The sequence below is a fragment of the Acanthaster planci genome, linkage group LG01 (assembly GCF_054643075.1).
Source record: "Acanthaster planci isolate LZ-2023a linkage group LG01, COTS_SCS, whole genome shotgun sequence".
Classification (NCBI taxonomy): Eukaryota; Metazoa; Echinodermata; class Asteroidea; order Valvatida; family Acanthasteridae; genus Acanthaster; species Acanthaster planci.
The window spans coordinates 32,303,292-32,375,380 of NC_141777.1; the positions used below are offsets into that span (position 1 = coordinate 32,303,292).

A 72,089-nucleotide genomic window follows, 5' to 3' on the forward strand; every position below is an offset into this window, starting at 1 on the left:
CATCGAATTCGACAAAGAACATCCAAGCCCTTCATTCGATACCGCTTTGAGGAAAAGTAGTACCTACGGTTTTAACAAGCCCCTTACCAAACGCATTTAAAGTCATGGATGATGGCGTCTAGGAAAAATGTAACCCCACTCTCCGAAATAGCCAAGTTAATAAAATATGTAATTGATGGATTCCGAAGTGTAAGTAATATACACTGCTACACATAGTAAAGAAACGGATCTTATCTATCAAACGGAGCATTTATTCCAGATTGTTCTATATTCAACTGGAGATAAAAACGTTTTAATCATGGTCCATCTAACACTTACAGATTCGTGGATAAACTTTAATGTTAAAATTTTTGACGCAAATTAAATACTCAACAACCCACCTTTGGGCAATAAAATTATATCTCAAAGACTCCGATTGTTACGACGCGTAGAAACCATTTCAGCATCGAAATTATTCAGAGCTGAAATTGCTTGTGCGCAAGACTCAAGACAAATAAAAAGGCCCAAAATATCAACGCCAGCGAACTCAGAATTAAAGAATTTTTAGGCCCATGAAGATTATTTATTTTCAACAAGGATAAGACCTGTGGATGTACAGTGGTGCACAATAAATAATCATGTGGGCAAAGTTTGGATTTGGCCCTAAAATTGCTGTTTAACGGGCTTTAAGATCATCAATGGATAGAATTGTTTCTCCACAAGTCACATAATCTACCCCCCCATTGAACACTTAACTCAAATACCTTAGAAATCAACTTTTTTTGGTCTGGTTTCTGGATGCTGAGTATAAGTCACTAGAGTCCGTCTGCAGCCACTGGGGCAGTGCCGTTATACAGCCTGAAAGTTGACCCTTGGTGGCGCGCTTCCGGAACCCTTGGATAGGAAAGATAAAAGATAGCGTGCAATGATTTTAGAATTTATAATAGTTTTTCGTTCAGTTACTTCTTAAAAAATCCAACTCGGAAAAAGGACTTTGGAAAATAATTGCAAGTATATCAATCTATAGAAATAAACAATGACAATATTTACCTGACTTAAAAGAGAAATATCCTGCCAAAAATTGACCTTCCCCTCCAAAAATCTAAAATACGTGAACGGAAGAACAGTGCAATGCGGCAGTCTCGTACGCAGATGAACATTTAAGGTTAGAAATTTTATGGTATTGCGTCGGTAAAAGCCGAAATAAAAACAGATCAAAATATTTTGCAGCTTTTCTTAATTTATGAGGTAATAAATTTAAAGTAGTAATCTACTTTCACGAAAGATAACTGTAACCTTTGCTGACAAGATCTGCATCATGTCAACTCAACGGAATCTGGAACCCATCGACAGCAGGTAGGTAAATCTTTGCAACTTTGTACAATCTCGTTTTCACGTTCGCACGGGGAGTGAAAACAAACGTGCATGAACAAGGAGACCTAGGTACGATACCACCGGAAGTGAAAGGTCGTTAATGAAATTCGTTTTTACCCATTTTTTCAGGTGACTTTTCCCTATATAGTACTTTTGGAAAACAAAGGTAAAACTCCAACATGGGTGTTTTACGGTGTGGCTTTATTTCCAAAAATTATCAAATGTGATAGGACGGTCCGATGTAAAATCCCTATAGGCGGACCACGCGAGGGTTCCGGAAGCTTGCTGCGTGACCTTTACTTTCAGGCTCTCTACCGCTCTCATGCTCATTTGTCCAATATATTGACGTCAACATTGTCCCCATGCACGGCGAGGCGTTAATGGCCTGGAAAGATTATTGCACTGTCAAATGAAAATACACTTTTCAAGAAACTAGGCGTCATACACGCAGAGTTCCTTAAGTTCTCAAACAAATTACGAGTAAAGTTTTCAGTATATTTCTGCATGAAACACGTGCAGACAAACGTGCTTTGGTGCTACCCTATTGGTCTAGCCTATAGGCAAAAATTCTCTTGTTTTTCACTTGTTTCCGTGGCGGGCTGCCTTGCTGGGTGGCTTGCCAGCCGTTTTCCTGACGGTACTACCCTTATCCCTTTTTAAATCATGTTCTTGTTCTTTTTGGCATTAGGCCTACAGGCAATGTTTCTTCACGGAAACATTAAATCTCATCGGACGAAAAACGGTTTAAATCTTATAGGCTGAACTTCCATGAACACTAGAATTCCAGAACCAAAGTTGTTTGTATTTTCTTATATTCTGACATATCACAGAGACTTGAATTTTAACATCAGAAATTCAGCATACACCCCCGGTAGCTGTCCTCTGCCTTAGAGGGCGCTGTTCTCTATATACGGCTCTGAGTCTGTTTCCCTCGCCTGACGATTCCTGACGACTCTTGATAAAATCTTAGGTCAGCTGTCGACCACAGCTGAATATAGCTCATGACGCAACTTGTCACTGACGTCATATTATTAAAAAATGATGCCTGTTGTCTCGATTGGAAGTCATCTTTCTTTTATTTCATTTTCGGTATGTGCTTTACATAGGCAGGAAATACAAAAGAACTGGTTTGGACATTCATTCAGACAGACAAAACAACTGACCCTTTCAGCACCATTTTGCCAAAAGGGCACAAATAAAACACCTGTTTGCATACCACAGTGCCAGATGAACACAAAAAAATTGCAACCCCTTGGCTACTGACGTGCCATTCAGGAACAATCTAACCGGTAGGTTGTCTAAAGCGTAAGGACGCCCTCACTCGAACACCCTCCTCCGATTGGTTGGTCGACGGCGGGCGGGCATCGCTTGCTGCGGTATAAGTTAAGGGTGCACCACTACAAATAAATTCCCATAGACAGCAGTGATAAATCCCCATATTTCACAAATATTTTAAAAATACTCACAACTCTCACAGGTGTTCAGGCTGCACAGAAAAATGATGTTCCACATGTCCTCTTTCATTTTCCTTTCAATTTTCGGGGGGTTGACCAATGAATTTTTGAGAAATTTTCACCAGAAGCAGACCACCCCTAAAATGCAGAAGATGTCCCTGTCCAGAAAAGTAGCCATTTTGAAAAGCCCTCCCTCAGCAAAATGGCTCAAATAGTGCCACTTTCATACCCGATTGCATCCAAATTGCTCAGAATTGGAAGCCCCGAGTCCGGCGCAGAGGTCCAGTCTCATATTTCTTGAATTCCTCAGTTCCATGGCTCTCAGGACCCTCTAATATAAAATATTTTGAGTGTATAACTTTTATTAATGAGCTCGGCGGACATATTTCTGGCCTAATTACCAGGGTGCACCCTTAAGCATGTTAGTGTGAGTACTCGATGCACTTCAATCGTCTGAGTAACACACAGCTGCTATAAGCAATCACGGTCAAAACATGAAAAACGAAGGCATGTCCGACATGTCCTCCGATGCTAGCGATGCCAGCAGTATGGATGACGGTGAAGATGATTTCCCAGTAGCAGCAAAGCACGATTATCGGCGTGGGTAGGGCAAAGCCGGACCTTCATGGCGGAAACATGGGAAGACAGCACCCGAATTTACAGGTGAGCAGTCTGATGGAGATGTCGTTCATTTCTAGAATTTGCCACCTCAATGTTCGAAGCAAATGGTTAGCTTCTGGTGCAGTTTATGGAGGTCATGGGAATATCCCCCCCCCAAAAAAAGGAAAAAAAAATATTAATCAGAAGGCCTACCTGGCACGGAATAGGCCACTGGTGCAATAAACATTGACGTTGCAAAGCATTATGGGTTTGGATGACAAGAAGGAGCCCAGCCCTATGGGAGAAGTGAACCTGCAAAACGTTAATCTATTTCCGTTTTTGTTTCATACTCCAAATAATGCCATCCTCTTCTGAGAGTGCATGATTGATTTGGGATGAAAATATTCATAAACTTCAAAGTTGGCAGAAGAGGAGAGTTTGGGAAATCCCTTCCAAACACACAAGTTTTTGTCATGGACTATACTTCGACTAAGAATCTGAATATTAATTGCCCCAGGGGTATTGTGTAATCGAAATCATGACTTGTAGCTCATTCATCCCGCGTTGACCAGTCACGTCTAATTTCAGCCTATATGACTGGTGCCCTAAAAATACAATTAAGGGTGATTTCTTCTTCTTACAAACTTTTTAAAAAGTAGTCGTTTTTTGAAAATTGTTTCATATGTAATACCCATCTAATGATCAGCCAGAATAATCCGGGTGATTGTCAAGCAGCAGTAGGTACAACCCTATTGCCATATATGTTCTTAATAGCAACCTCATGAATTTTCCTTGTTTCTCTCACAGGCCACACCGGAGCGACACATTCTGAAGAATGGACTGACTTCACGCCAATGCAGATCTTCCAGTTATTTTTCTCGCAAGTGGTGTGGGAGCTACTGGTCACTGCCAACGTTATGCTGAGTGTAACAGAGAAGTCACCGGACCGGGCCACCCAAGTCATTGGTCTCCAACAACCATTACAGAAATGATGGCCTTTGTAGCACTACTGGTGTGTATGGGTATCAAAAAGCAGCCTCACAACATTCAACTGGGACAACGTATACAGTACCATCTATCCAACAACCATGTATTGCAACAGATTTATGGCAATTTTCAATTTCTTCCATCTGACCAACAACAAAGCAGCTCCAAGAATGGACACTTCTTCGTAATTACAGACCCAGCCAAAACCTTACTCCTGACGAGACCATGATCAAATTCAAGGGAAGACTATCATTCAAACAGTAGATGCCAAGAAAGCTAACCAAATGGGGCATCATATCAAGTGTTTCTCCTTGAATGAATCTGAAACGGGGTACACATGCGCCTGGGCAGGGTACACAAGGTCACAAACAGGAACATCAAGTGACGACTCGGAGACAGTGTAGCTGATCATCCCACTGCAGTACCCGGTCGACCTGGTCGAGTTGTTTTGAAACTTGTTGATGGATTTGAAAATCAGGCATCTTTGCTGATAATTGGTACACCAGCCCTGCTCTTGTTCGTAGTTAGGCTTTGGCTTGGTTTTGGCTTTTGTGGAACTGTGCGATACAAGACTCAAGGAATTCCACATTTTGCAAACCCCGAAAGTTTCCTATGGCTAAAGGAGATAAACCCTGCTTTAATTAAAATTCAGGACAACTGTGTGTTGTATGGCAAACTATGATAACTGTAGTGTAACTAAGAAGTAGGTTCGGTGTAAAAACTCTCCTACAGGTTATCTTGACATCAGCAAATCAAATACACGTACTGTCATTGAGTACAACAAGCATATGGGAGGAACTGATCTTGCATCACAACAGTGTGTGTACTATGCACATGCTCACAGATAAGTGAAGTAGTGGAAATGAGTATTTTTTGCTCTTCTAGACATATGTGTTCTAAATGCAACAATAGTCTTAACACCAATGATAAACTGTCAAATTTTGACTTTCGACTTTATTGGATCCAGGGCCTGCTGTCAATAGAAGAGAGTGGAGTTGCCGGACATGTGCACAAGAGCATCCCTTGTATGTCAGAAGATGTACAACATTATCCGGGCAAAAATAGGCAAAAGTGCTGTTTTATATTCCAGTTAACTAGAAATCCCAATCCCCCCATTTCATGTTGTGGTAGAAACGAGCCAGTAAGGTGCAGAAAATAGAGTATTATTGACAAGTTTGGTTTGAAGAATGTACCAATTTTTGTTGATTTTTTTAATTCCAATCGACTAGAAATCCCAATTCTACCCCCCTTTCAGTGTTGTGGTAGAAACGAGCCAGCATAGTGCGCAGTTTCTCCCAACAATGCCGGGGGGTTGGCATTCTGTCCAGTGATGGTAATTTTGGCTGTTGTTTTCAACGTAGCCCTCTTATATCATTTTGGAGTTGAACACTTTCTTTCAGGCCAGTGCTAACTAATAAGAATATTCGTTTCATGAAATTCAGTTTTGAAAATATTAAAGGCAGACTAAGTGATTAGGTTTGTCTCTACAACTTTGTTGTAACTGCTCCACTATGTCAACGTTGGTTTATTACTCACTGCATAGTGAAGTCAGGTTATGCCCTTACAATCTGAATGTAGAGGGCAGTATGCAAGCGTGCTCCATATCAGGTTGTGGTATTGCACTGATAGTTTATGTCTTTGTGCGTTGGTATTCAAGGGGGGTAGTTCAGAGAGGGGCTGGCGCTGAAAGAGCTAAATGAGAATAGCCAGCTGGCCGGGCTGGACCCCCCCTCAAAAAAAATACGGGCATTGTCCCTCGCGTCAGCCAATTTGCTTTGCCAAAGTTTCCACGGGCATCTATCTTTGAATACAAAATGAGCCAACTAAAGCTTCATTTCGAACTTAAACTCAAGAATTCCCCGTTTTAATATATCCAGTATGACGGTATACGTCTTTTAAACGTGTTTTACTTGTATTCATCCGCCGATCACTACCGGTGCGTAAACACGGCCGAAAATATCCGATCATCAACGATAGGATGTGAATGTTAACGACAAGTATATCGGATGCTTTCAAAAATTGAGGAATTCCTCCTTTTTTGACATTGGATGGATACCGGACCATGAATCGAGAGGGAGTACTCGGATTCATCGGGTGGGGAGGAGACTAATATCGACTTGCGCTGAAATAGAGCCCCATCCAAACTACTTGGCTGCAGCTTAAAATTGCGCTCAATGGGAACTGGCTGCGTCCACAACCATAGATTCTTTCGCACTTTCAGGCTGCAGCCTAGTCTTGGTTAAATTTCACGACGTTAGTGCTTGATAGCGGACACCGTGCATAGTGCGCCCCCAACGACTCATAATTAGACTGTGCGCCAGCTCGCACTAACGTCTTGGGAATCTTGCAGCAGCGTTTTAACTTGTTCTTTATTTTTCCCTCGGCTTTCCAAAGAAACCAATCAGCACTCGCTGAATTGTATGCATACTAAATTTCGATGAACTCAATAACACACCATGGTAAGGTCACATGCATCATGGCTGTCTGCAGTCCCGTCAACACAGACACGACAACACAGACGTATACGCAGATCGCACGGAGTAGAACGGGGGATACTCAGACTAGGTTAGGCCTAGGTTATGACAGAGGATGCTGTTCTTGATGACCATAATCATGTACTGTCAGTATGCCCTCCCCAGGTAACTAAAGCGTCCTTAGAGACCATGTAGACCTTAACCTTCGAGGATGGAGTCCCCAGACTGCAAGTTGGTTGTCGTTTTTGTTGCACGTGTAGGTTTATTTGCCCTTGTGTGAGTAGTTTGGCACCAGGCAGCATGCTCATTGTGAGTTGCCAAAAAACGCCAACGATTTTGTTTTCCCAATTTTTCTGCCGCAGATATCGCAAACATGATGCGATGCAGCACGACTGTAGACCCCAACGATATCTTTTAGAAGAGTGGCAATTTCATGTCTAGTATGGAGTGAAACATATGTCTTACATGTCACTAATCCCTTCCCACAGTCCAGACACTATCGATAGGGTAGGCCTACTTACTCATTTGCATACAACTGCCGCACCCCCATTCCTGCAAGATTCCCAAGACGTTAGTGAGAGTAAGTAAAAACTAGTTGTGCGAGGGCGATCTTCAACAGAAATAAAGCAACTATCGATCACTGACGTTTTGGGCCAAGACTAGCTGCAGCCAAGCAAATGATCGATTCCCAATACGTTGCGCTCCCCAGTGCTTATTCCTCATGAGATCCATTTCTGGCTTTTAATCGACATACGTGACCACAGTTTAGCGCAAGGAAGAAAACCAATGATGGCCGCATCCGAATACTGGCAGGACGGGGGAGTAGCAAGATTTCAATAATAGAGTGTGAGCTTCCGTTGATTTGAGCCTTCTTACGACTTTGCCTTTGAGAAAGATTTTGCTATAGGATCGAAACTTCAGGCCCTCCTTCTTTTGTGATTTCGTGTTCTGATTTACGTTCTGATGATTTAGAGGCATTATGAATCATGGGTGCTTAATTGTACGATACTGTCTTGCAAAGTTGCAAGGGCGTTGTAAGACGAGCTGGTTATAAACAGCTCCTGCCTGAACGCGCTTATCGCGCCCTCAAGAACTTTAGGTCGTCGTCCCTCCGTGGAGCGCAAGAGTAAATCTTTGCACTTTCAACGCCGGCAAACTTATGCACAAATAACCAAAACTGCCTTCTGCTAGGGCACACCGTACACAAGAGATCTTTTGGCAGTGCGATTATCATGAGGTTGGTCTTGACTACTGATCACCATGGGTTTCACGCTAGCCTTGGGTCTTTTTTGGGGGGTGGCAACTTAGGCAAACTTAGAAACTAATTTAATAACCATACTGCCTAATCTATAGATTACTAATCAAGCGCGCGTTGATGATGGCTGCATATGTTTAATCAACCGTTCTGCTGCCGGTTATCGATGGCGCCTGCGAATCAAAACTTCAGCAATAAAGATCCCAGCACTCATCTATACCCAGATGCAATTAAGGTAGAGCCAAAGTTACACATCCAGCAGAACAGTCGTAGATTCATTCATTGTCCTTGCCTCTACAACTTGCAGAAATTAAGCAGAGGAGGTCGAGCGGTTCGGGCCACCTCACAGGTACTTGGGATTTCGTAAAAATTTTTACAGCGTTGAATCATTTTGCTGTACATTCATTGATTTCCTAAATTACCCTTACAATGACTGTATCGCATATTGATTATTTGAATTATTCCAATAACATAACATAGTACTGTTAAAGACGTCTGGAGACTATGTACGGGACGGGAACCAGTCTAGGTCTCCATATCCAAAGCATATATAAGCACAGATAACATCACGGAAGATCCCTACTTGAGTCAAGTCTAGGGGTGACAGGCTGCCCCGCTGGTGACATTTACCATATTTCTGTATCTTTGTAAGATATACAAGCGCCATACATCACAAGCTGAATTAGTGCTCTGTTTTTCCCATCCCTTACTTTTAAAAATAAAAGCTACCGTACCCGTCGCTATGACCATTAGATTGCTCTGCTATCCGAAGTTGCATAGCTGAAAGCTTATTTCTGCACACACAAACAACCGAGATAAATACTGCCCTCTACTCACGATGGAGAGTGAAATCTCAACAGTGTCTTTTCATCGGTTTTACTGCATGTATTGTTGAGTTTTGGTGCAGTTTAAGACATCCTCCGAAGGTAGGGACCGGTAGCGGGTAATAAATCCGGCAGAATAGAGCCTGAAAGTAAAAGGTCACGCAGCCAGCTTCCGGAACCTTCGCGCGGCCCGCCTATGGGGGCTTTACATTGGGCCGTCCTGTCACGTTCGATAATTCTTGGAAGAATAATTCCTAAATGAAATCACCCCATGAAATGTCGGAGTTTTACCTTTGTCTTCCTCAACTAATACCTAGGAAAAGTCACCCGAAAAATGGGTAAAAAACAATTTTCATTAACGATCCTTTCACTCCCGGTGGTATCGTACCTAGGTCTCTTTGTTCATGCACGTTTGTTTTCACTGCCCGTGCTTACGTGAAATCGAGATTTTTCAACCTTGCAAAGATTTACCTACTTGCAGTCGATGGGTTCCATGTTCCGTTGATTTGACATAGCGCAGTTGTTGTATGCAAAGGTTAAATTAAAGATTAGAATCTTTCGTAAAAACAGTTTATTCCTTTCAGTTTATAACCTCATAAATCAAAACAGTTTATGAAATATTTTGATCTGTTTTTATTTCGGCTTTTACCTACAGAGTACCGTAAAATTTCAAACCGTAAATGTTCATCTGCGTACGAGACCGCTGCATTGGACTGTTCTTCATGTATTTCAGATTTTTTTGGAAGTGATTGCTCGGTTTTTGGCAGGATATTTCTCTTTAAGGTCAGGTAATTTTTCAGTTTCTATAAATTGATTTACCAGCATATTTCCAAAGTCCTTTTTTCCGAGTTGGATTTTTTAAGAAGTATCTGAACGAAAAAAATATTACAAATTCTAAAATCTTTGCACGTTATTTTTCCTATCCAAGTGTTCGAGAAGCACGCCATCAGGGGTCAACTTTCAGGTTCTATACTACAAAGTGTATGTATCCTAAAGGAGGAAACGATGCCCGCTCAGTGCACAAAACAAGCAGAAGCTGATAACATATTTTGCTTTTTCTTCTTCCTTACCAAAAACAACTTCACCATAAATTTCTCTCTTATCTACAATTTAACACAATAACCACTGATTTGTAATAAATTGCTGTAAAACGAGTCTACAAGGCTGACTACTCTGATTGGTGAAAATTCCAAGTCTGACAACTTAAATTGGTGGAAATTCCGTATACATTAAGCAAAATCATGTCGTCTGTATGCAATTATAAATAACTACATATATCACTGACGAGGGGTCTGATCCGTCAAGTCGTACTTACTGACTGGTGACACAAGTTGTACAATCTTTGACGTGGATATTGCGGAAAAGGTATCAAATGAGGACGCTTTGTAAGAAGTTATGTGAGTGGCCGAGCGCGACGACCGTGTACTGTGCATTTGACGGGATGGCTGACTGGAGAAGAGCAACTAAGTCCGACTTGATTCAAGTCTATGTCACCCCTGACACTGGCAAGGTAATACACTGATGGTGACTGATTGTTATACTTGTGGCTAGACAGCACCTGTACGCAAAGATCCCCTTTTTTTACAATTACTGCATTAAGTAAATAAAAATACCAAACCCTTTGCATTGGTCTATGGTTTGTTGAAGGCATTCCTTACACATATGCGCTTGTCAAAATGAGCATCTCTAAATATTTTTTTGAATGAACAAATAAATGTTTCGAAAATGTAAATAAATCGTGAAATAAATCAAGGAAATAAAGATCAATATGTTCAGATATAAACAGATAACACTGTCATGTAAACCTAAATTGGCACTTTTAGATCACTTATGAACAGCGGAAAAGCATTTGGAAAATAAACAAGACGAAATCAGCACTATCATCTCGGCAAAATGTACTTTTCAAAGCCATAACACCATAACTTCTGCCATTTTTCTCGAGGTGAAGCGGGTTAGTCTTTCTCTTCAGCTGTCGAGCAGCCCTGAACCGTAGTAATACCACACCAACCGTGGAACCAAACGAGATATCATTGAGTCTTTGCATTTTTTTTCTTTTGGCAAGGATGATTACCAGCCCGGTGTTGTATTACGTGGGTGGGTCTAGGTTATCGTGCCAATGATTAGCCCTGCCTGTTTTTATGCCAAAGGATGGAGCTCTAACTCAGCAAGTGGAGGGCAAAGAAGTGGCAGACAGCCATCCGTGTCTTCCACAGCAAAATAAAATGCAGATGTGCGGCTGTAGTTAACCTGAGACTACTAGGCCTACAGGTGAAACTTAAATAAATGAAATGAATCGCTAATGTAAAACATGAAAATATAGGGTTTCCCGGCCAATTTCGGAAAATGTGTAAATGAATTAGTAATATCAGCATTGTTTTTGAGCGAAATACATGTAGAACAAACATTCAAATCTTCGGTTTCTATTTAACAAATAAAAATTCTGTTTCAATGAGGGTGCACTCAGTCGCATAAAGTCAGGGTTCAATTTCCCGACAATGCACTAGTCCCTGGGAAGAGTGAGCGGCCTCTTTTGGCGAGTCCATTTTAGCTAATTAACGTGTAATTTTTTTTGGCCAAATGCAACGGCTCTTTATCATATCCTACCCCTGTACATGCTGAAAAATCTGGTTTAGTCACTTTACAGCCAGGGCCTCCCCTAGCCAGAAAAAAATATAAAAAATCCAGCCGGCCTCCAGCCAGCCTCTAGCCAACTCTCTGAAGACTGCGTGCTAAGTGGCCATTTGTGTACAATCTAATGGATTGTTTACAAAACGGTGCCAGGGGCAGACAGTGGAATGTTTTTTATCAGTGACAGCTGTCTGGAACTTGTCAGAAGCCTCTTTCGGCTGTCTCTGAAGTGTTATTTTGGCTGGGGGCGTTGTGGTGGTAGTGTGGCTTGGCTGGCGCGTGGCGAGCCCCCCCCTCTCAAATCGGGATAGTTTGGGATTACGGCCCCCACGGTACTGTGATGTACTTTTGGAGGTTTTTCAGAGCTGGAGAGGCTAGGGGACAGCCACTGAAGCATTTATTTACCTTTAGGACGGACTCAGGGCTCTGCAACCCTGAGAAATGATATGGACTCACCTGGCGAGGCCGGTCCAGAGACCGAGTAATCAAAAAATCATAACCGCGTCCCGGGGGAGGGGGTTAATTAATTAATTAATATTTTGAAATTTATTTTTGCGCGAAATCGAATGCGGACGCCACTTGACACCCTGTACACAAACCCTATGAGACTGGTCTGAAAAAAATTCTGTGTGTTTTCAAAGTAAACAACTTAGTTTTTTTTCCTTCTAAACTGAACTTTTCTGGACATGTTTTTGGTTTCTGACGGCTAATAGGTCACTGTAGAGATTAATTTACTGGTGTCCGTATGTGAACACTTCCCGTTATATTCTTAGAAGTGTTTAGTTGATTGGTTAATTAAATGTTTGAATACTCATTACTGAAATAATGTTATTGTATAATGTTATTGTACGAATCCCAATTAAACACTAAGACTGAGGAAACCTTCCTTCTTGCGCTACGTTTTTGCCACAATCACATCATACAGGGAAGTTAAAGCCCACACATACCTTCTTGCAATGGTTGAAGGGGCAGGTACAGAAAAATCATAAAGACCTTAAGTTGTGTACGATTTATAATCCTTCGTGAGTAACATTACATTTGTTGTCAAACTGGTGCCATGTTGCGTAACTTTGCATCTTCTACTAAAATTGAACGCTTAGTTTTGCGAATTTCAAATTACACTTACAGCAAATGAAAATGAATACTCAATTCCAAAGAGTCACAGTACAACACGTGTTTTTGGCGAATAAGAATGCACATTTGTTGTAATTGGCAACGAATACATCAAACCGAAATGTATCCCAATCACAGTGCACATTAATTTATTTGAAGGATGCAAACGAAGTTGAATGCTTGTTATTGCCAAAATGAAACCAGGTTTTTAAGTTCAAAATTTACCCCAAATTGAATTTTTATTTTAATTAAATTGCGCATTTTCCAAAATTGGCAGGGAAAACATATATAGGCGTTAGGCCAACCTATAGTTTAAAAACTGTTTATTTATGAGTGACAAGCGATGCTGTTGAATGGTCAACAATGATGGATTTACAATCAACTCCAAACTCCTCTTATCAGGTTAGCTTTTATGACCACTTGAAAAGCCAAAAGTTGACTCCACACTATAAAACCCATGCGTTTAACTCCTAACCGCAAATTAAACGCAAATCTGTAACACTTTTAAACATTTTGACACGTTTATAAATAAACATAAACGCAACCCCAAATTGAATTTTTATTTTAATTAAATTGCGCATTTTCCAAAATTGGCAGGGAAAACCTATATAGGCGTTAGGCCAACCTATAGTTTAAAAACTGTTTAATTATGAGTGACAAGCGATGCTGTTGAATGGTCAACAATGATGGATTTACAATCAACTCCAAACTCCTCTTATCAGGTTAGCTTTTATGACCACTTGAAAAGCCAAAAGTTGACTCCACACTATAAAACCCATGCGTTTAACTCCTAACCGCAAATTAAACGCAAATCTGTAACACTTTTAAACATTTTGACACGTTTATAAATAAACATAAACGCAACCCCAAATTGAATTTTTATTTTAATTAAATTGCGCATTTTCCAAAATTGGCAGGGAAAACCTATATAGGCGTTAGGCCAACCTATAGTTTAAAAACTGTTTAATTATGAGTGACAAGCGATGCTGTTGAATGGTCAACAATGATGGATTTACAATCAACTCCAAACTCCTCTTATCAGGTTAGCTTTTATGACCACTTGAAAAGCCAAAAGTTGACTCCACACTATAAAACCCATGCGTTTAACTCCTAACCGCAAATTAAACGCAAATCTGCAACACTTTTAAACATTTTGACACGTTTATAAATAAACATAAACGCAACGTATGTTTATGATTAAATATATGGATGTGTTTAATTTAACATGGGAACAAAGTTGGTTGAACTGTAAACTTATCACCCATCCGAGATCCTGAAATATCTATGCACGTTATAATTATGCATGAACTTACCTGTGTTAGGAACAAATAAATGCAACTCTGATGAGTTCGATTTCTCTACATTGCAACTAACAACAGCCAGCAGACGTGCGGGGGACGCGGGAAAAGATCGAAGTGCGCATGCACGTGCGTGTACATGTATATACATACACCGCATACGCCTAGTCGTGTCTTGAACACTGGGCGGTACAACTGAACGTCTTATGAACACGCCCATATAGCATGCTTATACGTTGGACCAACGTTGGCCGACAATGCTGTGACAACCGTCGAGCCGTCAGTGTGACATTGTCAGGCAACGTTGGCCCAACGTAAGTTTTTCCATCAGGCCTTCGTAATGCCGACACATTGGCTGGACGTCGACCCGACAGATAATTTCGACGTTGGGCAGACGATTTGTTACGAACGTTGGCCCGACGTAAGCTTGTCCATCGGGCGGTGTTTATTTTGGTGTGATAATCAAGTGATAATCCACTCTGCGTCCATATATTATACGTAGTGTCAGCTTAAATTAACCTCTTACAACATGATATTTGAAAAGTTATGGTGTGCAGTTAACATTTAATCCCGGAATAGAGATATCTCTATCAGGAATAGAGAATAGAGATATCTTTATACACGGATTAAATGTTAACTTTGCACGCCAAAGAAAATAACGGAATTCATGGTTTAAGCCGCTGTAAACATGCGTTTACTGTCCCGATGATAAGTCAGTTCGCACTCTCAAGTGCAAACAACTTTGTGGAAGGTCACAGCCGGTCACTGAGGTAAATCTCTGATATCTTAATTCGGGGAGCGGCGACCGTGACGGCCGTGTGGTCGAAAGTACAACGTATATTACATTACAGGAATTGGGGCTGCGGAGCGCGCGCTTGTTTTAGCTCCATCGCAACTGTTTCATTTTCGATCCAGCTTGGCTTGAGTTAGTCGATGGCCCTCCTCCCTCCTCGGTGCGGTCACCTTTTCACTTGGCTTAGGATTGAGGAGGGGATGTTGGGGATGGAGAGCAATTGTTGGGTTGCTTTATTCAGTAACTTGGATGGCCCAGGCCCTGGCAGGAGAGGTGGAATTGCTCACCTTGAGGGGGGTGGGGTTTGCACAAATGGACGAGCGATCTATCGCCAGGGGTGCCAACATTTGTGGTTTGAATCAGAGCCATCACTCCATCCGGTTGCGGATAAATACACGTACAGCAGTTGTCATTATTGATTCAACCTTGTCGCTAGCATTACAGAAAGATGATACCAAATTAAGAAAAAATGCATTACATAGCGTGACGGTCACTAAACTCAGGCTGGTTTTTGTGTCTAATTGTTAACTGCAACTGTACGCATGTAAAGTACACATAGCTTCAAGTTGACCTTTGGGTTGTAGCTCTATGGTTGGAGCATGCTTGTCAGACTGACTCAAGCAAATAAATGCTTGCTGGTTGTATACAACTCCTTTCTCTCTGCTGCTGTGACTCTTTTTTTAACATCACGTCTGAACGCAAATGTTTAATGTGTTTAATTTATAAGTGCGTCAAACGTTCTTGGGTTTTATAGTGCAGAAAACCTGGAAACAAACACGCTAAAAAGTAAACCAACCGATCTGTCATGCCCAGTGTGGCGGTCTCAGCTGCCTCCCAGTCTCAACGGTCCCCCTTACCAAATATGGTAAAAATACGTCATGCCATCTCTGCGCACAATGGGAAAGTCGTCCGTTTAAGTGGCGTGCTGAGCAGTGCAGTCCGTGTATGCTTCACGTTGTACGTGACGTGTACTGTACATAGGCCTACACCAAAGATAATAGCACTGCTTATAGTACCTTGCGAGTTAGTCATGCGGACATCTCAGCACGGAGGACCAATGTGACCGTGCTTGTGTCGTGCTGAAATGTCCGGCTAGGTCAGGGGGGGAACCGCTGAGACCGGGAGACAGCTGAGACCGCCACACCGGATCAGTCTTGTCCAGGTCCGCGTGAGAGACTAAATCCGAAAAAATTCTTCCCGGTCATGTGCCACCGATACGTTAAAGGGGTCAGCCATTCTCAGCCCACAACACCTGACCAGGTCAAACATGTCCTCTTATCGCCCCACCCACACTTCCCTTTGTGTGTGGTTTTGGTCAGTGTCAGTCAATTATTTTTATGCAGTTGCGCGTCTCTAATCCTTAGACTTACTTGCATTTTCATCGCTGACAATGAATGGCAAAGCACCGACAATACCATCATTATGATAAACTAGGGAGACCATATATTCCTAATGAAAACGTGAACCCATTCAGAAGAGCACCTGAGTATCCAAGAGATCATCAACTACATCGACAAACAAACTCATGTGGCTGCTACCAGTTCCGGATAAATCGGAACTGATAAATAACCGCAAAGCAAACCCAAGTCAGGAAACCTAGCCTCTTTTTGATGTATAATGTATTTAACATCGACAGGCTATTTTCTTCTGAATCCCATTCTGAAAAATTAGGGGAAGTCTTCTGGACATCCCATTCTCAGTCAGACTTCCTAAGCAGAACATTTTAATAGCGGATAAAACACCGTTCGCCTACATGAGGTCCATCCCACCGATATTCAACAATGAAAAAAGAATTATTTTTTTACTTCTTTCCCCCTTTCCTCTCCAAATCCTTGGTTGCTAACATAACCCAATACCTCAGAGAGGTCATAAGGTCACATGAAAAGGTTTCAAATCCCCCCCCCCCAAAAAAAAACCCTCCACAGAAATTTTGGTTAGGGATCTGCCATTGTTTACTGACTATTCTTTCCCGAAAATGTCAGCCAGGGATATTTGGACTATGTATAGCATGATGACATATAGGATTTAATTGATGCTCAGTAGGCTCAAATTGAAATGTTACTGGAAAATCTTTTATTTCAAGAGTACGAAGCCCCGTTACCCCGTGTGATAAACATTGAACGAGAAGCCTTACACGCCACAACTACAAAGACTTTGTAAAATAATCGTCGTAGTCTCGGAGATATTCAAGAAAATGTTTTATCCGCAGTCCTGATTGCATTCGGCAAATTTGTTGTCCCTCGAAGGCTCCTTGTTTGATGAGCATTCCTTCTGGGAGACTCCGTTGAGAAGACCGCCTCGTCTTTCGATGAATTTCCGGAACCTTTTGATCTAAAACAGGTCAAGTTTGGTACAGTTACTTATTTTGTTTGGATTGGGTGGCGCGGGGATAAGGATTTCATTCAGTAGTGTCTCCTATTGCTCGGAGTCCAGGCTTTTTCCCCCTAGTAACCGTATACAGGATATCACCTGAATCAATAGGCAATATGAGAGATTGTTCTTTTATATTTAATTTTCGTTGCATTTGGTTTGTTTTCATGTGGTGATGCTGAACCCTCCAACCGATGGGATAGAGGTAGATTCATTTCAATAGTTCCCTCGCTTCTATGCATGTAGTTTAACCTTTAGAGTCGCTTTTGTTTTCGATATGATTTTCATCCTGAAGCTAATTTTTTTCCCGATTAGCAGGTTTAGACTCTTCCTGCAGTCTATTTTAACAGAGGAAGAATTTTCTGGAAACTTTCAGTCTTTCTTTCCGTCCTTGTTTTGTCATGAATGAGCCCCTGTATGAAGTCTAAAACTTTAACAGGAAATAGCCGCCCACTTTTCTCGGTGTGTCCAAACCAAAAAAATTGTGAAGTGTTGCTGTCTCAAATGTCCGACGAAATCTATCCCGTCTCTTTGTCTTTCTTATGCATTTTGACAAGCTTTACCAAACAATCGACTTCTACTTATTAATAGCAATCGTGGTTTCAGTCTTGAATCGCAAAATAAGGTAATACTTGTTTTGTATCTTTTCGTGATGTACAGAGCAAACAATTGCAATGAATGAAATGTCGGTTGCAAAAAAATACTTTTCACTGTGGTACGGAAACAGTGGAATCGAAACATTTGTCAATTTTGATCACACAAGAAATGCCCACTAACAGCAGACCTTAATCACAGGAAGCTATCTTGTTCCCTTAATCTATCATATGAGATTGTGCCAGACAATCCTTACTTTCACTTTTTGGTGGCATTTAGATATATTCTATCACAAATTTGAAATTATTCTAAACAAAAATGAGATGGATTATACTGAACTTTTATTTCGTCGCTGTTATTTTGACTCTCAGGTTCCTCGAATGAAACGTTTTACCTCACTTTCAATTCAAGATGGCCGATACACAAAGACCATCTTTTTAGCCTTTCTTGGAAAACAAAGAAAACCTAAAACAAAAGGAGATTGTTTGACAGCCACATCTTCAGTGCAAGTACACCACCAATTACACACTTAATTGGGACTCATAAGGGTAAAGTCCACTATTTCAAGCTCCATTGAAAGCCGTGTAAAATCAGCACTGTTCAGGGCCCAATAAAATGCGTATCAACGAACCGGAGATTTCTGAAACACAAATGAAATTTTTGTCTTGTCCCTAATCTTTCCTTTTCTTTTCAATTTTTTGTGGATTAACCAATTACAAGCAAAATCACCCCCGAAAAGTGATTTTTCCGAAGTCTGATTGTAGCCATTTTTCAAGTGGCAACCCTCAACTTTCTTGGGCACTTAGGATTATTTTTGAAGCGTAGTTTTTAGCCATTCTGCTCTCATATGAAAGCTCAAAGACCCAGGGAGTTGATCCTGGCAAGGATTTACACAATCTCACCATTTTGGGGGCCATGCAATCTCCTTTTTCAAAAGATAATGTGGGGGGGGCACTTTTAATGTTAATAACCTGGCCAGAAATTCTCACTTGTATTAGTGGACTGAACCCCTAAGACTGCCAATTCCTCTAGGTACTCGCTAAGCTTTGACCTTTCAACCATGGAAGGTGAATTTATCTGACCCAAGTTTTCTCTTTTTATACCTCCCACAATTCCCTTGTGGCCCATATTCTGTCACGTCGGTGCCGTTAGTTCATTCGGGGAGTGTCTGCACCAGGGGCGTAACTAGGGGGAAGGGCTGGGGCGGTGGGAGGGATGCCCCAACGGATGCCCGTTTCCCCCGAGATGCCTTCCCAATTGAAATCTGTGAATAGTCTCCCTTGAGTTTTATATAGCTATGCAACTGCAACTTATTTTATTATGGTACCCCCTTGAAAAAAATGTGTGCACCCCTGGCACCCCTGGGTGCCCCGGGGACATTTATCCCCAGTTACGCCACTGGTCTGCACCTCCTAGCAACAGATACAAAGGAGGAAACACGGTGTTTTTCGAAATATTTGATTTCTGTTTTTATCGTGATGCTTTTAAGTTCAAATTGGACAGGCATTTCTCCAAAACTCGGGTCAACTTTTCAAACTGACGTCTCCGCCAGTAGAATCCCTCCCCCCTGCTTGACTCACATGTTTCATTTTGATAACATTCCATTCATGTATAAGGTCAAGTATAATGTGTTCACACATGACAGTTTTGAAACAAACCAAGGGAACATTGTCTTTGATTCCGAAAAGAAATAATACTGAAGATCGCAACCGTTTACAAAGGTAGCCCAAGGTGTTTGGAACTGTTTCCCCTTTCAGTGGACTTGCAATGAGCTTTTATCCGAGACTGGAGTGTTTGCCTTGACCGGATAAATAGTCAAATGGAAGTCCTTTGGTTTCCCTCGTTTAAACAACCTGCGTTCATCAGTGGAAGTTTTTGGGGAGGCAAACTTATAACTTTCATTATAGAGTATGGATGACATTATTTGTGCATTGACGCGAAGTGCGATGTACTTAGAAAATCCTGATTCCAATTAGTCGTTGGTGGACTCATCCTTATAATATTCCTTCCACAAACGTGACTTCTATGTTTTTCGTTCATCTGAACCATCATCTTCAATCGGGGACACTTGGTGGCTCCCATATCTGCCTTTGTAGTTGTTCAACCTTGTCTATTTCTTCAGTCTCGTAAATGGGAAGGTTGATAATGGAACGTTTAGGAGCGCCCTAACTGCCTTTCAAATCGCCAATTCACATTCAAATTAATAGATTAAAAGTATATCAATTTTTTTTCTAAAATAATGATTTAGAAATCAATCTGCTGTTAAGGCTTGTCTCTGGCAAATTTCTTTGAAATGCCGCATGTTTTGTACCTCCATATTTTCATCACAATTATTTATTGTCCGTTTCCCAAGAAACGGTCATAGCATGAATTTTGACGGTTGATTTCAATGAGGTGGACTGCTATAGGAGGAAAAGTATCTTAGAAACGAAACAAGTGTTTAATGGAATTCCGCTTCATCAGACAGGCTAAGGCCCGTTCATTGATCAATTTATCTCCAGAATGATTGCGACATAAGCATCGTCTTTCCCCTCAGAACTGGTAAAAATCTGTTTCATGTTCTCGTGTCCACTTTATCCTAGTCAAGTACTTAAGAGCCTAAACCAGCTAGGATCTCAAAGAAATAAAAAAATCAAAAAACCTACCCCCTTCAATAATTGAGGCAATTAATTAATTATCCATTCGCAGAAGTGGCACGTGACATACGTCGAAATCACTGGAAGCTTTCTTTGCAATTTGGCATTCTCTAATGGGCGTGTCAACTCGATGGCTCCCACGAACAGCGGCAATACAATTAAGGTTGAACGTTGCAAGTCCGATTCCATTTTCAGTTTCATTCAGTTTACCAATTTACACGTAAATTCGTTGGGCAAGACATCTACAAAGTGAACATCAGAGCACACTGTGGGGATCCATTTCATGCATTGTTGCAATCCTGGTGGAAAACCAAAATGTCAGATTTGATTTTATGGAACAAATGAGACTACATATCTTTTTTACATTTCCCAACAATGAGCTGCTAATCAAAAGCAGGTTACTTTCCAGCAGCTTCCTCTGTATTCATCTACACTTGTGACTGGAGACAAGTAGAAATAGAAAGCATATCCATGCACAGAAACATCGAGGGATTCCATCCTCCCGATTTACTAGGACATATCCCCCAATCACGGAAACATGGGATAACAGTGGACACCTATGAAATGCTTGGACCAAAAAGTTATTCAGTAAATCTTGTAGAAGTAAAACGGCATAACGATACAGCCAATGTGAGCCTTCTCTCCCTCCAGACGCCTGGGCGAATCAACAGACGGTTAGGGGGTTCCCCCGCACACCAAAACAGAAAAATACAAGGAAATGTGGCAAGCTTTGCCTGATTAACTTCTGCTGAACCACACCTGGAACCATCCCAACTCCCTTTCTGCCTCCTCATGCTACCTTATCACTCAACAAACCTCCGTTTTTGGTGTGTTGGCAAATTTCAAAACTATAAAATTGGCGGACACAGAAAATATAGAAACACCGTTCTTTTTATTGACAGGCACATCGTAAATTACAGTTCACATCATTTTCCATTCCACAAGGTAACACTATCAGGAATCAGGTTTAATTACGTTTGGGGCAATCAGTCACTGTGCTGAAAATGTGTTACTTTAAATTATGGCTTAAAGCACAGCAAATAACAAATTAATGTAAAAAGTGCGTGTGGTCACACCCAATCGGAAACGTTCGTTAAATTTATTTCTCGATGACATTTTTCTTTTCACATTTTTTCGCTCAAGCTTTCTCCCCAAAAGAATTTAATTTAACAGTAGCTTTATTATAGTGACACAATCGACATATCAACCATATTCTGTGAATTTTGATTTCATTACAGTCGCCAAAATGTTACCCATTTTCTTTACTTCATCAGTTGTCCAACGGAAAGATTTACACACAGTGCAGCTTTAATGATCGGGCCACAAATTAACGGTTGCCAAGTGATGGGGTTTCTGGTGCAAAAATGCCTTGTACAAAAGGCACAGGATTTTCCTTCTTCAGAAAACAAATATCAACCATCAACGGAAATAAATATATGTACATTTACTCTCGACCTAGTCGAGTGAATTCAGTTGGGTTGAATGCGGCAGAAGGTTGTGGCGTTCAGAGTAAGTGGAAAAACCATTTCAGATGTTTGAAATTCTCTCGAAAAACCACGCTCTAAGAGACAACAACACAGCAGTGTGATGCGTGTTTGTTTCCCAAGCACTCATGACATCACTAAGGCCTCTGTTGCCTTAGGGAGTGGCATTATTAATGCTAAATGAAATTCTCTGTATTCTGAAAAAATAGCATAGATGATGGGTGATGTGTAACTGTAAGTGCATTATGAGGCTCAGTATGTGGCCCACTGTTCTAAGGCTTTGAGCATAGCTACGTTAGTGGTTGAATGACAAATTCTTGTCCATTAAAATATATGTTTTTACTACTCTCGCAAAGCCTATCTCGCTGTTTTATTGTCCACAGTGTACTCAGCAGACTGCACTTTTTTTCAACACAACGCCCACTCATGCGGAAGCGTCAAGCTCGATTGGGGGGGTGGGTCTGGGTTTAATGGCAATCATACTTTGGTCTCCATAAATTGGAGATCAAAGCCTGCACAAGTACTGCGAAAAGCTGCACCTCCACTTATTAGCTACCGCACTTGTGTGTAAACGGGCTTAGGCGGCGTGAAAGAGCCTTTCTCAGTGCAAGCGCGTTTTCAGGCATAACTACAAAATGGCCATAACACACACTGAAAATGCGCCCATGGCAAAGGCGGCTCGCTGTAAAATGTCCGGCATCATGCGGGAAAAACCAAAAGCTGATTTCAAGATTCCATAATTGCATCCTCATACACAGCTGTCTTGTGGCTTTAACCAGAGCAGCAACGACCGCATGTTTATACGTGTACATTATCAATTTGGTTTTGTGATAACTAACGTATTTACACTAAAACAGGAGGTACACAAACATTGTAATTGAAAGCTTAGCATTAACAATCACAGGCCATGCCATTGCCGAAAACTGATTATTTCTTTTTATGACATACACATTTAAAGACAACGTGAAACCTACAGTTTGTATATCGCATCTCTTCAACAATTTATGACTTCGTGTGATCAATTTCGGGGTTTATCTACCCTCTAGGCGTTTGCGGCGTTTGCAGTTAATTCTACGGTTCTCAGTTCCTGATTTTTAATGCCGCCAACCTTGTCTGAAATTTCCAATCAAGAAAAAAAAAGAGATATATGATAATCTTAAGAGTTTCTGGGAAAAGCAAATAATTTTTCACCCCCTTTTACCTTGACCGACCGACCCTTCCTCAAGGTCAAAAAATCAGAACCGTAGAATCACCATGCACACTCTTACCGAAACGAATAACTATCTCTATGTAGAATTTATCAAAATAACAACTTACCCAAGACAGAGTTATCCTCCGCAAAAGAATCTAAACCACGATTTTCAAATTTTAAAATGATCGGCACAATGAATTTGGAGAAACTGTTTTAAGGAAACAGGCCGCATTTCACCAATTTTTTACTTGTGAAACAAAAGAGACAACATGTCTCTTCGGATTCATTACAACTGATCGATTATCGGTTTCAACCTTTCACCCAGGTTGATAATTGTATACGTCAAATGTAAAGAAGTTGATCTCGGTCAAATTAGACTTGAGATAGTGTTGCAAGTGCAAACTTTTAGGAGACAAAATCAGGTGAACAAACTTGGTCCAATCTATGTGTCTGTTAACAACTTTCCCGTTGATTTACTCTTTGTCCACTGTTTGATAAGAAAACCATAAGTGTAAAAGGAAACAACAATTTGTTGGAACAGGCCCACGTGCGATAACATTATAGTTCCCAATTTAAAACTGTATCAAGTTCTGATCGGTTCAGTTCAGTTGGCCCGCTACCAACAAAGAGTGCATTTCTACTGAATAGCTTCTTTTGCAGAGGAGTTAACCCACCCGTTATATTAAATACAGCATCTATAAACGCAGAGTGTTTAACATTGACACATATCTGCTCCACCTCTGAATGTCCTGTCTCCGGTGTGTGTTCTGGCTGACTCGGAAGGTTTTTTTTTTTATCTAGCCAGGGGCCTTTGGAGGTATTGGGCGCACCGGTTCCACATCTTCCGGTCGTAGCTGTAGGATGCATCGCCAACCATGTGCCTTCTTTGGCAACCCTTCACGCAGGGGTCTGGTGTGAGGTCGCGGATGAATTTGAAACAGCTAAAGCAGTCCATGGGACATAGGCTGGAGGCTCTCTTGTCGAGGTGGTGGGAGGCGGGTGACAGGATGTCAACCACCCGCTTGGCCATATCACGGGCGTCGAATTCGTCGTCTGCGTCGGCGTAAGGCAGCGCAATGACAGCCTCAAAGAGGAGGGCCAAGGCGCAAAAGCACATTACAGCTTTCTGCAGACAAGAATCAAAATGTGAAATAGTCTATTAAAGTAAGACATGATACCATACGAAGCAACGATATATCATATGAAGGATCGGTAACTTTCTCCTGGTGCGAATGTAAAATCTATCCAAAATAACAACACCTATTGTTATCTAACAAAAGACGTACGATATTCAACCAAGTAAAAAATGTCTTCCTTGCGTTGTTGTTGGATACTGAGTATCTGCTCCAAGCGGAACAAAAGACGGCGTGGTTTTTTTTGTTTTGTTTTTGGGTTTTTTTTGGTAATCACCATTGATCTCCATATAATGGAGATCAATGGTACTCACCACATAACTATCCAGTTCGTAAGTGTGAGGCAATCCGGTTTGTAAGTGTGACGTCACTTCAGTTTAAACCACGCCCACTGCACACGTGCACTGCACATAGAGTTACAACGGTTACGATGATGACGCGCACCAATGACAATTGCTGCAGTCTTGGTCACGTGGACATTGGGGCCGTTTTCCAATACTAAACTTCGTCTCCGTCATTGATCGCCGTTTACATGGAACCATGGAACCGGAAGTTAATGCGCAATTTCAGCGATTGTCCAATGAGAGCCTGCAAATCGTGGCGCGTCCGCCTTTGTGACGAAGTCACTTACGAACCAGATAGGCGCGCCATGAGGCGCGCACGTATATGCGCGTTTGACGCGGAGCACGCTGAGTACGCGTAACTAATTTTTTGTGGCATGTCTTTGCGTACACGCTGAACGCGTGCAAGAACCCGCTTGTAACCACATGTCTTTCTTTCGCCGATTGGGGGTTCACTTCAGCTCGGGGCGGATTGGTTTTTAATAAAAAAAGTTATTTGTTGATTTTTCATTATTGCATAAAACTCGTTCTGTTACCCTCTCTGACACCGGACTTTAATGGTAAATTTCTGAATAGAATATTTTTGTCCTCTACATTCTCAGTAAATTCGTCGTTAGAACGAACTAAACCGCACCCTCTTCCTATTTTTCTTAGCTTTATTCATTCTTTCTATGCGGAGCATTCTCGCAAATGTACATCATCAACCTCTTTTGTCGGTTTATACACACGTGGGGTTTGTTTTCATTAAGTTCCTGCAATGTTTGTTTGGAAAAGTGCAGAATCCGCACACATTGCAAACATTAAGAGCTGTGGTCATTGCACTATGAGCTGAGATCTCGAGATTTCTCGACTGACAAGATTTGCTCCTCCATCAGTATTATTCTGCGAAAGCCTGCATTATATGCTAATGCTTTGATCGCAGAGCTGAATCTCCATGCTTCAAGTCGCTGTTTTGAGGTTGAAATACTGTCGACGTTTTAACGATCCACACATTTCTTCTTTCCAACTCAGACCCCCCCCGTCTGGTTCTGGTAGTGGGTTTTTTTCAAATTGTGGTTCTAATAAACGATTTCAAACGTGGAAAAAGAAAGAAAGAATTGTTTTATGATAATGATGAATTACACATGCATAGCACCTGATTCGACCGTTTCTAAGCCCTTTCTATCAGACTGAATAAAATGTGCCTTTAACTGAATCTTGAATGAATTTATCGAGGGTGCGTCTTGGATCCTGTGGGGGAGGGGGGCTGGTTAAGAGTCTATACTGTTATCGTGATGGCCCAGTAGGACGTTGTTTAATATAGCACAGAAACAGAAGCAGACTGGGACCTATACATAAATCGTTAACATATAACGTCCTAAATTAACGACAGGCTTCTCGTACCGATGACATTTTCAGAGTGTGCAAAATGACAGGATCAAACTCTTAAATGTAACGAGTCAACATAATTTAATTTTGGATTTTTTGCCCTGCCCGACTCGGCATCTTGCCTCACAAAGCACCTTGTGAAGATCTTGTCATTTTTTGGACTGCCTGCAAACTGTTACCGTGAAACGTTTTTGTTTTCTGATAATCATGACCTCCCCCGAAAACCAACCTTGATTCCTCATCCAGGGAACTATTCCCCCGTCGATTTAATTCTCTTCAGAACAAGATTGCCCTTCCGCGCGTCTATTACTCAAACAGTAAGACTGATTGACCTCACGCTGCTTGTCTCAGCATTGACCAATTTGGAATCATACGCAGGGATGCGTCAGACGACGAAGAGACACTATACATGTAGCCTATAGCCCACCCATTAAAATCTTCACTTGCAGAATAAATGGTTAGGTTAGTAATTTAGCACTTTTCTAAACACTTTCTTGCGATCACTTTGAGAACATCTTATAGTACTGATGGGTGGTGCTTTCTATTTATAACTGACGTTTAAGAGTTTGACATGTCATGTTTAGCCCCAAACATGTTCAGGGCGACGAAAAGATTGTGTTTTTAATCGCTGAACACAATTTTTAGAATGTAGGCCTACTTGAGAAATTTCGACCCTCGTGGTGTATTTGAATTATTTTGAAGTCCATTCTGTTTCATCCAAACGTTAGGGGGCTGGGGGAAAAACGAAGCCTAGATCTTCAATGGTATAAATGAATCGAAAAGACTGTATTGACAAGTATACACTGTAAATAAAAAAGGTTGGTCAATTTTGGGCTGCTATTTTGCCCAATGTTGGTTAAAAAATCAACTTAGAAACCTTTGGGCAAATTCTTGCCAATATTTGGTCAATGTTTGACCAACAGTAACGGAAAATTGAACAACAATGAGGTCTAGTCCTTTATAAGAACATCTGTCAACTCGTAGGCCTACAAGCCTATTAAGTGCAACAGGTGCATTTTCAGGTTGTTAAAACACAAGAGATTTCAGGTATGTTGGTCTTTGGCATCACACAACCCACAAAATCAATGCTTGCAGTATTTGGGTCGGTCTTGGTCTCAATTACCAGAGAGGTACCGTGGTGCAAAATCAAAACTTTTGCTTGTTTTAGACGTCTGTTGTAATGACCATGCAGTAGTAATTTTTTCTTTTCCAAAACCTATTATTAGTATTCAACCTGGACACACATGCTGATTACAGAGTGAAGAAAATAATTACTCTCTCCGTTTTCGGGGAACTTTAGAAATGATCTGGAATACAATCTCAAATGAATACATGATGGCTTGCTTCATTACAAAGCTCATCATTTAGGTCGAAGCGAGATGAAAGACTGTAGGCGAAACTCAATACTAGCATTAATACGACAGTGCTCAGATGAGTAGGGGATGGATTTCACGTGTAACTCTGAATTACGCGATCCCATGTTCCACGTATTTGTTTTGGTAGGTAGTTTACAAAACTTTGACCTTAGTGATTACTACCTCTCGAAGCATCTTTCATTTCAGTTTGGTACTTTTGCTTTAATTTGATGTGGAGGAAGCCAAAGCTAGGAAACCTTAACACCCACGTTTCGCCAAGACATGCATCTCTTGTCTCAACCTGTCTTCGTGAATGAAGTCAATCATTTTGGAATCTCGTCCAGATGTTAAGAGGGGGAAATGCTGATTTGATAAAATCATTTCCCGAATTTCTAGAGTATGGAGGATGAAGCGAACTCAACTGATGAATGAAAAAGAATTCCAACATGACTAGAGCTTCGACCTATGAGGTATTATATGAAATTCAGAAATCATACGATTCTTAACGGTCTTTTTGGACCTTTGAAAGACTTCAGGAAGAAGAGATACACTGTCGGCTTTAAAACTGACTGAAAAGGTTCCCCTAAGAGTGGCACCGGTCATTGGTTGTGTACGCTATCGCGAAATAACAAGACAGCACTGGAAAGAAAGAAACTCACCATTTTTTAAATCTTCTGTCACGTTCTTCTGGGGATAACTGAGAAGTTTCTTCACGAGATGGTCCGCTTGGGGTTAAGTTGCCTCTGTCTGTAGGTGCTGCGAATAGCCTGAAATTTCCTGCAGCAGAACGAAACGAGGATAGAATTAAAGCCATAGTCCGACCGTTAGCCAAGCGTTCCCACAAGCCAAACCTTGCAACCTGCCAAGACAGCTGCCCGTCGACTTCGACTTACAACCGCGCGACATAACAACGAGTGCGAACACGAAACCATTGTGGACGGGTAGCTTCTAATTATTACTAGTTTTAACTTCACCTCTTCAGTAAAAAAATAAAATAGCAATTAGGCCTACAGTTTGTACAACCTGAAGGATGTGACATGTCAAGAAGAGTATGGTGTAAGTTAGCACGGGAGTGCTAACTTACACCATAGGGTCCTACTCGATATGCACGGGAGTGCATTTCAAGAGCCTTCCACGGGTTTTTAACCCTAACCCTCCTCAATCCTTCACCTGTTGGAGGACTGAGGAGTGTTATGGTTAATACAGCCACGATACGTTGCCGTTTTTTTCCAACAATAGCTTCAATCTCCGACGTACTTGTGAATCAATCTTAGTAATGGCTGTACCTGCAGTTCTTCAAGCAGAAATTGTGAATTACCACCCTGAAGTCCTTGAAAGGGTGTGTTTTAGCGTCAATTGATGAGTGCGATTCACAGGCCCCCCAAGTAGTTGTCGTTTGATAGAATTTTATAGACCGAGTGCTGCAGACATCAAAATACGGGGAAGCGATAAAAGTGTCCTTGGTATTTTTAACAACGATGGTTGGTCTTTTATAGTGAGAGTAACACCTGACGATTATCCTTCCGAGAATTGCTATGACGTGTCAGCCGAAGTTATATGCTAAGTTTATATGTAGGTTACATTTCTCTTAACTGATTTAGGCATGAATACAAGTCCGTTACTAATTAAGGATCTTGCCCATTCAGATACTGAAGGGTGTTAGACGTCACAACTGGGAACCATGATTGGTTGAAAACAGCCAATTACATCATTTCCTGCCGCGACCATTCCTGTCAGCAGTAAATCCGTTAAACCACTACGCTAGCTACGGGATCAAGGATTTTAGCGAGGCTTAAGTTACAGCAGACATTGTTTCTGTGACAGTCATCTAACCTATACCTTCAACTTTCTTTGACCCCAATTTCACATTACTGAGGTCAGTGAGGGTTAAAATGCTCGTCCGTGTTTTATGCAGTTCTGGGAGACACTGAACCCAGCCGAAGAGACTTACCGCCCACGTTTAACCATTTGTCATAATAAAAAGGCACGTTTCTACCCACCTTATTTGTTTCTCACGTCGATTCCCAATACAAAGTGACATTATGCCTATATTTATTGCATAAAATGAATGATTAACTACCACTTAAATCAGTTATGTTCCGGTTAGTCAACATTGTGGTATACCATACAGGAGAAGCACACTACTACTCTCAAGCTTATGCATTGGTTGATGAACCATACGGCAACGTGGTCCTATAACTGATGTGTCTCATATTAGGCGTGGGCCCGTGGCTTCCACTCAATGAGGACATGAGAGGTTTCGACGTTGGTCGCTGCGAAAATGATGGCTATGAGAGCACATAAATCGATGCATTACAACAAGGCATTGTACAGAGTATTTATACGTTAGGCCTATTGTATCAAGAAAAGTCACATGGTTGAGTTCAATATAGTACATGTATTCAATTCTGGAAGAGACTCCAAGGTATTTCCAATAATTATGCAAGTTCTTGCGGGGATAAAGAGAGGGAATGTTTCTTTATTTTAATCAAAGTCTTCTTTCTTATTCATAGAACTTTACAAGATGTCCTAAAACTTTGAGAGATTGAGGAATACTATCAATAATCAGTGAACCAAAGTTAGATTACGTTTAAGAGGATGCATATATTTGGAGAATGATACTGTTTCTTGTTCTGGGAAATCATCCTTCTACACTCAGGAATATTTCACGTCCATTTCTTTTGGCTGATGCACCGTGCTGCTGTACGCCTACTCGATAATTCGGTCGGTATTAAAATACCCGCTGTGTAATAACCCAACGTGTATAATGACCGCCAAGTGTAGCCTTGTACACAATTAATGCAACAGCAGAAGAGGATAGTCCTCCGGTTACTGTAATCAAATAAACATGACAGGACTTCAGACCTCAGTCACCCGACTCACCAACTTATCAGAGCTTCATTGAAGCACGTGCAGTTCCAAACTGAAAATCGGGAAAACCTGTCACTTGTTAAAAAGCTTCAGGAATTTTTTTCTAATATTTTTGATGTATAAAAACGGATTTATTGGAAAATGCCATTCAAACAAAGGGCATGCCTATATATAAAACACACCACCTCTTCTCTGTCCCATATATATACCTCCTGCCGTACATTGCCCTATAAATATAATAACGTACATTTGCCGCCCTTTTTTAACATAGACAGGTGATCAATAAGTGATGTCCTCTTTGACAGAGGACTCAATAATCCTTCAATTTAACTGAGCATTGATAAAAATGAGACAGCCTAGTCCACTATTGAAAATGCCTCATAGAGATTATCCCTTGAAGAAAACCCTGACGGAATCAGTGGCACAGAAACAATACCCTTCCCCCCTTTTTTTGGGGGGGGGTCTGAAAGGAACGGCCCTTCTCCTAATCCTGTCTAGAACAAAAGTTTATTGTGACAACTGGCCAAGCACACAGTGATTTCCCTATTACTGAGATAGAATTCTTTATTTTTTCTCTTCATATTAGTTGAAATGTGGCTCATTTAAAAAAAATTCAATGATAAACTTAAGGTAAACAGAATGCCTGGCTCGGTATCAACTGCATCATGATGGCCGTCTTGAAGAGATGCTTCAAATCATGGTGACCAATGATGTCACTTCAAAGAAGTTCAAGCTGTTGTGATCGACAAAACCTGTTCACGCGTGCGGCATAGTACATGGCTGTACAGTAAGCGGTTCGGTAGTATAATGGGTCAAGTAGACAGAGCTAAGTGTATCCGGTCCATATTGCCTTCTATCCTCGCGGCTGACCGAGTATCCCAAACGTGAAGATGACGGTGGACAGAGACATGTCAAACGAGCTACATCATCTGAGGCACACTGTTTGCGACGAGATACCAGAAGTGGCCCTCGGGGAGGCGAAAAACTTGTGAAGAGTGCAAGGTGGAGCCGAAATAGTTGGGAACGTGAACAGTCATGAACTCACAGCACTTCACTCGTTTCACCTTGGCATTGCTGCGGGGACACAGGCATGTAGGGCTCTGGTGCCATAAAATTGTTGGAAATGGGGGTATCATTGGACAGCGTTGGCATGTATTCTTTTATGGGAATGTGTATACCGACTGAGACATTCTGTTGTCATTTCTGTTTGTTTTCAACAAAGCCACGGGCACCACATACTATTGTGGACGAGAAAGTCATTTTCTCATTTTCAAGCACGAGTGCTGTACTCTAGAAGTGCCCATCTTGGGATTCACCTACTGTTACATCGTCTCTGTTTGCCTCTCTGCTCAGCAAATAATGACGGTGGACGTGCAGTGCCATGACCGTGGAAGTCTCTAAAAAGTCAGACCTAAACATGACAGCTTGAGTTACAGCCGTTTGGATTGTGCTGGAAAGGGGTCTGAGCAAATGTTAACCATTTCAACAAAAATGAGCCCTAGAGTTGCCATGCAGGCCAACGAAGTTTGACAGAACACTTGGAGTTTATCCCACCAGTCTCAAGACATTATAAATGTAAGTTCAGTTTGTAAGCCCTCATAAAGTTATTACTCTGCTCTGATGGATTGCACTACCTATAATTAGCTTATTCATCCATCAAAATATTTTTAGCATCATCGCCAATTTCACCCCTTAATTGTCGCTGTCTGTACTAATTAGGCACCAGAGACGTTCAGATGGAACCAAAATGCCACAAACACTATGGGAGCGAAAGTCCCTATGCAGGAAGCAGAGGAACGAGCCGTTTGCCTGATTGCCGTGGACTATCCATCAGTCACCTTTGATCAATCTGTCACTGCCCATTTGGGTCGACGGGGGAAAATTAATGTCCCTTGAAATTATAAGGTGGCCCTCCGGACTACAGGTCATCGGGAAGGGAGCAGGGCAACTTGGGTTAATTACCCGCGCGCTGCCAGCTTGGTCTTTGTTTTGAATGAGAAAGAATTAACTCGGTTCGCTATACCCGAGCAAACGCGGCGCGTTTTCCCCTCATTCCGCCGGGGTGATATGTTACCATGATCTAGAGAATGTTGCTCCCTTCTTTGTGCACACCCATCCGACACGGGTGTATGTGTGTGTTAGTCAGGGTGAAGGGATTAATAAGACAATCAATCATACAAATTGCTTGTTTGGGGGAAATGGAATTTTGGCAATCGATCGCATTTGCTACAAACTGTCAACACTGATTCAGGGTAGATAGAAAAATGGGGGGGGGGGCGGCGCAGGGTCGAAAAGTGAAAATACAATTTGAGAAGCTGATTTAAAGTTGAGGACTTTGTTCGAGGAATGTGCCCTACAATTTGTCATCCCCAATGTTCCCCGCGGCTGAAGTCTGTGAAATGAATTTCTGACTTTGAACGCTTGTTCACAAGTCTTGAAGTGCTTCACGGTGCTTGGAATTGACGAGTGGAAAAACAAAGCAAACAAACAACCAACGAAACAGAAGCAATTAGCTCAGGGATGGTCCTACTTTCAAAAAAAAATACTGCAAGCTTTCACAAAAACCCAACTCTCATTCAAAAACCAACTTTCCAAGTTAGACTGACTCAGAAGGAATGCAGCTCTTTTTCAGACATCTTATAACTTACTCTCTGTGATTTACTCCAACACTTTCCTCAATACGTGTCAAGACCCACCAGACTTGATTGCAACCTTTCACTGCAATCATACCTTTCATCCCGCCACTATACATTAACAACATTACTTCCAGTCAAGGCCCATTGGGTGATCTATTTAACGTTCATAATCGTTGACGGTTGATCTATTTAGAAGCTACTTTTACTGTTGGTTGGGTGGATTGGCCGATATCCAAAAGAGAGTGGATCATGGCGCCAATCCTGTCGTTAGCACAGAACTAATGAGTAGAAATATATTACGTTATGTTAATATGATATTCTAGCAACATCAAAGGAGTTGTAATGAAACCCCTGTGTGACAGGCCGTGAAAAAGAGAAGGTTTTGCACCATAATGGAGTACTGACAAGAGATTTAATGGTTTTGGATGTTCCTTACATTTTGTAAAAATTGAGAAACATTGAAATTACGGTAACATTTGAAGTAATTTTCCAAATTCCTCATTGAAATCTTAGGCCTATATATTAATGCTGCTTATGAAAATCATTTAACAACATACCAATTTACTGGCCAATACAAGTGGGACGTTTTTGGTCACACTTTACAGGGTTATAGAAATGACAGGCCCTTTTTTCATTGCTATGTGTCATGTCTTATTAAGCAATATCATGTTATGGAAAAATCTCCGCCTTTTCTGTATAAATGTGCTTAAGTGAAGGAGTAGCTAATGGTTTTACTGTTGCCGAGCTCTCGTGGTATGGCCAGAGGATAAACTGGGCATGTTCATCAACTATAAGGCCACAGGTGCGTTCCAACTGAAAACAAAACTAAAATAAAATAATTCTAATTAGAGAAAAAAGTATTTTCATGAAAATAAGCATTATATTCCATGATACCACTCACACTGAAAACATATTAATGATCGTACAAAAAAAGGCATCCAAAATACGCTCTCAATAAGGCGCTGACTTGAAATCAAACAATCAGCGTAAAATCTCTTGATGAGACGTTAAACATTAAACAAGTTAATCTGTAACGAACTATAGTTATTTTATTCAAGGACTACGCTGTCAGAACTCCGTGGGTCGTTGCTGTGCGTCACACACCGGTAGTCTACAAGGTAACAACATCACTCGATTGGACACGTCAAGAACAATTAATTGCACTTTACAAGCTCTTGAGACGCGGGAAAAGTCCACACATTGAATTCAGCCAAGCAGACATTTACACAAGTCATGCTTGAGTCATCGGTGCCGAAAAGACTGTGGCATGAACACGACTATGATACAATTTGTTTGCCTAATACGAACGCGGGTTTGCTCAAGCTTACGACGCGTGAGAGTCGCATCCGTAGACAGGAGTACAACGGGCAGGCGTGGACTAGACAAAATCGATTGGGCTTGTATACTTTGCACGTGTTGAAGTATGGGATGAAAGTCAATTTGCACAGCCGGACGAACCATTCACTTTCGCCCGTCCGCCAACACGACACACGCCCCGGCCGAAGTCACCCGGAACACTGCACAGTGTTCGCACTTTAAAGTTGTCCATCTCCATTGCCGTTGCACGCAACACGCTTTCATGGCACAAAAGAGAAGCAATCATAAGTGGAGACCTTGTCTTTTTTTTACATTTTTTCCGACTGACGAGAGAAATGCCTCATTGCCTTGTCAGCTTAAGCACGGGAACATTAGTGATGGAAGCACAAAGAAGGCAAAAACATACTCACCTGTCAATTTGGTTATTAATTATTAATGGTCATGACAGAAAGTGATAAGACAGAAAATTGATAAGGTCACTATTTTAAGGGGGTGTAACTTTCTGTGGTCCAACTTAGCAACACTTTTAGAATGTTGTTGTCAAAGACTCCACGTTGATATAGTTTATGGGTTACCGAAAAAATGGCTGCATATATAATTTATACAGTTTGTTAGTGGCGCTTCAAAAAGATTGTCTCATATACTGCTCTCAATGGGTTTTTTGTGGGGGTGGTGGCTTGGTTCATCACGCCATTACTCGTACAAGAGATCATTAGCCTGGGATGGAGTCCCTGTGATTTTCTTAACCAAAAGAGTCATTGTGTTCGTCCGATCTTTGTCTAAATGGTGGTGTTCCTCAAGGAATTAATTTTCTCCAAATTTATTCCCAAATTTTGATTGATAATGCATGCAGCTCGAGGTTTCCATTCAAAAATCTGGAAACGACCCAAACTCTGTTGAAAATCGGCACATCATTTTGTGTGATAGTCATCCAGGGTGACTTAGGTATAGCGCGGGCTGATAACACTCAATACTTCCAAGTGCTAAGCCCTGAAGGAGTGTTTTAAGAAAACGCCATCGCTGATAAAATGTTCTGAAAAAATTTATCGGCATTTATCAGGAATGGGGGCAGGGGGGAAAACCTCCCCCTCCCCCAACGGATTTTTTTTTTACATATAGTACTTCATAGGTGAGTAGGAAAGAAAGTAAAAGGTAAATTTATTTATCAAATATTAGCACCAAACCCTAAGAAAACAATACCATTTGATTTTTTGTTTGTCCCCAACATCATGTTGAATGAGCAAAAAGCTTCACACACTTTTGACCCCCCTCGTCACACACCCAAATGGATACGCTGCTGACTTCAGTGCGACTACTGCTAAATTTCTGGGTGTCTGGTTTCAAAAATGAGATAAAAGGGAATAACCATGCAAACGACATCCTTGTTAAAGCAAATAGGAAACTGTGTATGTTGAGGACTTTGAAAAGATTCGATTTAATGTGGATACACTGAAAGCAGTTTAAATGGGTTCCGTTCTGCCAGTTTCGGATTACACGGTAAACACGCTTAGCAAACGACACGTTCAGCTATTTAACGCTGACATGCGTTCAAGATCGTATATAAAAGCTAAACGCTTTTCCATGGTAGACATTTAGCTTTGGGAAATCCGCTTACCGTGCATATTCCTAAACACATTTCGGTGTAAATCTCTAAATCGTGTTGTGGGTGAAACGTGTTGAAAATGTGGGCTCAAGAAAGTGCTTGGAAATGTTATTGAACTCTAAGCGCCTTTTTTCACAATGTACTGTAAAGTTCTCTGCCATTCAAGGGCCACACGTGAACACGTCATTGACTTCGAAATGATATAAAAGGGACGTGTGTGGTAATGTTGGTAATGAATAGGCCTACACCTTGTACAGCAACGCACTCGTGGTCTGTAACACTGACTCATTAGAAAACAGAAGAACTAACCATCTCTTAGAAAACAAGAAAACAGCATTGTTTCATCCCCAAACATAGAGTGCTATGGAATGTTATTACGTAACGCGAACACATTTTCTTGTCTCCTTGCTATTTTATGTCGCAATTTCAGAGAGGCCCCATATCGTATTTTTCTTTAAGCTGTCAAACGAATAATTACAAAAAGGAGTGCAAAACCAATCTATCTGTAAAGTTATCTACAGTTGACACCCAACTCGAGAAAATGTCTTCCAGATTTCTGTCAAATAACAATAGAAACTGTTAAAGTTAATGCGGATGAAACTGCCCTCGTTAAATTAGAATTGAAGTAAGTTGCTTTGAGGATCTTTGGGAAATAAAGAGGTATTTCTGCACTTTTTCTAAACGGAAGAAAGTGTGATTTGGGGGGTTAGTCTCACGCTACCAAAAAGAACATAATCCCCTAATTTAGACAAACCAACTGAACAGCTTGGATGAATGAAATCCCTTTTTGGAACTTTTTTTGTAAGTATATTTAACTGCAAACATCAAGAAGACAAATTGTTCAACAGAAATCGCCATTCTCATATTACTCTAAAATGCATCACATACAAACATTTGTCCATAACCATAATGGAGTATATACTATCATGCCTTGAAACCTGATTAGTATAGAGCAGTCCTCGAGACAAACCTGAGTACCACTTATTCAGCTTGAACTTTTGCTGGTATTTTTCTCCCAGAGCTCTGTGTGTAACCGCGCGACGCGGTTGCGCGATCAATATTTATGAAAAAAAAAATCTGAGTGAATTAATGCATGTGCACGAATGTGTTCCTGGGTGTAGTGTTCTACCTGCAGGCTAATGCGATGCAAGATGTTGACGGGTGATTTTATTTCCATTTAGTACCGCAGTCAGACTGGCGGCATTTCAATATAAACAGACGCTTCTTCCCTCACAAACAAACACTACACCAGACTTGTTATTATGAAAAACGTTAATACAAAAGAGTTTACTTTTTAAAAACGTGTATTCTAGCTACTTTTGTAGATACAGTGTTTATGTTCAGAATGCAAAAATCACGGCGTCTGTTTTCATTGCTAAGACTGTGAGTCTACTAATGCATTTTGCCTAAAATTCACAAGCAAACACTGGGCTTGCCTCGTCTGTAATACTTTAATACACAGTCCACTGAATTAAACGTGTCGACATGTGTCTAAAGATCTAAAATGATCAACATAGGCACCAAGACGAGTTTAGTTTCCTTAAATCTAAGATGTCAAACTCTCTACTAATAGCAAGGTCACTCGAGAAAAATACACGCGTTTCAGTGGGTGTGCGGCGGCGCTGATAGGACGGACCTGGCACGCGCGTGTAGCTGTTCCCCAATGACCTCCTCAGGCCCGCTCCATTTAGGCATGCACCACTGGAATATCAAACTGGATCATTAAAAAGAGCCATAATTGCGCTTAGAGCTATATGAAATTACTATAAGAGTACTAACCCTTCATTTCCCACGCGGAGAAGTTTTTCCACCTCCTGGGAGCAGGCATTTTAAAGTCATGCGCGTGTGAAATGAAATAAAAATAAGAAATAGACTACCTAAGGGAACATCATGCAAGGCATGATTGGAGCCAACATCGCGCGGCAAGATCGAACCCAACAGAAAGAGTGCACATACAACGCGTTTTTTTACCATTGGCATAACACATTAAACATCCTCAGCAAAAATTAGACGCATGTTTTTATTTTGGGCCTACATTTAGAAATATCGGTATTTTAAAAGAGAATTCCAAAGCCATATACCTTTTTATCTACCGATTGAAATAAGTACCATAGAATATAAAACAAACCCATAGTCCCATTTGTTTACACTGTCACGCTTACAAATGATTTTCTGCATTCACCGTGAGCGGCACAGTTTACTTGGAACTTGCCCATGCATCAAAACATTCAGCATCTTCCAACTGCGCGCTGCGCGAACCAATCACTCCCTCAAGCCGTACAGTTTGAGGCGAACTACACAGCGAACACCGCAGGGTGTAGTTACACATGTGGCAGCGTTTGTGATGTTATCATCGGGATGGGGTGCCCCTTGATCGACCTTACACTGGCCAACAATCTCAATATCGATGACTACCTATCAAGACCGAATTCCCATCCCCTCCCCCCGGAAGAAATAATCAAGACGGCTGCGATTTTCATCTAGTGGGAGGATAACATATTACCATGTGGCTGGCGGGTTCAGCTGCGAGTCTTGCTGTCTTAATCAACATTTGGTGCTCGGGGAAAAATGATTGCACTCGGAAGAAGGACGTGTATCGTCTGATTTCTCTCCGTCAAGGTCAGAGCTAATTACGAAACAGGTGTTTCCACAATCTGCGATTTTGTGAAGCCTCACACTTCAGCACTTAATTATTTGGACAATACGTACGTCTTATGTTTAAAAACTCAAACTTAAAGTTATGAAGCAACAGTTGGCTCAATTTATCAATGCTGTTTTGGGAAGGACATTTTATCCGTCGTAGGAAGAAGCCATTTTCTCAGCTCACCCTGCTGTGAAACAAGAATAATCGCAACCAAACTAAAAATGGATGAAGCAAATAAATCACAACTTAAAGATTAGTAAATCACGTTGGATGCATCGTATAATCTGTGAGCAATATCTATTTTAGAAACAGTACCTGATGACCAAAGCTAAATCCCCGGATGTTGCACCTTGTGTCAATTGGCTAATCCTGGCAGGTTGGTATTTACACAATTGACATATTTCAAGGGTATTGTCTCCCCACGTGTCTGAAACACATCCAATGCAGCAGGGTGATGTACAAATAAAAAAAAACGTACATGAGTGAAATGGTAAGAGTAAATTCATGAGGGTGATTGGATGGAATGGAGCATTCCATCTACCACCGGAAGAACATGTTTCTCCCGATGAAAAACATTCATTCAGGGAGTGCTTGCAAATTACAATTGCAATCACTTCCGTGAGAGTTTTTCATAATATTGTGCATCTTCTTAAACATCAGAAAGAGGCAATCGGCGATAAATCTAATCGCATTTAGCAATAAATTCGAGGAACAGACTTGTCACCTGAAATGTATGGGTAATAACACCACGTTATTAATTATTTGCAATGAGATTCCTATACTTATAATCTCCTATTCTCAAATGACGCTTCGGAGAAGATTTTGAACTAATATTTATCCTCCAGAAAGATGAGCTTTACTGCTAACAGTCGCGACCCTATATGTCCGTTAAGTTCCTCTCAGCATTTTGCGTGTATTTTTAGTAATTTCGGGTAAGCATTGTTGAGAGGCTAATGTGCCTTCTTCAACGAGCAAGTAATTTCCCTTCACAATTTTGAGCCTTTTTCTAGCCTACATGAAAAAACCACATTATCAACATTTCGAGCACACAAATACTCGGAAATGGGTCGTCGAGGATTAATAATTAGAATAACATCGCAACATTCCATAAGAAAAAAATCGTCACTAAATGTTTCATATCTGTAACTCCAGATATATTGCTCTCTGTGAAAAGAAAGACAGACAGAAAGAAAAAAACGTTGCGTTGAAACCACTCGGATCAAGACTATGAAAACGACGTTCCTCCCAAACCTGAATATGACACTTCCGTCTTTAGTGCATTCCTAGAGTCGCTGCTGAATTTGATCTGTTGGGGCGGTCCTTTCCCACTACTCCCCGTCAAAATGGCGACAATGAGGCTCAAGGCTCAGAAAATAAAACTTTGCAGAGAGAAGCGCACCCATGCAACTTAACGCCTTGATTATGGATGAGAAATCCCCAATTGGACTTAAGTCTGGGAAAAGCGAAATGAAGAGATCAATTTCACAAAGAAAAGCTACAGCTTACATTTATTGTTATTTTACCTGGTACAGCTAAAATGGATTGCAGTGGTAACTAGCTACGTGCAAAGTGTTATGTATTTCATTTTAACCCCAAAGTGAAGCAGTTCTTTCTACATTCCAAATTTGTATTTGCTGCTAACTGAAACCTACCCTGAATGCTGAAATCCAGTGAGAAGCTATCTCTCTTCAGGAATGAAAAGTGCCCAAAGACGTACTACTCCTGACAGTTCAACTGAAGTTTTCAGTCGTCATACATTCACCAGGCACGATGAAATCGGACGGTGAATCGTCGCCAGACAGGTGTCTTGCAGGTAGGTCTGGGGAGATCTACATAGGTAGTATCAGACGAAAGGACAATAGCTCGTATTCGAGATCGAATAAAAGCCGTCACACGACACTGTCTGAGACACTCTACCCGGCTTTCTTGCCCTCACCTTTTATAGCCACGCTATTTTACACCATCCTGCAGCTGACGGAAAACTCTGACCAATAGCCGGGCTTAACGAAATAGCTTCTTGCCCAGTTAGAGCAATGGGGGCGGAGCTTTAGCCATCTGAACCAAATTGTGATTGGTGAGGTGTGTGAACAGCGTCGATTACTTGTCGGCGCAGACGTTTGTAGATTTTTTACGGTCACGTGCTGATAAAGCCCCTATTCAAAAGGTGGTATTTTTCCCCCGAAGTATGTTATATAGAAATTCCATTGAGATTGCCGAGTTGAAATGAATATTTGATAACTGAAAAATTTTGATGACCATCATCATAGAAACCATTATGCAGATAAGGAATAGGGTATATCACTTTAGGGTTCACATCGTTAGGTCCCTGTTGTCAGTTTTAACAACCAATTATCTGAAATTGGGTTATGGGGACATCGTTACATAAAGTGGATTATAGACGTTAATTAAAAAGATCAGGGGAATTGGTTTGGGGCAGAAACAATGGTTTAATATCATGCATTTTACTCACGCATGCAAATGTGCAGTGACTGCCGGATCAGAAAATATTTACTGGAGGCAGGATGTCTGAGCAGACTACAGGAAATTAAAATTCCTCGATTTTCGTCCATGAGGGTGAAGAACAGAACAGAGCAGGAAGACCACAGGGGATTAGCTGAGCTTGCTGTCGGGTAAGACTTTGACCCGTTTCCTCCGGGGAAAGGACATTTACTTCTTGTTGGAGAAAGTGACATTCAAATCAAAATCATTCTTTTGATTTGTGGATAGATCAAAGGGGCAGTTGTTACTCTGATGTTGTTGTAGTTTTTATTATAAATGTTAGTTCCTTTGAAGCTATGTGTGGTTTTCAACAATGCCTAAAGCACTACAGTTTGGAAGCCCCGAAAAGGACTGGAAAAGAAATCTTCATGAAAGTTAGAAGAACAGGTATCCCAGAGGGCGAAGGCCAGGTAAACTGATGCAAGGTGAGTAACTGGACACCAAGGTAGGGACGGTGCGAGCTTGAGGTAATGACCAAGATTTGTGCCGAAAATTCTTTGGGTTGATGATTATGGATTCTATTGTTTTGATTCTGACAGGTTAGGGGCGGCAAGTGTTTCAGTGAAATTTTGTATGGCAACTGCGTTATGGTGAATTATACACAATATTTCCCCATGGTACGGACTCGTTAACAAATTTCAAGGCAAGGCATTCGGCTACAAGTATTCTCCGTTTGGAGCGTTACATAATCATTGACTTTAACTGCTCTTGCCTTTCTTCACGACATCCTGTCCACTTTAAATACCAATTCATACCCGGCTACCTCAATTTTCCCAATTATCATTATTATAATTTGATCTGACGAGTTTCGGATACGGAATTATTTTGAGTGCTCGGTCATCGCAGCAAGGCACTTACTGAAATGTTAATACGATGCAGGTACGTTCTACTTGGACTGGTATATCTCCCGTCCTGGTGATTATGGAACAGGGTTGGGGCCGTGTCATTTTTCTCACCGATTCGCTCAGTTTGAGCAGATGTCAATATTAATAATTGACTACAATGGGGGTGGGGGCACACGACAGGCAAGTAATGCCACAACTGACAGGGCCCTCGGATTGTAGTGAATGACTTCAAATTAGCGTTTGTCATTCCGCCTGTCTGGCTGTCTGTTTGTAGCGCTAAACCCTTCAATTCAGTTGTAAGAGGGGGAGAGCCGCCATAGAATCTAACAACAAAGTAAGGAATGGATATTCTAGGAGGTCGCTCCGAAAATACGTCGTGCTATACATACACTGAAGTTTTGTTTCGCCAAAGAACGACAGACTGCAAATGCACGCATTAAAATGTCTCCCTTGAGTGCTACATTTCCTCGTCATAGACAATTCCGGATCATATGATTACAATTAGAATTATTGTTTGCCATATAAACTACCCTTTTCTCCCAGGGTTTTCTTCACCATTTTAATGTCTTCCACTTCCCAATGTAGTAAGAAAGGAATTCTAAGTCACTTCAACATTACCCAATAATGAGCAAAATGTTAACCTGTAACTGGCGAGTGAGGAGAAACCCGAACAGCCAGAATTATGCTTTCCTCCAGCATGTTACTACCACTTGTCCTTCTTTCCTTGCCTGTGCTGATTGAGTAAAAATTGTTGGGCTCTTAAAATAACTGAATTATCGTGTTCGCCAAAAGAATTTGAACCATTACTTGTAAGAAGCTGATTACTGCTTGTGACAGGCTCCCCAAAATACTGTGATTAGGCCCCCCCCCAAAAAAAGTGTCTCAGGTTTCTGGTCAGCGCGCACGTCGCCCTAGACCTGCGCGTCGGCAAAACAAGAAAAGTTTTTTATTTGATGTAGGCCTAATCTTAAAAACTTGCTTAATCGACTGAAATCCTGCTACTGCGTAATTGTAACGTGTTTTTGGTGGGGTACGGTTGAGTAATATGTACAATAAAGGAGTCCCATGCAGTTCCCCGTACATTAATTAGTCGGGCACTCGTTTACAGATGACGTCATTTCTGTATTAAACATTTACATCTGGGAACCAGATGCCCTGTGTACATGTACAAGCTGAAACTGCTTTTAAACAGTAAAAATGAGGGGGCCAGTCTATTTTTAGTGTTGGTAGCGGCTGGAGTTACGAGCGCATGCAGTCGCAATGGACATCGCGCGTTATCGTTCATCGTAAATTTTCCAGAAAAAGAAAGTGTGTGGGGCGGGGAAGGCCGCACCATTTTTGGAGCTAGCTCGTCACCAGAAACCGTTTTTTTTTTTACCTTAACCTCTACAACCGGTACGTGCACGAGTACGAGGTGGTGCAACATGGACCATTTTCGACAAACGATCCGTAAAAGTCGGGTTCAGTCCTCAACGAGAGCTGGAACTTAGTTCCCATTTTCCTGATATTTCGTGAGCTTATGTGGTTTAAGATCAAGAGGAGGCATTTTGGCTATGAACTGATGCCACTTTGACATTGGCGTTCTCAACATGAACAGGTGTGGAGCATAAAAATTGATCCAAGAAATGTTCCATTCACTGTAATGCACGTTGACTTCAAGTGCCCATTGTTTTTGTTTATTTGTTTCACCCCTTTCTGTCAGGCCATTAAATTTTGTGGATGAGTTATTGTTAGAGTACCGTAATTTTGTATGATTGGGTCAGTGCTATCCACACAAACGCAGGCTCCCAAAAATGCAAAGGTCACATTGACCCAATATCTGAAAACTATAAATTTACTGTGTCATTCTCCGGGCCCGACACATTTGTCCAGCTAAAAAAAATAGATACAGAAAAGGGTACAAGAAATTGATAGCACAAATTCCGGATTCCCATTTTTGTCATTATGACCCTACAGTTTTAAAGTACGCTAAATATTGGAACTTGAGACAGGTGCATCAAGATTGCGTAATTCCAGCAGTATCAACAGACAAATTTAGGTACGTGGCCACTGCATACTCCGCAGAGGCCCCGAAAAGAGTGGAAGCATCACTCAAGTTGATATGCTTTTAAAGGGACCATGCAATGAAATCATTTTACAAAAACCCTTGAATTGCACCTTTGTGATTCAACAAATTTGGATTTCAAGGATTTTTGGTTTTGCTATTTTAATCTATTTCTGAGCTCTTCTGGTTTTAAGGCTAATCATCCAAGGCACTGAACCTGAATGTTGCACTGGTTTGTGCACCAAAAACTGGAGGATTTTTTATATTTTGTTGTCTTAAATTTCCGTTTATTAAGTAATTTATTGTTGTATAAGCATATACGCCAACCAGCAAGTTTTTGAAGAATCGTTTCAATTGAGAAAATTTGGGTTTCGGAATTAGATCTTGAAAACGTGATCTGCAATGTGTCTTCCCTGATTTACATCACAGCAACAGCGCCCTCTCTCGTCAGGAAAATACTTGTTGAAAAGTGCACTTTTAATGAACCTAAGCCCAAAAAGATTTCAAAGAGTTTTCATACATGAAAGAAAAGTATAAAGATGCACAAAAATCTTTACAAACAAAAGTGGAGACAATGTCCCCCGTTTACATTGGGCCTATCTGAGTGTGCAGTGATCACACCCGAATTCGTGCATGTAGAATGGCCCAAGTTAGGTCCCCCGTCGCTGGTGTCATGTCTTGACCCCATCTGCAACCAGGAAGTCCGTTGCCTAGATGTGCCGGTGTTATGGGTAATCAAAAGTACTTTGTATCCACAATCTAGTGGTAGATGAATTTCGTCGCCTACGCTCGAGTGGCCGCGTTCTTGTGGTATAGCATGAAAGCCAATGAAAACTGAGCATGCTGACCCCGCGAAGGTGGTTTCGTCACTGTCAAGTTGCAGATTACAAGATTAAATTAATTAACTGATGATCAAACCAACGACAGATTTGTTCATCAAACTGTAAATGAAGTATTTTGGTCTCGATAAATATCCTAAATCCTTAATACTCTTAGTAGGGAAATTTTATCGAAACCAGTTTCAAATTGAAAATTGGAAAGATGTAGAGGTTCGGAAAAAGATTGCTAGCGTCAATTGTCCGTTTGTTCCATTTTTCCCGACAGCGAAATTTGCTAGGAAACGTACAATTATTTCCGACTTATTTTGGACGATTGATGATTACCGGTATATCTGACAGACGTGCGAAAACACAAGTCAAAGGTGATGAGGGATTATTTGAACAACACACAAAGAATCTTTGCGGCAAGTTGTGTCCAGACAACTTTTGTCTTTCAGTTGAAATAAGCTATATTCCATTTGAAGACCAAGTGATAAGCAAGAAAACTGATCTGCTAAAGCAGCGTTGAAACGCGTGACACCTCTTTCCCTGTGTAGACGCTGCAACCGCTCAATGGACGTTCAGTTCGTACATCCAAGGGGAAAAGTTATGATCAGCTGAATGACGGTACGACGTATAATCTGACATGTTATCCTACAACAGGTAAGTGCAAAAGCTGATATTCATGCCATCCCTTCCCAGATTTGAAGATGATCTGACTTGAGACATTCCAACATTTGATTATCTTCCTGCTGTCTTTTACGAAGAGGTAGCGTTCCAGGCTGGGAAATGTTATGTCTATGAACTTTGCTGAGTTATTCTTAGGGACCAATTTTGTCCCTAATAGATGTAAGAATAACGCGAAGTTTTTTTCCTTCAAATCATGGTTAATATAAGTAGGCCAAAATAACGCATGCATGTAATAATTTTGAATCACTTGTGGTAACCCCAATTGACAAAATGTTTAGTTACGGTGTGGTTCTTGTGAAAGTGGCAGCTGGTTTATGACGAATATAATAAGGGACGAGAGAAAAGCGAGTATGCAAGATTGTAATTGAACTGAACCCGAAAATATAGACGTGGGTTCGACCTAAAGGAGGTTTCATGTTTATACGGGCAGGAAATTGAGAATGCGAACAGACCACATGATGAAAATCAACATTTTTGGATTGGCATGTCATGAGGAGCGTTCGCGTTCACTCCAAGGTTGGCGGTCTGTGCAACCTGTCATACTCAACACTCAGAATGCTACAAAAGTAGAGATCAACGCTCTCCAAACTCTAACGGACCTTAGTCGACCATTTCCGTACAGACCAGACTGCCAGCGAAGAAGCAAACCTTGTCCTCGTGTGTTTTTCCTCTAGAAGAAAGTGGAGCGAGTTGCCTTATCAGGAAAACAACCAACGGTTGTCCCCTGGTTGAGTTCTACCCACCGCTCAGAAGAATGCACGCATCCCACCTGCAGGAGATGGGTAGACGGTGTGCACCCTTTTAAATCCAATATTATTCAATACAGAATGCAACCAGAATCTTTGGACATCTAATGATGCCATCGTGATATTTAGCAGGACGCCTCTTCAGGTGTTTTCTGTAAGTACACTCAAGAGCGTTTTGAATTTATTCGCTTGACTTTGATAGTATCAAATTTCTCACATAAGACATAGACAAATGAATACGTATTTCTGAGAAAGAAACAAAAATTGACATCATTTCCAAATAGTGGTATATAATTTTCAATAATATAAACAAAGAGATTTCAGCTTTCGTCGGCAGCTGTCGACTGCGTCAGTGGTTGGTAGGGTTTCACCAGGTGACGTCACATGATTTACGGCCGGGCCATTTCAAAGGAGAATTCCCCAAGTGCCAATATGAGTAGACCTTTATATGATATCCATCTACGAGAAGGTTATACGCTTTCGTTTGAAAACTTTACGACAGGGACGAAGTCGACTCTTTACAAAATTATGGCCTTTTGTGAGTTGTTCGGTCAACACTTTAAATTTGTGCTCTTTTCACTGAATGGCTTCATATGAGCATTTGATGCAAAAATTTGTCCTTAATAACTGTAAGTAGATTCTATCAGTAAAATGTCTCTTTTACCTCCACTCCCAAAAAAAATCCTCTTGAGGGTGTGAGGGGCACTGGCGTGGTTGTTGTACCCCTTGTTACCCAATGCCCTTTGATTGATCACGGATGAATATTTCATGTCCATGTATGTGTACGTACGTAAAATAATGGCAGTCTTGCCAGTTATCTCTCTCCAATAGTACGTTGTTTCCTGGTATTGCTTGGAACAAATCTTACAGCGTCTGACTTCTTTTCTGCACGTAATTTTAAATTTTCACGTATTTTTTGCATTTTCATGCAGTTGTTCAACATTTGTATGTATCGTAGTTTTAGTCTGAAACTTTGAGGATTAAGTTGTTCTTATTTTCCCTCAGGAGAACGTCATAAATTTGTATTTTCAGAATTTTTTTGTCTCTGGAAATTTTTCCTTAAGTCTATAAAGTTCTTTTGCAAACACAATCCACACAGACGTTCTTGGTGTACTTCCAGCTAAGAACCATTCGGTTATCATGATCGGTTCTCTAATTAAAAAAAGATGAAATAGTCCTAGAAAATGAATGGTTAAATTAATTCTACTTTGTTGAAACCACGGCAAATTAAACAAACCATCCACCCACAATTAGGAAATAATTGGTTTGGATTATTAATAAAGAATTCTGTGGGGCCAACATGGGCATACAGCAACTTTTCATGACCCGTTGGCATGTCGTTCCGTTTGCTGCAGACAGGATCCGGGGAGGAAATTTGTGAAATTATGCTCCAAGGGTTGTGGAGGACCTTGAACTCCATGTAAAGAGAATTCTGTTAACAGCTGCAAATAACTCATCCAAGCCCACATCAACCCCACTTATAACAGAAATTCTTGCCAGACTTCTGCCATACATTTTGTATAATTCATTTGAAAGCAGGTTAACTTGGTTTTCATAGACCCAATTGTTTTCTTCAGTGTAACAAAATGAGAATGCTTTACTGAATCATGCAGAGGAACTCCAGCTAGCCTAAGATTTAATATTTTCTATTTACTGTTTCAAAGTTAGGAATTTGGGTCGGAAACAGATTTTAAATTGCAAACCAAGTGCACTTGTACACTGCAAGTATCTAAATGTCTTCATTAGCCTCTGTATGTGACCGTGCTACCTTGTTCGAATAGACCTGGGGCTTGAAACCATTGAAAAAATAACTTGGCTTACAGAGGTTCACATAACTGTTTTATCTCATACATGCAACTATGCTTGTTTCGAATTTTTCCCCTTCTGGAAAAACCTTATGAACAAGTTGTTTGTTAGAGTTTGTTATTTGCAAGTGGGGATTGAAATAAATTATTAACACTATTAATAACAGACGGAACCTTCTGCTGTTATTCTGGGTTGGTCAAAGCGCCTTTGCACCTTATTTCAGAAGTGTGTTTCAGGAAAAAAATAACACAACTTCCTGTTACTTGTCACAACCTTAGTGATTTGCGATCGACAATTTCTGATTTCGCAGGGGAAATAACACATATGAAATAACGCAAACTCTCGGAAATCTGAGATATTTTTATATATAATATTTTGTAAAAAACAAACAAACCAACAAACAAACAAACAAACCAAAAAGGTTCTTGCTGTCATCGTTAATGTGAAGCTGTAAATATATCACTGACAGATTTGTGCTATTTTACTCAGGTCATACTTATTACAATTATTCAGCAAACATAAAATGTTATTTTCTCAAGTAAGGTCATTCAGTGTATCGAGTTTTCATGTTGTAATAGGGGTATGACCTTTTGTCTACCAATACTCACCTACCAAAAATCAGAAAACGACCTCCCACAGGTTCAGGCCCGCTTGAAGAAGGATGGCGTATTGATCGTTGGCGGGAACCGCGTCGTCCAGGAAATATCTTGTAATTGCTGATGGCTGGACCAATGCGGAATCGGATTACACTTGCAATTAATCCATATTTGTCGAGCATGAGACAGCATAAATCAAGACAGATATTTATTCGGTGCGTCCTCGAGCGTGTGCAGGGGGGGGCGGATCGACCGATTCCACTGCCACTTGCACAAATAAGACACTGGCACCACGCAGACCACAATGCCCGAAACAGGCTCCAATCCTTTCCCCCCGTTTTTCTACTTGTCACTGGTTATTACCAGAACTGAAGGATAACTTTTGTGTAACATAAATCCTGAAATTTAGACCTAGTAATTATCGTTAATGAAAAATTGAAAGATGATATTTCTGATTCTCTTTTTGTCCTACGCACCGCTTTTTGAAGAGTAACTCTACACATGTCAAAAGTCCACGTAGAAATTTTCTTGCCGTGTGCAGTTACGTGGTGTGTAATATAGTTGAAACAAAACCCTTTCTGATTTGAAATGCTTTCTTCAGAAACCGATATTTACTAGACTGTTATTTTCACATGGGCCATAATTATTAGCAAAAAATCAGAGCAATTCATACGGATCTATTCTACTTTAGGACTATCGCTTTAAGCAGTCATCGCGAAATTAATTTTTCGGGACCTTTTTAAACCCACCCTGCACGCACTTTACTCAAAACATTTCCCCTTTGACAACTATAGCAAGTGATATCATTCATTCTTTTTAAAGCATATAACGTAAAATTTTAAAAAGGAAATCTTAACCCCCCCCCAAAAAAAGATTGTAAATCAGTATAGACATTTTCGGGTTTAAGAGGGGGCTGCATTGTTGACATTAGGTCAGAAACTGGTGTTTTCCGCAAACATTAAGGTAGGAAGGCCTTTAGCAGGATGTTTAGAGATTGTTTGGGAGAGACCTTAAGCCTGTCGGTTTTGCCCGATAGGCTTGCAGGCCAGTTTTCTTCCCTCGTAGAGACAGTAAAAAAGGAAACTAGGCGATTGATATACATGTACTCAGTAAAAGTGGCATTTAAATTTGAGTAGTTGTTTTCAATAATTTTAAGTCTGGTTTATCTTGCCAGTCTAAAGTTTCCCAGGAGAATTTGGTAGTCAGGTTGCCGTTTGGTTTTAAATACCAGGATATGGGAGAAAATCCATTTTAGAGAAATAAATGAATATCTATGGTCAAAAATATTGTTTTTTATAATACAGCTTGTCAATTCAAGGCAGCGTCTGCAGACCTGCTACTGAACTTCAAGGAGGGGCAATTGTCAAAGGGTACAAAGTCTGGATGAGAAGGCTTGAAACCCAAATTAGATTCCACCAAAATCATTCAATGCCACGAAGCTAAAAGCAAATATAACGTCACGCAACATTTACAGCGAATTTCGCTCGAGTTGAAAATGTGTTCAACTTTGGTGAATTTGCATCAAGAATAGTTGATCCAACGTCTCAAAATCGCGTTGGTGCTCACCTTCTCGCCAAGTGTGAACCGGCCTGTAAGATTGTCGTGTCTCGACAACATTCATGTGTTTCACAGATCTAATATCGGGCATATGAAATAACTAAAATGCATGGTGTATTGTCGTGTATAAAACAAGGGTGTGAATAGCGTAGTTCACACTTTATGTGCACCGATTTTAGCCCGTGGAATTGAGACATGCTCTCAACGACCTTAGATTAGATTTGCTTGAAACTGAAGCTGCTGACGACTCGGTCGAACGGTGATTGGGAAATGTCAAGCAATTCTGTGATATGCCAGATATCATTTAAACTTACTCCAAGATTGAAAATCATATCTGTAACCTCTCACGACTCTCAAGCCGATGGTTCGCTTGCTCAGTTTGTGGCGATGCCGGTGACGTCACCCACCAACCAATAACAGAAATATCTGGCTTCCCTTTCCTGCTCCATGGAGTCCCTGGGTCCTTGCTCTATGCTGAGAGGCAGAGGTGTAAACATCACGTAAACATCCCCCTTCATTATTTACAGACGTGGCCAAGTGGCTCCATAAATCTTCATCAACCACCTTACGCGCCCCGAGTCCACTTAAACACATACCGAATGTTTACTGTATCAGTGTTCATCCGGGTTATTTTATTACTGTTTTGACTTGCATATTCAAGCGTTTCAACCATTTAATGTGGCACGATGAATCACTGATTGAATTGTTTATGTGTCCATGCAGTCTAAGATATTAGAAATTGTGGATATAGGTGTTGCGAATTTCTCTGTAAACATCTCAAAAATAATTGTACGTATCAAGTCCATGTGTCCGAAGGCAGGAACTTTTCCCATCAACATTGGTGCAATAGGTAAGCCCATCCAAAAGCCAATGGTAAAATCCTGAGCCGCACCTTTCAATGGTTGATTTGGAAGTGGGTGTACCTCTTAATGCCACATGAGCGGATAATTGCCAAAATATTGCATGTCTAAAGGACTTCCTTTGTATGGACATCAACCAGAGATACGAGCAGTGTAAATATAGAATGATTTACTGATGTTCCCTGTTAATTAAATCACCTGTTATCTTGTATATTACGTTCTCTGAAGCACGCATCAATCTGAAGGATGATTCTGAACACGCTTTACTCGCCCCCACTCCTCCATACCGACACTCCATACTTCCCCCAAACACCAAATGCTTAATCCCTGGTATCTTGCAATCTTGCAAAGGATACGATTCCAGTGTCCTGTTATCTCTTTGACATTTAACAAATCTGGTCGTTGACATTTGGCGGTTATTTAATATAGAACACTCCTCCGCAGAGACATTCGCACCTTCTCTTACAAAATAGAAAATGGAAAGAAAATTCGAGAAAGTGTTTGCTTTATAAGATGTCCAGATCGTTCAGCACTCCTCCCTAAAAAAATTCTAATCTTCCTTTTTTGGTATGGTGCAGCAAATATATATGTATTTATATCCGTATGTTTACTGTAAATAAAGTTTGCATTTTTTTGCTCACAGTTTATTGTCCCCCCTTTCTCCAATATTTGCCAGGTTGTTGGTTCTTTTTATTTCGGACCACTATAGCGGATTTGAGCCTGATTTACATTCAAGTTATTTTATTATGGTTGCGTTTTCATTTTTCATTGTGTTTTCATCGTTGCTTCTATTTCGGACATGTCTGGTGTTTCAACTGATTGAGATTTCTTTCTTTTCCTTTTTTTTCCCAGGTGGAAGGGAGGCTGGTGCTTGGATGAGAGATAACAAGTGGTATTAGGTCATAATTCATTGTCGTCAGACTAAACTTTCCTGCCAATCACGATTACACATGTCATTTAAACACCAGTTAGTAATTAACAGTGTTCATTTGCTGTGCCAACCCCCCCCTGCAATCTAAGACTATTCAGAAGCAGGTGTATGGACACTAATGCATTAGTCACGCTGACGAAAGCAACGTTGACAAAAACAAAACCAGATCTTGCAGGAGAGGATTTTGAGTGTTGATCCTGGGCGCAATTTCGGTCACCCCAGCCGTCCAAAAGGGGGCAAAGAGGCACATGCAAGGTGTAATATCAGGCTGCCATTACTAGACGGGGTTGTAATGAGAAGGAAATGTAGCAGGTGCATTGGGCGATAATGTTTCTGCTGAAAAACATGCGTGCTACCTGAAAATACAAGGCGAAGTGTTATCGATCATATGCAACTTTGTTGAATTTGCTTCAAGGAAAGCAGCCGGCAAGATGAAATTGAAAGGTGAACAACCGGCGAGACAAAAAGTCGTCAAAGATGCAAGTGCAAATCAAAATTAATTATAGATACAAGCATTTTATCATTTTTTTTGTGAATTACGTCAAAGGTTTTGACATACCCTTTCAAAGGACGTACACGGGGGGGGGACTCGAATGACCACCCTCTAATCCTCTGGGGAAAAACCCTGGTTATATTCAGAGATATTTAGCATGCCCCGCACCCCCTTGTCTGGGGATCCCCGAATCTTGGGTTACTCTTTGGGGATCCCACAGACGTTGCGTTTTGACCCACCCCATCTGTTAATTCTGGATACGCTCCTACTTTAACTCTAAAAGAACCAGGGGCAGAATTATTCACCCCCAACATTTTCTCAGTATTTTTGCAATGATATTTTGCAGTGGTAAGAAACATGCACTTAAATCTTTCCGCTCATTTCGTAGGTAAATTTAAACTGCTCCACGTATTTTATGTATGCATAATGTTATACAGCTTTGCAAGAGTCACTTTGTCACTTAAAACAAATAATAATCTCGCTGTTACCTAAGTAATTGAATCTTTGAACTGAAAACGACAAGCTTATGAAAACAAACTGCCCCCGACATTGCATACCGTTGCGAGATATATAGAATAACTTGCGCTTCAGGTATTTACAGCAAAACTCAGTTTTTGTAGTATGACCTGACATTATTACCGCATTCTCAATTGTTGACCTGAGCAAAAAGGAAATATTTGAATTGATATTTGAACAGGGTTCTCTTTTGGTGGAGAACGACAATAACGAGATCAAAGGTAACCACTAATTGATGGAGACAAACCTCAAGCGGCATCTGCCACCGTTGCAAAGTGCAAATACAAACAGCGACTAACGACAGTAACTGAGAAACGGCCACCAATGACTAAGGAATCAAAGGAACAGAGGTTTGCTCTGGTTTGTGACACCGTTCACTGGTAGTTTTTCGATACATAACGACAGGCCTTCAACGTTGTATAATATATATTAAGCGAATTCACTTCTTCCAATTGCTCAGTTACATAAAATTGTGATCATTGTATAACAGCAATTTGTGCGTGGCACTTCTTGCCGTCGACTTGTCCAAGTTCCCAAAAACTTTACTCCCTTAGTGGGATAGATCTTTGATTTTATACAATACAATATATGATATCCAAGGTCTTTTCCTCCTCATATCTGAAGCCTGTACTTTAATTCAGTTCGGTTGTATTTTCTTTCGTCAGCACCTCTCTCTAAAATAACATCATATTAAGCTTTCAGCTTGATGGTTTATTTATGAGATCTTCTTTTAATTTGTATCACCACACTTATTATCAACGCATCAGATTTGCTTGTATTTACACCGAAATCTGTCAAATCGTCTTTTTTGTATACCAGTTCAAGCTCACTTTAAAAAAAACCACTGGTTAGCGACTGCCGGTCTTGTAGTCTATTTCGTCATAGGTAATTTTTGTGAACATGAAAATGTTGCACAAATAATGACCAACGTGTTTATTATTAAACATTATTTTCATTTTTAGTCTGTCAATGATAGCAATTTTCACTCCATTCATCATGCAAATTCCTACTAAAACTTAAAAAGTGGTGGTTATTTTTTCAGAATTAATTGAAAAGATAACGACTAGTATGTTGCTTTTTTTGGGAAGGCTACAAGGAGTCTTTATCACAGCGTTCCATAGTTATTACTGGCGTCATCGTCTCAGTCAGTCATAATGGTCGTCCTAAGATCAGTACTTGGATGATATTTGAAGCTCCATTTCTACTAGATCGGTAGACCACCTGCCATTGCACGACCCGCAAAGTAGCGTGGAGTAGCGACGACAGCAGCTTCATCAATCAAACAGCCAGAAGAGATGAGGTTTCTAGGGTGACAGCATTTCTTCGCGAGCGGCACAGGTTCAGTTCTGGATCCGTCCCCTTATTTGGAAATAATGGCGATGACGTCTTAAGTCTTCCTCTTTTTTCTTCAGGATGAACTCAATGTCATTTTGTTGGCTAAATGAGAAGATAATTGAAGATAAATTTATTTCATATTCAGGCAAAGACACAACGTTCATGTGGCACACTTAATACAATAGTAGCCTACATTGCACGCTACATGCCCAATATTTGTCTGTGGCACCGCTGAATGTTGGCATGTGGCTCTGAAGTAGCTGTTTGGTGATAATTAAATTGAAAAAAAATAGTGGTTTTTCTTGACTGCTGGATTTTTGCCAGTGACAACCGCGACGCTTAGACAAGCTTTTTTTTTTAGAGAAAAAGGAAAACTTGCTTTGCATTGTTCAGTAGGATTAAACCTGGCAATGTTGTCGAGGAAAGCGTGCTTTGCCGTCTTGTGGAAACACGTGTGCGATTTGATCATTTTGCATTACATACACAAACGGAATGAAAGGTCCCAAGCGATGAGTTATAGTCAGACTTGTCTTTTGAGCAACTTTTACTCTTCTTCGATGCAGCCTTTTGGAGTTATGTTAATTGAAGGTATACGTTTTAAACATTTTAAATTTTCATGCTTTCCCAGACAACAGAGGACGCTGTTCAGTCGATATGTTTCTCTGTTCAAATGTGGACCCCAAATTTGCTCACTGAAATTTTTACTTAGAACAGGAAAATATTATAAAGAAAAACAGTTGTTTTGTACAAAAATCAAGCCTCAATGAGGTTTTCTTCCGGAAATTGTATTTTTTCTCATGAGTATGTGGATTGCATCGGTACAAACCAACAGGGCACCAAAATACCGTTTAGAACAGCAAAATAAAATTTGAAAGATAAGGGTGTGTTTTGAGGCTTGTCGTTAGAAAAGGACATTGCAGGCACTAAATATGTTTGAGACAATAAAAGATGCCTAAAACTGCTTGCCGCGCTATGTGAGCTGCTAAAGAAATAATGAAACCTTACTGTGCGTATGACACCATCAGAGACTTTGTCAAAGGCAAAAGAAAATTATTGGCACTTTCCATGTTTTTTCCTTTAAACAGATTTTGCATGGATCGCCAAGTCCTTCAAATAATACGAGTTTGACATAGAGAATTTCATGTTCACCTCAGGCTGTTGTCAGGTAGCATTACATTGGACAGAGAAAAAGTCTTCTACTTCAAGTTAAGAAAAATCAATCTTAAGCGGTTCATACATGACCCTCGCTGAGTCACCTTTTTGGCTTGCCTTCCTGTGATGAGCGAAGATAATGGCTCACTTTGCTGTTCTTGTCACACCCAATTAGCGTCGCCTGCACGCAACGCACCTAAAAGTCCATTACCACGCCGTAATGGCAACCTTAAAACAACCTGAACACGTTGAGAAATGAGCTAGCCTTGTGTGGGGGGGCTCGGCCTCCAGAGGTGAGAGAATGGTTCGTTTCCTACAACGAAAAACACACCGTGTGCATTGCTCACACACGGATGGGGACCATCTTGAAGGCTTGAGCATGTGCACGATACTTCCACCGGTTTCGGCAGTGGGTGCACTAACTGAGGCGTTACGAGCTATCAGTTCTATCGCGTATGTGAAAACAAGAACTCGATGGACTGGAACACCGTGCGGAAAGGCAGTGTATAGCACGTGGGTTTTTTTTTCTGGGATACAGCTTAGGGCGCACCTGCAGTATTTACCGCCATGCCGTGTAAGGCGCGCATTAGAAGGAATAATTTCAAGTAAAATAAAGCGAAAAGATATGGGTTTCTTTTTCTCCCTTTCCCTTTTTAAAGCTCTGTGAGTTGCTGAAAGGTGCAAAATGCAAGATCCTGCCTTTTTACACCCTGTTGGAAATAAGGTTTTTTCCTAAAAACTGCTGGCACTATCCAGATACCTTATTCAGCTGTTTCAAGTGTCTTAGAATCGAGGTTTACAAAGCTTTCCAGCGTGTTGATCACAATCAGGATGTGCTGTGGTTAGGAGGCTTTTCTGGGTGTATCCTGAAGGGATTGTATCTGATACACGATGTCTATCTCGACGAAACTTGCTGCCGGTCACGCGTACTCATCAGAGGCTATGAGAGACTGTACACCGTGTCATGAAAGCAAATCAAACACAAACAGGCAATGCAGCCCGCTGGACTCAATTATCGATCGACTGGCTTCCAGTGAGATGTACCGTATCCGGATAGTCACTGTGGAATACAGAAGCAAGGAGATCAGTTATCAATATATCAATGTACACCCTTGCGCATGTGAGCTAATTTCCTTGAATCCCTTTGCATTTTTTTTAAATGTGGCTAGTTGTTCCCACTAATTCGAAAAAAAAATTCTTAAATTTGCCCAGATTATGGACATATTTCTTCCATTTCAAATCTCGTTTATTTGGCTAGGCCTATTGAAATAAAGCCAAATAGTAAAAACAAGTGTTTACTATACGGATCTGTTTTATTACCAGACTCGGTCTATAACTGGGCCAGTGAATCTTTGGCGTTCTCCTTGGTCTGATTCCAAGGGCCCCTGAAGTATTCAACCGAAAAAATTTCGAAATGACACCAGTGGCGTAGCTAGGATTTTACTAGCGGGAAGGGCACAAAGGGGGCACCAGCTTTCAGTGGCGTGGTTTCTTGGGTAGGCTATGCTTATGTTAGCCTCGTTCACTGATCAAGACAGATTATGATCAATTTTTCCTCTCCAATTTCTGGGTTAGGTGCACACGGGGAGAGGCTTCGACCTGGGAGGGATGCCCCATAGTCTCACCACTGTTCGAGGTGATTTAACATTAACATTTCGAACTCTGTGCATTTTTTATTTGGAAACTGCGTCAGGTATGTCTTGAACCGTGTAAATAATTGTTATTAAAAAGAGGAAATGTCGACCACCCTTTCAGGTTTTTGGTCTGGCAGATGGCAAATCAGTGGTTAGGGTCAAAATCCACAACGTTTCCAGTTTAAGCCGATACAAGCGAGGCGTATCGTGATTTAGTATGTTTGCTCGGACCTTGCGCTTATAAACCATGAAATCCCCGACGAGCGTCTGTGATTAATGTGCTGCAAACGTACAAACAATCGCCAAGCGTTACCAACAAGGCCCTAATGGGATGATCTACCATACTAATTTATACCTTTAATTATTCAGGAGAGGAAAAAGGTATGCAACTTAGTGATGTATTTCGGAAATTTTGTTTTATTTTCTTTGGAGATTTAGAAACTGGTTTGTTTCCGCCTTTGCTGTTCTCTATGGCTGGTTTAATTTCATATATAGTCACCACAAGTCAATTATAAGTCGGGTCCAGTGACAAGAGTTTCGCCTTAACCATGATAATGGCAACCTTTCGTCATTCTTTACACAGCTGTTATTTGTTTGATTTCTTGACTGATCCCTTTAATTGAGTTTTAGTGACGTTTGTGCATATTTTTCGTTATCAGCTTTTAGAATCTTGTAATTCAGTTTAGCCTTATTTTAGGCTTTGTTTTCCATCGGGAATATTTCTTTCCCTTAAATATTCCCCTTTCATGCTATACGAAAGGAATTCTAATAATTTTGAAAGATTTGGGATATCAAATTGAGTGGTACATCTATTAACATTTTCATTTTATTCGAAACTTTGTTGTAAAAAAAATCCGTTACCTCCCAAAAATGAATGAAGCAAACGCTACTGACTTTCATTACAGTTTACTTCAAGTACTCGTAGTTTCCCTAATGTTGACTTTCATTACAGTTTACTTCAAGTAGGCCTACTCGTAGTTTCCCTAATGCTGACTTTCATTACAGTTTACTTCAAGTACTCGTAGTTTCCCTGATGTTGTCTTCGTTTACTTCTACGAGCCCTTTTAGCCCGTGTTAATGTATTGTAGGTTTGGAAAACAAGATTCATAATTGTCCAAATAATTTGAAACAATTTATTTGGGTGATTATTCCAACGTAGATTATTGAGGTACACAACAAAGAACGTCGTCCAATATCACGAAAACTCTTGTATATGCACTTGGCTCTCTGGTTTATAATGAGAAATGACAAAATTTTGATGCGTTATTTCCTTGAGTTCCGATTTGGCATCGTCTGGGAGGATAAGTCCACTTCCTATGCAGACGCAAGACACATTGAAATTAAACATTGGCTGAAAACACTGAAAGAAAGAAAATTCATCAGTGCCAAATGTAACTGATACGGGCTAGAGTCGAGCGGCATTTGGAGCCAGACAAGGTTCTTCGCCATATCTTAATTTAAAAAATGGACTTGTGGGAAATAACCCTTCCAGGTCCGGGCGGCAAACGTACGTGCCTACATGAAAAGAAATAACAATAATGATAACAGTGATAGTTGAATGAAATGGAGGGTTTGTAATATTTCCTAACACATTCCCTTTCAGATATTTGCTTTATTAAAATTCCATAGCAGTGGCGTGTATGCCATCTTTTTCATAAATGATGTGTGGTACAGACGTTTCTGTTAAAACGACGTTACAATTACCGTTGTACAACTTGCTTTGCTTTCCTTGGTACACCTGATAAGTGACCATTGTTAACCCCTCCACTGACTGCCAACAGCCACTCCAATTCTCCTTCTACTCAGAGCTGTGCTTTCTTTTAACCCTCTTCTCTTTCATTCAAGAAATCTTGAAGAATCTCGCGGGGTCATGCAGCGAACGCGCGAAGTGCATCGTGTGCCTGGATGTCGCATCCGCGCAGCTGTGTAATTATTGGCGTTGATTGCATGCGGTCTACGTGCGGTTCTCCTATAATGGTGGACGCATCTTGCAGGTAATTAAGGTGCACAAGGTCAGCTTGATATCTCAAAGAATGACATGGTCGGGTGCACTTTATCACCTTTCACTGACGCCGTGTTTTGTTTCGAGCAGGTTTTCTTTTCAATTCACAATTCCTTTTGACAGGAAACATTCCCTGTCCACATGCTAGCAGGAAAGTTGTGTTTTATTGCTCTCCGTGGAAAGTGTAAGGAGGGTCAGGAGTATACAGGTGGATTTTTGTCTGGATGTGTAAGTTTTTTAGGTTCTTGTCGTTGGAAATAGTCTCAAATTCCTAACAGACCAACCAGCTCAAATTTGTACGTAACGTTGCGTATTTGATGAACAAAACAAATTAAACTGTCTTTCGCAATAAGACAAAAGCCCACAGCTTTAAAGAGCATCAATCCCAGAATTCTGATAAGCCTGGCAGCTAGTATTATATCCCTGTCACTCAAAAAGAATCTGAACTCATCCCCTTGCTGAAAAACCAGAGGAACCAATTAAATCTCAGCAAAGCACCACCAGGCTTTCCGTGTATAATCCTGTACACGGGCATGTACCCTCTGCGAGGCGGGAGTGCTATCACTTTCCCGCGATATCCCAGGGCGAAAGCCAACTGCAGACGGACACTGAACAACTTCAGGAGTCTTCAGTCAGCCTCTAGGAGCCGAGATTCATATCGCTGCCCCCGCCACTTCGCCTGAGGGAGTTCCTCCCATGTCACCCTCCGGAGTCTGATGACGTCTTCTTGTCTTCCCGGCCGCACAGTTTATTGATATGGGGCGGAATATTAATGAGTGGATTTTCTTCATATTTGTTATTTTTTTGTAATTGGTAGGAGGCTGTACAAGGGCTTATTACTTTTGAACAACCCAACACAGAAAAGGTACCGAAATGAAATACTTTGTATCTGCTGTGCTAGAATTAAGTTGCCACTATTTGAAGATGATGCAGATGCACTTTCCTCCCTTTGAAATGCAGCCAATGGTAAATATAAAATGTTCACACCTGCATTTGGGAGTTTCTTGGTTTCCTTGACAAAGTTGGGAGAAACCCTTTCGCACAAGATCTCCACCCCTGCGCGGAAGGTGTGCGGTATCATTTGTCTTCGTAATTTGGAACAGGGACATTCCTGTTTGCAACATCAGAAGCCTCTATTGGCTTGGGAGATCGCAAAGCGGAACACGGGAATTTAGCCTAACTTGTATTGTTTCTGGGAAAAAGAGCTCTTTTGAGGTACCCCTTTGGCCAGTTTTACACAAGTGAGCGTTGTTTTCAACGCGTTTGATAACATCGCACCCGGATCTGTAGTAAGTCATGACAGTGATCGGCGTCAAAAGTTTACCCTTTGGGTCGCCTCTAAAGTGCAGTAGAACGGGATTATTGTGGGGAACAGTGACCTGATAGTCATTTATTATTTCTTTGTTTAAAGTGATATGTCGTGATTGAAAGATCTACAATGAACAACTAAGGTACACGAAAGAGCACAAAAGAAGGTATTTGGTCTGGAGCGCCCAGATCGGCCTCTCGGAATGACAACATGCAAAACAAATTCCTAGTTGTGTATAAATATGCGTTATGGCTATGCTGGCAAAGGGAGTGAGCGGCCCACTGAAAATGCACAGGCAATTTTTGCTCAGATCCGTCGGGTTTTTTCTTGGGAAAACCCATTGAAATTGTCTCAACTATTGCTCAACTAGTCTTATTGGGTTTTGTAATTAAAAAAAAATCATGAATTTATTAGTGAAAAGGGCCATTGTAGAAACCCTAGTCCTATCACATGGGACCACATCCATCTCATGCCGGGCCTGCCACATCCTACTTACACCCATGCTTGCACAATCTCACCTATACCTCCACCTAATCAAATCTAAATCTTCACCCATACTCATCGCTCGATCTCCGAGCGTCGGTGACAGCGTTTCCCCATGCGGAAGTGTCGCGCACGAGCTAAAGTGTTGATTCGGCTCATCGGGCAAGCAAGGCTTATCCAGTCAGAGTTCACAGTGGGCCAGTACTATAGGATGGACTTTGCGAGTGAATTCCAATCTTAATTAAAGAATCATGGCAGTTAGTGAGATGCGTCCAGTGGTTTATTTCCTCACTGCAAATTAGAACGTTGGTCCTGTTTTTAGCAATTGGCACCAAATGGCACCAAATTTGGTGAAAGCTACACCCTTAAAAAGGAGCTTAGAGTTTAAGCACAATTCTATACGCACTTTTTGTACCCACATTTTGACACGTTTAATCCACGACGTGTTTTTGTTACGTGTTTAGGAATGTGTTTAAATGCTAAGAGGATTTCAAAAAGATGAACATGTATCACGTAAAAGCACCCGAAATCACATCAATCCCAGGTTCCAGCAGGTGGCGTACGTTTGTGCTGGGAACTAGGGGTGCGGGATGAGGTGGGGATGGGGGTTGTAGGGGATTACTTGCCTGGCCATGGAAATGTTCAAAGCAGGGGGAGGTGCTGACTTCTTGCAAGTGACACAGGGAGTGATGTTCATGATACAGGTGTACATCTGTAATACGTATTAAACTCCTGCGGAACCTTACATAAGAACGGCATATTTATGGCTTTTAAAAATTGCTCTCCCTTTTTTAGTTCTTTATATACATTTTGGATGTTTGGAAGCCTGCCTTATTTTTTCTCACCCCGAAAATGTGGGGAGATGATTCAATAGCCCATCGCCCTTGGTCAAAAAGCGCGGTAAATATACCCCCATCCCTCAGGATTTACGCCCATGATTTCGCCAGTTACGTTCATTGCAATCCTGGGTTAGAGTCATACCCAATTATATTCTATTAAGCGCAAAGCAGGAAGACCGTTTGTGCAGTGTGCTGGTATAAAATTTCGTGACGGAAAAGCCCATTCAAATGTATACCATTCTTGCTCAAAATTCGTCAAAATGCGTCTTCGCAAGCGAATTTATCGAGTTAGTTCGACCCATTTTCATGAAACTAAAAAGACACATTAAATTTAACCTAGCATAACACCTTGACTAAATCCTTGCATAACATAAAATAAAATACATGTTAAATGTTAAATTAAATGCACTTGAAGTGTGCTAAAAGGTATTCAGCCCAAGGTATAGCTTTGCATTTACATTAAGGGTCTCTAAAGTGTTGACTTATAAAAAATTAAAACGCAATAAATAGAGTTTGAATGTAATAAGTTCAAAAACAATTTTCTTGTTTATTGACTAATTTAAAATGAGGAGTCTCTGTCGTAAAAAAGAAATACACTTAATGGTTCCTGTTTTCCCAAAGATCATCTACGCCTTTGACTGCATTTTATTTGCCCTCTTACCATCCTTAGCTGTTTAGGTATCAACATTAACAGGCTTTCATTTTGTAACAGACGAACCCTAAAACCATTTTGAAAAATTCTGCCCGTAAAATACTTATCTCGTGTGTAAATCATTTACATTGGTCGTTAACGTTCTTAGATAAAACAAAAACAAGCGATATATGAAACTAAACCTGCTGGGGATCTTTTATCACTTGTTTTTCATCGTAGATATCAGTTTATCAACGATACAAAACGGGGTTAATGTGCTATTGGAAGCATGTTATTCAGAGGCACGAAGCGGCATACAGTACATTGCAATTAAAATTTAACCCTGCGAAAATGACTGGGGTAAATTGTAAAAAGAATTCACATTCAAATTCACAGGCGAATTTCCCACTTGTGAAAAGAAAGCTGTTGATTATTTTCCCACTTGGTAAAAAAAGCTGTACAAATTTTTCTCACTTGTGAAAATTTTTCCCACTTGTGAAATAAAGCTTTAAAACACTTCCTCACTTGTGTAAAAGGTGTGAACATTTTTCCCACTGGTGTAAAAAGATGTGAAAAACTTTCCCTCTTGTGAAATAAGTTATGAATTTCCTTTTTCACAGAGGGGAAGAAGGTGTGATTTTTTTTCCACTAGAGGGAAAATGGTTTTCACAGATTGTGAAATGAGTATTCATTTTTCCAGATGGGAAAAAGTGTGAAATGTTTTCCCCTTTTGGGGTTAACTTTCAGTTACAATGTACTGACTGTATATAACAGCTGAATACTGCTATATAAAAACAATTTTGCAAAGTACGTTTTCGGCCGTTTCACACTTTCCCTCTCAGTTTTGAACATTTCTGGTTTTACCTCAACTTTATTGATTAGTTTGATACCTAAACGCTCTCAAACAGTTGTCCTTAAAATATTTTCTTAAACTTCAGCTTGGGAAAAACAGGATATGTCTGAGGTGTTTTCCACTGAATTGGCTAAATTTCGCTGTTTAAAACAACAACGTTGCTATTCAAAAGATGGATCCATAGATAAGGCGGGGGCGGCATCTGTTGATTGACACCCAGAGAAATAAAAAAAACCGATTTGCTTGGAGCTGTTGCTTTTTTTTAACAAGGCTGTCCCCTGTGTGCACAAAATAAATTCTGCATGAAAAGACAACCCAAGGATTAGAATTGTCATAACTGATCATCTTGTTTTGTTCTTTTAAACCATTTGTCCCGAGGAAATTTCCAAATGTCTGAGGGTACACAGGTAAAATGTCTCTTCACATCTCTGGGCCCGTTCGTCTTGGCTATGAGGTCAGTGTACTCTTTCATAACTGAGGAAGTCGTTGTATAACAGACTGGTCCGGTACCAATGAGCCATGTTTAGAATATAAATAAGTAATTCCCCAGAAAATGATCGGGGATTCGGCTTACGATTTTTTTTTTCTAATTTTTGATGGTGTTCTCTTTCGCTTTTTTTATTTTCAAAATGTCCAATTAGGACGGGTGACAATATGATTACTTGTCCAAAAGGTCGAACAAAGAAAATGTTTTAACTGCAGCTGGGGAGACACGCATGTCTGTGAAGTTGCTGCAGACGCCAGAAAATGGTGAGCATATAGGCGCACGTGTTATCTACCTTGAGCAGAAGCACCCCGTCATTGGTTGCAAAGAGCCATTTTGGTCGGGAGGTGTCCATTATTTTTGTTGGTAGCAATGCGACCGTAATGCGTGCATTTCACAATCGCATGTGAACAGCGAAGTGCAGTTCCTGGCAAAGGAGCTTTCCCTACCACGGAAATTGCGCCCTCTTTCGGGCCAGTTCGTGGCTCATTGCCACCTATACGTAGCAACAACTGTTGGACCTATCCTGATTACGAAGAATTGTGCAAGCGAGAACCAAGCAGTCAGCCATCCATTGAACATTCATTGGCGAGGAGGTCCCCCCGGCACGGGGCCAGTTCCTATACAGCTTGAACCTCCGAACTGAAGTCCGTGGATATAGAAGACGTTATAAGGACTCGATGAGGTCCACACAATGTTTCCTTTCTCTGACAAACAGTTTCAGAGGCATGTATTCTTATTCCTCCATGGGGTGACCAAATGTAGAGGGACGGTCAAGGAAAAAGCATGAAAAATCCAACTTGAAGGAGCTATTACAGAAGTTGGAGAAAATAAGCATTTCTCGCTAGTTTACCTCTTTCACAGGTATAACAACCGAATGTCCATACTCGTGCGCTTGTTTTTGTGTGCAGTGTTGTTTATGCAAAGAACACATATGTGTTTGTCATAACAATATCCCATTCAAACCTACACACAGTAACTGATGTGTTTTTCCACCGCCTGTTCATCATCATTCTCTGCGTATCATCGTTACATTAAAGCTTTCGAAATTACAAATCTGTTTATTTTTTTTTCTTCTGGAACTGACTGGAATTGAAAATTAATCAAAGACCGTGGCTGGGTCTTCTTGATGAAACGTTTCTCTCACGTCAAATCATGATATTCAACAAGAGGAGGTAATTCTCGTGGTGTCCTAATGACCCCTTGCTGAAGGATTTTGGTCGACATTATGCGTGGATTTACTTGGCGCAAGGTATCGGATCAATACGGTCTCCTGGTCACATGACTGTTCTATAAGAAATAAGAAGCCCGTTTTCTGTGGCGAATAGTATCGATCAGTGCCTAAATTTTCTGGCAAAACACTAAGTCTTTTCTTCAGAAGCCCCATGAAAGTATTATCCAAGTTGGAGCCTATCGTTCTGGTGTGAAAATGTAAAATGTAGTCACATTCTTGGTTTCAAGCTTGAAAAGAAGCACCTTCTATACGGCAAATAGCAGATTGATAAAGAAAGTTGAAGTACATATATGCGTTTATTCCTCAGAACATATTGTGTTAGGGTTCATTATCCACCTTTCAAAGAGCAAATATAATGTGGCCTGGACGGATAAACATTTTCCCTAGTCCAGACAGCTCCAAATCAGTTGACTTGAATAGCTTGAGTGGGCAAGAAACAAACTACCGAACAAGTTATCATCTTTTTCTCACTGTACTTCTCTTCCTTATCTTTTGGATTTCATGGGACGTCCTACAATATGGTGGAAGCATTGAGTTATCTTGCTGAATGATTTCACACGATTTTTTCACTCCTGCATCTCTCTATCGGTCCTCTCCTCGCTGCATGATAATGTTGAAATTATGGATCGAACATCTCAGGTAACATCCAAAGTTACAGGGACATTTTCTCCTTTCGGTGGCACAAACCTGATTACGTGCCGTGACATTGCATCATGAGTGCAATGTTGACTTGAATCAATTGATGAACATAACTAAACTCGCAGAACTTCAATGGCACAATTTCTTCTCGTCTGCGCTTGCCAAAAAGTCGAGAAAATTACCAAACTTAATGCGTTGTAATCCTCCACGGAAATGTGATCTCTATTTGAAGAATAATCTCATTTTCGTCATGTAAATGTCGAAGTCTATGAAATCCACCCTCGTGGAAAGATGTTGAACATGTCGTTGGTACCTCGCACCACTGATGACCAATCCAAGCGCCGTTACGTTAGTGCGATAGGCTGTGACGTCAACGATCTAATTTTACCTGATTTTCCCAATTAACTTTGCAGGTGTTTGACAAAATTGTGATTTTCGTTTTGCGTATGGGGTAGATTTCCTGGTAACGGTGGCCTTGGGTGTTTATTGACAGAGAGAAGTGAGGCCCTAATTGTCTCTTTCGGGATTAATAGAAAGACGATGAAGGATGGACCAAGATTAAACTAAGTTTACTTGATGCACAGATGTTAATGGTTTTCTGCCCCTGATCTCACGAGATTGTTTTGATATATCAAACGGGATTTCACCCAAGGATGTAAACTTAAGCATGGGTTTATCTCGGTTGTCTATAAAGTGTTACTAATGAAATGTTGTTTTCATGAGGCAGTTTTCGTATGTATCAACGATAGCTCTAGATTACTCGACTTTAAGAATTTGATATCGTCAGTTCTTTAGCTATTGGCCTTTATAATATTTATATGGATTATCGAACTTACTTGAATATCTATAGGCACAATACATCGTTTGCAAGGTGAAATTAAACCCAACGACTTAAATGTTTAGTGTCCAATAATTATTGGAAAGAGAAAGCCCACTCTCCCAGCTCTGCTTACAATCTTTTGTTGATATCTGGCCTATGGCGTCGTCATGAGCTACCGCTGAGAATGGTAGCTCAGAACGTCAGCTCAGGAAACGCTCGTCTCCTGTAATTTGATTGAAGTCTGAATTGGTTGTAGCCGGATTAATTGTTTGATGTGCACTTGAAACAAAGAGAAAAGGGAGATACCTACAAATTGCTGTGTTGATTTATCCACCTGCAAGCCAGCAGGGGTGGATCCAGGATTTTCCAAAAAGGGGGGCGTAAACTTAAGCTGTAATGGTACAATGCCCGTGCGAAGCCCTTACAGCGTGGGGTCTAGGGCCCGCTTAAGGGGCCTGGGGAAATTTTGGAGTGTAGTTGCTCTGTGGTGCAATTTCAGGCCGTATGACCCTTTTATGTCTTTGTCGCGTTTATGGGGTTGGGTCTCTCCTTCTTTTTTCTTCCCTTCCCTCTACACCGTGTTAAATACACGTCGGGCAAAATCCAAAATTAATTTACATCTCCCGGGCTCAAAGTCATCCTTGAAATAGATATAAAAATTGGCCATTCCACAAATTGTTCGTATTGCCAACTCATTTAATTTGTATTTAATCTAATCGTATTTTTAGTAACTACTGCTTTTAAATGTTTTATAATACTTTTAAATTTTGAATAACTCACGGTATAAATTTTCAAATTTTGGTATTGAAATTGTTTAAACCGAATTTCCTACCAAAAAACTACGATGCAACTATGTCAGTAACTGAATACCTTAAAAAGAGAGGGGCAAAATCCTTTATTCAATTGGGGGACCTTAGGTAGGTACAAACTTATTACTGTCCTCACACAGGGCTGCTGTGTATATCTTAAGTAGCCAATGTTCACGCTTCACCACAGGAGTGCTCAGGATTTCAGGGACCTTAACCCTACCAGTCCTCAAGCCTCCAATTTCAATGTGATTTTACATACGCCCCAAGGGGTTGGATTTTAATGGGCTTCGTCATGTTTTACTGCGAAAATCTTGAAAAGACATCATTAATGTTATCTTTGACATTTAAATATGTATCGTATATATAAGTACAAGGCACTTGCCCCATGTTTCATGGCTATCGGTCGGAAGTATAGCTTCAAAGCTATCTGATATAAACAGATGAAAAGAAGAGAAATCACCGGATCTTTGATGGTGTTAATGATAATATCTCAATTAAAGGTACCAAGCAGCTAATTAATATAGGCCTAAAACGCAGTTCCTAGATTACATCTAGAGTAATAAGTATACACCGCTGGAATTAAATTTGCAGTGATTACATCCGATTCTAGCCATGAAGATGCAGCATAGCAATCACACTAGTGTTGCTTCATGGCTACATTCCTATCACGAGTCCCCCCCCAACAAGCGAAGCAGCATCGATTTCATAACCCGTTGCAGGGATGGAGGGCAGTGATCTCGGCACATTGACTGAATATTGGCACGTTCAGGGCGAGGACTGGAGTGATTTGCCGCCATCTTGGGAAGCGTGAAATACCGCTCACTTTAAACGTAAATCAAGCTGTGCGTGTGAATGGGGACATGCAGGCCTTCAACGGATTAAAGGGACAATTTTTCTCTCTGTCTCCACGATAATTCGATCCCCTGAAAACGAGATGAAATAACATGCTTTGCTGGGGTGGAGCCAGGAATTTTTCCGGGAGGGGGGTCAGGAAGGGGATTTGTTTATGTGCCATTTTTTTCCGACGACCGAAAACGAAGATAAAACATTATACATGACATACCGGTATACTTTGATTACAGCGGTACTGGTTCACTTAGTTTTCCCATTTTTTTCCTTTTTATTTATTTATTTTTGTTTTTTTATTTTCATTTTTGGGTTCCAAAGCTGCGGGGGGGGGTGGATCATGCACCTGGTTTGTCTCCAAAACTACGGGGCAAATATGTGTAAAAGCGAGTGATATCAGCTCAGTGGTATAGTCTCGATCCATTTCTGTCGGCTGTCAAAAGGCTGATTCGTGTGAACTAATTTTTTCACTCTTTGACACCAGGGGTATTTTAGTAAAATCTTTCTATATCATTAGCCCACGAAATACTTTGCTATCATTTAATTCTGAAAATGTAAAACTGATGCCTTCCCCCAGTGGTAGCCATCTTTGAGGGTCCCTAGAATTGAGTCATGGTGGTTTCATTTTGTTCGTGCACGGTTACCCGGTGAGTAGATGGAGATCAGTGTCGGAGGACTGTCTCCCCAACCAAAAAGCCCATGTTTGTCTCATCCCCTCATCCCATTAAGCCTGATGATCACATATCAATCTTCTATTGAAGACCACCAAATCCCGACAGGACCGTTCCATACTAGACAAGAATTGCGTGCTAAATCTGGCCCAATGCGTCCAAACGCTATTACCGTGCACGGCAATAATTGCCTTCTTCCAAGATGGTTTTGTCAATTGATCCTCACCCCTCACTCAATATTGGTGCAGAGGGAATGTGGAATTCGCTGTTTTCAGGGATCACATGTGTGTAATGGAATGACAGTATTACAGTCATTTTGATCGCTTTGAATGCCTCAACGGATGAATATTCCCTGTGTGTCTTGTAAAATTCCTCTTATCGATTGAAATGAAAACATACTTGTTTGTATTAGAAGCGTCAGCCTCACTTACTATAGTTCTGAAATTTCTTTATCTACCAAACGATGGAGTGGAGCTTCGCGTTTACCATTCTGACCTGCCACCTCGTCTATGTGAAGAGCCGCTAACCTGCCTACTGAGCACGTCGCACTACATGTTTCATCCAACGGTGACTTTCAAACGATCACCGTTTGAATAACATCGTTAACATCGTTAGGTGATAGAGAACCCACCAACTAGATGATGGGGATTTGTTCAAGTACTGTATAATTTAAGAGAGGGCTAGATTAATACGAATAACCTAATCATGTGCCACCGCAAAGATGAAAAATCGGCAGAAGTGCAGAATGACGTCATTGATCCCCTGGGAACATGTTTGTCGAGATTTTCAATCCCCAAAATACCGAGCCTACAGCCCGTAATGTTATCGATGGCTGGAGTAGCTCAAGACGGGAATATAGCCCCTGGTTAATCTTTGAAGTATTAGGCCCAGCTTTCAAGGGCTGATCTGGGGATCAAATTTGGGCCCTAACCCTTCACCAATAAAGAAAATTTGGGAAAAGGAGATATATTGCTCTGATTCATTTCTCTCGCTTCCAAAAGTACGTATAGCCCCCAATATAGCCTCACAACCAGAGAGGTCATGAAAGGTTAGGCCTACATAATTTTTGGTTTGTCCCCAAACAAGTTTAGCTCCCTAAAAAAATATTTTTTTTCTTGATATATCTTTCAGTACCCTAACCGTCGGGTGTCCTTTCAATTTTTCAATGTAGAAATCTTCTAGTTTTCTGCAGATGACGTGGTGTTGTTTTAGGTCTTTGTATCCCGTAGCTGAATACCAGCTGGTGCACGTTGATCAAAATCGGTACATGCGCTCCTACAAGTATGCAGATCTAGCTTCAAAATGTGGGTTTCGGTTGCGATTCTATTGCGATGGACATACAAACTCCTTGTCTTTTCTTATTTACTTTATAGTTGTGGAGGTGAAATAGGCCTTTATATTTTAATGTACACGTTTCAGTATTTAAGCTAGACTTTATGGACAAAAAAAATATGACCTAACACGAAATAGTGACTGCTTCTCTCTATTTTCCGGACAATGAATATACGATCCATCTAAGTAAAAAATCACTCTAACCAGCTGGAACCAGGGACAATACGAATTCGTGCGAAATTTCCTAACTCCTTTTCTAAATATTTCAACCTCATTTTAGTGATGTTCAGTTTATACCGTCTAGTTAGGCTGAAATTTGTCTTTGGAAATAAGACAGTGGCAATTAATGAACATTTCATTGACTCGAGAACAAGTCCGAAAGGCCGAAAACGGACTTCATAAACACTATTTAAACCATAAAGGTAAATGCGTAAAGTGAAGCTTCAACATTTATTGATCACATTTGTTGTCTTTTCACAGTAAGAAAATAGGGTGATAAATATCAGATGTGACCTCCTCAATGAACAATTTATTTCATTCCGTTGTTTTAGGAGAAAGGGTTTTTGTTCGTTTAACTTGCATGCTCAGTACAGAAATCACCTTTTGTAGTTTTGACTACATATGCTTAATGACCAGAAGTTCATGCAAAGGCATTACAAATGAATATGTTTCCGTTATATCATTTTCGATTACAGGTTCTTCCTTAAATTTGGTTGGGGGAAAAAACGCCTAAGTGTCTCAAACTCGCTAGTACAGGTTTATCGGCTCATTGGTAGATGTCCCTCGTGCTCACCCCCACAGCACACCCTTGCTGGATAATGCCTTTCGTCAATGTTAGCAGGTCTATTTGCCAAGGTCCACACACGCTGCCTCCGACGCAATTCCATTTACTGGGCCTGTTATTGCCTGTTGTCTCTGCGGATTTCTCCGTCGCAATAGTCCCCCAACCTCTGAACAAATCTGGATGAATGTTGACAGCCCAAGAAGGGAGTGATGTAGGGACGCAAAGGTAAAGATTTTCACCAAAGAACTGAAGTGAAAGGAAATGACATTGCTCTGCAGTTTTATTAGCTCGTGAACCTCGCGCAGCCTACCGAATTCTATGGTATTACACTCCGGAGTGTCTCCACGGAACCACTGTACTGAGGAGTAAATTTAGCCCCACTTTTACACAACGGCCCTGAGATCATCCTCTTTCTTAATTGAAGAAGAGAGAATATCTTTAGACTATCTTTACCTATAGTTACCTAACATACCATAATATATTTGCGAAAATTTCAGCACAACCTCTCTCGATTTGTTGTCAAGGAACGAAGTCTGGAACACGTCGCATTGAAACTACTGCAAGCCTACCTGTAAATCTGTCTTCAGGATAAATGTGTTCTAATTCCTCCACCAGGAAAACATAAAAGTAAAAGGTAGAAAAACTCAGAAACACAATCACGCAAAATGAAAAACGTAGAAACAAAAAACAAAACAACTTAAAATGAGGGCAAAATTAATGGCAGAACAGGATGGGGAGCCATTAACATATACGAGAAGTAATAAAATACAACCCAAATATGTGAGCCGGAGAAAACATAACCTAAAATCATCGGTATTTTCACGAAGTGACAAAAACCCGGACAATCGAAAATCTTTCGATCTGGAGATTTTCGTACCATTTTACCTCCTTTGATCCAAAGAACAAATTAAGAGAATTTTAAAGCAAAATGTAGTTTACTTTCCTGATAACTGTTAAAAAAACTAGCTAAAAAGCTTAGTTTCTGTGTTTCTCCTGCATATTTTGCAAAATAGATTGAGTTAAAAGTAAGACGAATACAGGATTGCAGAGGTGCAATCGGTTTCGCGCACAAAGAATGTCAATACATTAAACTGGTGTATTGTCGGGAAATCGAACACTGACTTTATACGACTGAATGCACCCTCACTGAAACAAAAGTTTAATTTGTTAAATAGAAACGGGGATTTGAATGTTCGTTCTTTTTCGCTCGAAAACAAATGCTGCTATGACCAATTCATTTACACATTTTCCGAAATTGGCCAGGAAAACCTATACTATTACCCGCAGGTATTCATACCCATGCTTTCATATACATCTTGACGTTAATGTGGGGTTGTCGAAGATCCAGAGGTAACAAAGGAAGGTACTTCATTGTGATTGATTGCATCATACATTGAATGTGACGCTGCATCTCCAACTGACTGATAGCTCCACGCAACATCAAATTTCTAATGGCCTTGTCTTAAGTAGTCTCCATTTGTCAAGCGTTCTTGTGTGAGAGGTAAGTC

General features: G+C 40.8%; 1 protein-coding gene and 1 long non-coding RNA gene across 3 annotated transcripts; one reads left to right on the top strand and one right to left on the bottom strand.

Annotated features, from left to right (window-relative positions):
* Positions 1-21,252: 21,252 nt before the first annotated feature.
* Positions 21,253-40,265, bottom strand: LOC110979371 (uncharacterized). Its single transcript, XM_087138479.1, has 3 exons — positions 39,976-40,265; positions 27,912-28,029; positions 21,253-24,181 (listed from the first exon to the last, which is right to left on the bottom strand). The coding sequence occupies exons 2-3, from the start codon at positions 27,912-27,914 to the stop codon at positions 23,849-23,851; spliced, it is 336 nt and encodes a 111-aa protein (XP_086994605.1). The 5' UTR covers positions 27,915-28,029; positions 39,976-40,265; the 3' UTR covers positions 21,253-23,848.
* A 356-nt stretch (positions 40,266-40,621) lies between these two features.
* LOC147800673 (uncharacterized) lies at positions 40,622-55,441 on the top strand. 2 transcript variants are annotated; one of them, XR_015427683.1, is made up of 4 exons: positions 40,622-41,247; positions 45,087-45,192; positions 45,650-46,119; positions 51,637-55,441. It is a non-coding gene; the product is annotated as an uncharacterized LOC147800673 (long non-coding RNA). The 2 variants fall into 2 exon arrangements; XR_015427684.1 differs by having other exon boundaries at positions 40,622-40,953.
* Positions 55,442-72,089: the final 16,648 nt, after the last annotated feature.